This window comes from Salmo salar, chromosome ssa14 (genome assembly GCF_905237065.1).
Source record: "Salmo salar chromosome ssa14, Ssal_v3.1, whole genome shotgun sequence".
NCBI classification, from domain to species: domain Eukaryota; kingdom Metazoa; phylum Chordata; class Actinopteri; order Salmoniformes; family Salmonidae; genus Salmo; species Salmo salar.
Genome location: NC_059455.1, coordinates 90,921,103 through 90,993,191, shown reverse-complemented (window position 1 = coordinate 90,993,191; position 72,089 = coordinate 90,921,103). Strand labels below are relative to the sequence as shown.

The window sequence follows — 72,089 nt, the reverse complement described above, 5'->3', positions numbered from 1 at the left end:
CAGTACAGCACAGCAGAGCTTCAGTAGAGTACAGTGCAGTACAGCACAGCAGAGCTTCAGTAGAGTAGAGTGCAGTACAGCACAGCAGAGCTTCAGTAGAGTAGAGTACAGTGCAGTACAGCACAGCAGAATAGGGTATAGTAGAGTTCAATACAGTTCAATAAATAGAGTATAGTTCAGTACATTAGATAACGTTTGAACAGTGGTTAAAAAAGTACTCAATTCTCATACTTGAGTAAAAGTAAAGATACCTTAATAGAAAATGACTCAAGTAAAAGTGAAAGTCACCCAGTAAAATACTACTTGAGTATCTGGTTTTAAATATCAAAAGTACATGTATCAAAAGTAAAAGTATAAATAATTTCAAATTACATATTAAGCAAACCAGACAGCACAATTTATGTATTTATGGATAGCCAGGGGCACACTCCAACACTCGGACATCATTTACAAATGAATCATTTGTGTTTAGTGAGTCCACCAGATGAGAGGCAGTAGGGATGACCAGGGTTGTTCTCTTGATAAGTGAGTGAATTGAACCATTTTCCTGTCCTGCTAAGCGTTCAAAATGTAACGAGTACGGAGTAAAAAGTACATTATTTTCTTTAGGAATATAGTGAAGTAAAAGTTTAAAAAATCCAAAATAGTAAAGTACAGATACCACGAAAACGACTTAAGTAGTACTTTAAAGTATTTTTACTTAAGTACTTTACACCGAGTTTGAAAACATTTAATAAACTTTGATTTTGGAGTGAACGCTCCCTTTCACATTCCCCTTAAAAAGCAGAGAATGTTAGGGAATGCACTTCTAAAGATACGGTAGAGAAAATCGGAGAACACTCAGATATTTCTCTAGCAAGTGGTGCAGTGGACATTGAGGTAGAGCTGCTTGGTTGAAGCCAGCTACGAGGGAGACACACAGAGCAACACAAATTCAAAACATGAACGGTCACTCAGAAAATGATACAATATTACAGTTCAAAAACTGATACGGTGTCCTGACCTTTCCCTCATCCCCACTTCCTTCGACTGTGCTGATCTTCAGAAATTGAGACAGAAGTATTACTTTTTTTAACGACGTACAGTACAGTATGTATATTTGTATTATAACAAGGAATGAGCTCCCTTCTCAATTTCTCTGCCAGGGTCCGAAGACGCTGCACGTGCACTGTAGTGTTCTGAGCTCTGATTGGAAACGTGGCAAAGAGGGACATTTTCTTTTGGAAATGCAGACCTAACGTGACGAGCAGTGACAAGTTGGCCAGCACCTGACAATCAAAAGGTAGACACATTTCTAACAAACTAGGAAAGTATCTTCATGATGGTACTACGGTACTATCCCTCTTCAATGCCACTCCATTCAACCCGTGCAGGCTCACACACATAAAGTACACATTTGAAAACTCTTATGAGCGACACACACATGTACGCACACGCAATCTCTCTTTATTTTGTAACCACTAATCTATAACTTCCCTCTTTTTTTAATCATTTTTTTTTTGCATTTTCCAATTAAGAACATTCAAAACAAAAGTGAAAAGATATTAGACAGCAATAGGACAAAGTGACAGTAACAGACGAGCGTAACAAAAAATAAATAATAAATTGTATATACAAACATAAAACAAATAAGTCATAATAAAAAGTACAATAAAAAAGAATAACGAGACATTGAATCATATGGTCACCTGCCGTAAACTACATATTATACATTACGTGTGAAACATTATATAAGGATTATATAGCGATTCAATCAATGTGATGTGGGGGGAGATTATCCATATAGTCAATAAAAGGTTGCCAAATTCTGTAAAATGTCTAACTTATTCCTCAAGCAGTAAGTGATTTTCTCCAATGGGATACAACTATTAACTTCCGAGAGCCACATTGCAACTGGCAGGGTGGAATCCGACCTCCATTTCAAGGCAATACATTTCTTAGCAATCACTAGCAATATTTCTGTTAGCTTTATAGTATGGCTTTGCCTAAGATTGGAGTTAGTAAAGTTACCCAGTAGACAGTCCTCTGGGTCTAAAGGGAATACCACCCCGTGAATTGAGGATATGGTATCGCATACCCCCTGCCAGAAACCGTGTAGTTTTGAACACTGCCAAGTGGAATGGAGGAATGTTCCTTCATCTGAGCCACATCTAAAACATAGGGAGGAGATATCAGGGTTGAACTTGTGCAGTCTAGATGGGGTGATATAGAGCTGATGGAGGAAATTAAACTGGATCAGTCTGTCATCTGGAGTTCAATGTGGATGTAACACCATCCCTGCATAGGTCACTCCATAGACCCTCATCAAGATCAATACCCAGATCCTTTTCCCATCTAAGTCGGGGTTTGTCTAGCTCAGGCAGCGTTAGTCCTGACATAAGAGCATTGTAAACATGTGAAATGGTCTTGAATAGTGGTTGGTCTGCATTGCAGAGCTGTTCAATAGGTGACATCTTAGGTAGGTTCCATTGTCCCTTGAGAGTCACTCTAATAAAGTCTCGTAGTTGTAGGCAACTAAAGAAGTCCCTGTTAGACAAGTGGTATTTCTGTTTCAGCTGTTCAAAAGACATAAGTACTCCCTCCTCATAACAGTGTTCCAGAAGAGTGATCCCTTTATCAGACCATGGTCTAAAGTTACTATTCTGGAAAAACATAGGAATCAATCTATTCTTCCATAAAGGGGTTTTAGGGGAAAGGAATCCCTCTCGTCTGAACAGTTCATGCAGTTTGCACCATGCCAGGACAGAATGTATGATTAAAGGGTTGTCTGATGGTTTTTATAGATTTTCTGTCCCATTTGTAAAACAATTCTGCCCCTGTGTCATCATTTACCTCAAGCTTTTCAATGTTCAACCATGAGGGAGAGGGATCATTGTCAAAGCTCTGAGCCAGAAACCTAGACTGCAGCCCAGTAGTACATTCTACCATTGGGGAGGTTTAAGCCTCCTTGACTGTAATCCAGGGTCAGTTTGTCCAGGCCAACCCTCGGGGTTTTGCCGTACTTCTCTTCTTTTAATAATAAACAATACATATACAAAACATTCACCAAGCACTATCAAAACAAATAGGTAAACAAAACCCCGTTGTAACACTGTCGTTGATTTACGCTCTTCCAGTTGGAAAGGCAGCACAGGAGCACCTGTTCACTGACCTCCACATAGGGGCACCTGGGGTCAATCACCATGGAGACAGAGGGACGCATTGCACCGCAGACGGCTCTGGGGGTGGGTCTGATGGAGCCGATGCACACTGGGATACTGTACATTCTATCTGCTTGGGTGACAAATGGTTTTCATGGTTCACTTCAAAAACAGAAAGGGAGAAAGTAGTGAAAATGTTCTCAAAGTGAACTAAAATGAGTTATTATTAGCCTATGCCAGTCAGATTACCATCATGTGGAACTGGAATTCTTATTTTCCTTGTAGGGGAAACCTGTGGTTAGGACAGAAATGTAATGTTAAAGAGCAACTGCCCCTAAAAAACTACTTCTCCTTTAGAAAACAGAATATGTGGCATCGATATTAGTCAGAAACATTTATTCTACTCTCAAAAACTGACGTGACACCCACATCAAACCACACCCCGAAACCAAGCCACACCCCGAAACGAAACCACACCCAGAAACCAAACCCCGAAACCAAGCCACACCCCGAAACGAAACCACACCCAGAAACCAAACCCCGAAACCAAGCCACATCCCTAAACCAAACCCCTAAACCAAGCCACACCCCTAAACCAAGCCACATCCCTAAACCAAACCCCTAAACCAAGCCACACCCCTAAACCAAGCCACATCCCTAAACCAAACCCCTAAACCAAGCCACACCCCTAAACCAAACCCCTAAACCAAGCCACACCCCTAAACCAAACCCCTAAACCAAGCCACACCCCTAAACCAAGCCACGTTTGAACTCAGTCATGGCCTCTAGCATTTTTTAATGAACCAAATCTAAAAGGAGGCCAAACTAGAATGTTCAGCCACCCTTTAAGATTCTGCATAATTTAAGGCAGACACTGGGCACTCAAGCTGTAAAACAATGGTCTGGTCCAGAAACAAACCCTAGAGTGCAATACAGAAATCTGCCCACAAGTCTTTGCTTCGCACGTGAACCTCTTTCAGCAAACCTTTCTAATACAGTCTGTTGGTGACTTTCGGTGTCATGACAACTACAAAAGCAGCGCCACCAACAGCACATCTTGTAACAGTCTTCTCAGAGTGACACAGGATCTATCATATGTTTGATATAGGACAAATGATACAGGTTTATTTGACCTCTATTTAACCAGGTAGGCCAGTTGAGAACAAGTTCTCATTTACAACTGCGACCTGGCCAAGATAAAGCAAAGCAGTGCCACAAAAAAACAACAGAGTTATACATGGAGTAAAACAAAAGTACAGTCAATAATAATAGAAAAATATATATAGTGTGTGCAAATGGAGTAAGGAGGTAAGGCAATAAATAGGCCATAGTAGCGAAGTAATTTCAATTTAGATATTTAACACTGGAGTGATAGATGAGCAGATGATGATGTGCAAGTAGAAGTACTGGTGTGCAAAAGAGCAAAAAATGCAAAAAACAATATGGGGATGAGGTAGGTAGTTGGATGTGCTATTTACAGATGGGCTGTGTACAGCTGCAGCGATATATGAGCTGCTCAGATAGCTGATGCTTAAAGTTAGTGAGGGAGATATAAGTCTTCAACTTCAGCGATTTTTGCAATTCGTTCCAGTCATTGGCAGCAGAGAACTGGAAGGAAAGGCTGCCAAAGTAGGTGTTGGCTTTGGGGACGACCAGTGAAATATACCTGCTGGAGCGCGTGCTACGGGTGGGTGTTGTTATGGTGACCAGTGAGCTGAGATAAGGCAGAGCTTTACCTAGCAAAGACTTATAGATGACCTGGAGCCAGTGGGTTTGGCGACGAATATGTAGCGAGGGCCAGCCGACTAGAGCATACAGGTCGCAGTGGTGGGTAGTATATGGGAGTTTGGTGACAAAACAGATGGCACTGTGATAGACTGCATCCAGTTTGCTGAGTAGAGTGTTGGAGGCTATTTTGTAAATGACATCGCCGATGTAATTGACAAAATAAGCGGTGAACTTACAGTAGATGTTTACATACACACGCAGGTCTCCATAAGTTGGTGTTATCTAGAATGCCATCACTGACAATCTCAACAGGGAAGCTGTATTTACACTGAAAAGGGCACAAAGAGAAAGGGGGTGGGGGGCATGTAATCAGTAAATGGCATACTCGCAACAGTATTGTGTTTTGTCTGTAATAATAGCTATAGCCTGTTGTTTTGTCTGTAATAGTAGTAAACAGAACAATGATGGGTTCAATGCCCTCTTGTCCAGGTATTTTAGACACCAGGAAGCAATTTGTGAGTTTCTTTACTAGACTGCAGTGCTGCTAAAGGCACTTGAAGACTGATTGTGGCATTCCAGCTGTTGTTGGTTGGCTAGCTAGCTACTTCACCCCACGTTGACAGTTGTAATTTCTGGTGACAATAACATGGTAAACCATTTGTCAGACATCAGAACACTCAAGAGGCAAAGCACAGCCCCAAAGCATTGGGAGTGGCTAACAAGCTGTTGCATGGTTTGAAAACCAGGCATTGCTTGCAAGCTAGCCTACATGGAGCAGAAAACAGCTAGCTGAATTGCAAACATTTAATTTTTTATTTATTTATTAAAGTTATTTGTTTATTCCATAAACAAATGAAAAAAATAAAGATGAAATATTGTACAGCATTGAGCATGACATCCATACATACCCTCCAACATAGCACACACACACACACACACACACACACAAGCTCCAGAACTAAACGGGTTCACAAGCATAAGTCATCACCTTCCAGTCTTAGAAACAACATGACAACTAAAACATGTCCAGCTTCTAGACTTGTCATTTCTTCCAGTGATCCTAGCAAGCATTTGTTCATAAGATGCTACCTCCAACATTAATTCTATCCACGGTTTCAGAGTAGGAGTGGCACAACCCTTCCAAATTCTAAGGATTACTCTAGCTGCTGTAACCATACCAACAGTGATCAGTGCAAATTCCTCATTTGTTACATTAGGTAACTGTTTCATCACCCAAGAGATATATTCTCTGTGAAACTGGAATTGTTAACCCCAACCATTCCTCCAGATATTTCAAAACATCCTTCCAGAAAGGCAGCACTAATGTACATTCCCATATTATGTGTAAAAATGTTCCAGGGTCTTTTTTGGCATTTCCAACACAGAGAACTGTTGGTCAGACCCCTGTTATGAAGCCTTGTTGGGGTCCAATAAAACCTATGTAGTATCTTATATTGAGTAACTTTCCCCCTGGCTTCCCTTATGTTCCTCTCTGAGCTGGACAAGATCTTCAACCAAGTATCATCCTCAATTTCACACTTAAGGTCAATTATTATTCTGAGGTTTTTACAGTCTACTCTGCAGATGACTAAATATTCAGTAAAAAAAAATGGCTGCTTTGTGTTTTGGTAAATACTCCGCTATTGGGTTATTTCCTGGATTTTGTTCCCTCAATTGTAAATACTTCCATTAATATCCCTTGTCTCCCACATCATCAGTATACAGACTTCTTTCCTATCCGTAGCCTAGGATTGTGCCACAATGATGAGTATCCTTGTTTTAGATGTGAAATTCCACATATCTTGTGTACTGTTCTCCACACCTCTTTTGAGTGTAGAAAAATTGTGTTGGAAGTTTCAACAGACCTCTCCCCTGTTAGACTATGTAACAGATTATCAACAGACCTCTCCCCTGTTAGACTATGTAACAGATTATCAACAGACCTCTCCCCTGTTAGACTATGTAACAGATTATCAACAGACCTCTCCCCTGTTAGACTATGTAACAGATTATCAACAGACCTCTCCCCTGTTAGACTATGTAACAGATTATCAACAGACCTCTCCCCTGTTAGACTATGTAACAGATTATCAACAGACCTCTCCCCTGTTAGACTATGTAACAGATTATCAACAGACCTCTCCCCTGTTAGACTATGTAACAGATTATCAACAGACCTCTCCCCTGTTAGACTATGTAACAGATTATCAACAGACCTCTCCCCTGTTAGACTATGTAACAGTATCAACAGACCTCTCCCCTGTTAGACTAACAGATTATCAACAGACCTCTCCCCTGTTAGACTATGTAACAGATTATCAACAGACCTCTCCCCTGTTAGACTATGTAACAGATTATCAACAGACCTCTCCCCTGTTAGACTATGTAACAGAGAATCAACAGACCTCTCCCCTGTTAGACTATGTAACAGAGAATCAACAGACCTCTCCCCTGTTAGACTATGTAACAGAGAATCAACAGACCTCTCCCCTGTTAGACTATGTAACAGAGAATCAACAGACCTCTCCCCTGTTAGACTATGTAACAGTATCAACAGACCTCTCCCCTGTTAGACTAACAGATTATCAACAGACCTCTCCCCTGTTAGACTATGTAACAGAGTTTCAACAGACCTCTCCCCTGTTAGACTATGTAACAGATAATCAACAGACCTCTCCCCTGTTAGACTATGTAACAGAGTATCAACAGACCTCTCCCCTGTTAGACTATGTAACAGAGATTCAACAGACCTCTCCCCTGTTAGACTATGTAACAGAGTATCAACAGACCTCTCCCCTGTTAGACTATGTAACAGATTATCAACAGACCTCTCCCCTGTTAGACTATTACAGATTATCAACAGACCTCTCCCCTGTTAGACTATGTAACAGTGATCAACAGACCTCTCCCCTGTTAGACTATGTAACAGATAATCAACAGACCTCTCCCCTGTTAGACTAACAGATTATCAACAGACCTCTCCCCTGTTAGACTATGTAACAGTATCAACAGACCTCTCCCCTGTTAGACTATGTAACAGATTATCAACAGACCTCTCCCCTGTTAGACTAACAGATTATCAACAGACCTCTCCCCTGTTAGACTATGACAGATTATCAACAGACCTCTCCCCTGTTAGACTATGTAACAGTATCAACAGACCTCTCCCCTGTTAGACTATGTAACAGTATCAACAGACCTCTCCCCTGTTAGACTATGTAACAGATTTTCAACAGACCTCTCCCCTGTTAGACTATGTAACAGATTATCAACAGACCTCTCCCCTGTTAGACTATGTAACAGATTATCAACAGACCTCTCCCCTGTTAGACTATGTAACAGATTATCAACAGGGATGAAAGGATAACTTGGTTCCCGTTCTATTGATATCAATCCAAGCCAGCATCCCCTTTGCCCCAATGCTTCGCCATCCCCTTCGCCCCAATGCTTCGCCAATTTAGCAATTTCAAATGAAAAATGGTACAATTTAACATCTGGTAAAGCCAAGCCTCCTACATCCATTGGTGAGCTCAGCTTCTTCCTATTAATCCTGTTTTTTTTTTCCTGTCCAACAATAAGTATTTAGTTAATTTGTCATATTGTTTAAAATACCAGTCTGGTATATTCATAGGTAACATTGCAGAAATATACAGTGCCTTCGGAAAGCATTCAGACCGCTTGACTTTTTCCACATTCTTTTACGTTACAGCCTTATTCTAAAATTGATTAAATCGTTTTTTCCCTCCTCATTAACCTAGATACAATATCCCATAATGACAAAGAAAAAACAGGTTTTTAGAAATATTTGATAATTTATTAAAATCACATTTATATAAGTATTCAGACCCTTTACTCAGTACTTTGTTGAAGCACCTTTGGCCGCGATTACAGCATAGATTCTTCTTGGGTATGATGCTACAAGCTTGGCACACCTGTATTTGGGGAGTTTCTCTCATTCTTCTCTGCAGATCCTCTCAAGCTCTGTCAGGTTGGATGGGGAGCGTTGCGGCACAGCTATTTTCAGGTCTCTCCAGAGATGTTCGATTGGGTTCAAGTCCGGGCTCTGGCTGGGCCACTCAAGGACATTCAGAGACTTGTCCCAAAGCCACTCCTGCATTGTCTTGGCTGTGTGCTTAGTGTCGTTGTCCTGTTGGAAGGTGAACCTTCGCCCCAGTCTGAGGTCCTGAGCTCTCTGGAGTAGGTTTTCATCAAGGATCTCTCTGTACTTTGCTCCGTTCATCTTTACCTCGATCCTGACTAGTCTCCCAGTCCCTGCCACTGAAAAACACCCCCACAGCATGATGCTGCCACCACCATGCTTCACCGTAGGGATGGTGCCAGGTTTCCTCCAGATGTGATGCTTGGTATTCAGGACAAAGAGTTCAATCTTGGTTTCATCAGACCAGAGAATCTAGTTTCTCATGGTCTGGGAGTCTTTAGGCGCCTTTTGGTAAACTCCAAGTGGGCTGTCATGTGCCTTTTACTGAGGAGTGTCTTCCGTCTGGCCACTCTACCATAAAGGCCTGATTGGTGGAGTGCTGCAGAGATGGTTTTCCTTCTGGAAGGTTCTCCCATCTCCACAGAGGAACTCTGGAGCTCTGTCAGAGTGACCATCGGGTTCTTGGTCACCTCCCTGACCAAGGCACTTCTCCCCCGATTGCAGAGTTTGGCTGGGAGGCCAGCTCTAGGAAGAGTATTGGGGGTTCCAAATATCTTCCCTTTAAGAATGATGGAGACCACTGTGTTCTTGGGGACCTTCAATGCTGCAGACATTTTTTGGTACCCTTCCCCAGATCTGTGCCTCGACACAATCCTGTCTCGGCGCTCTATAGACAATTCCTTCAACCTCATGGCTTGGTTTTTGCTCTGACATGCACTGTCAACTGTGGGACCTTATATAGACAGGTGTGTATCTTTCCAAATCATGTCCAATCAATTGCATTTGCCACAGGTGGACTCCAATGAAGTTGTAGAAACATCAAGGATGATCAATGGAAACAGGATGCACCTGAGCTCAATTTCGAGTCTCATAGCAAAGGGGCTGAATACTTATGTAAATAAGGTATTTCTGGTTTTTATTTTTAAGAAATTTGCATGAAAAAATAAAAACCTGTTTTTGCTTTGTCATTATGGGGTATTGTGTGTAGATTGCTGAGGATTTAAAAAATATTTAACCCATTTTAAGGATGTAACGTAACAAAATGTGGGAAAAGTCAAGGGGTCTGAATACTTTCCAAAGGCACTGTAATTAAATTGTGGTATCACAACCATTTTAATCATGTTGATCTTTCCCCATAAAGAAAGTTTTATATTTTCCCATTTTTCTAAATTGGTCTTAATCTTGAGTAGTGGCAAATAAATTGCCATATCACTTTTTTATCATTTTTACTCAATTGAATACCCAAATATTTCATCCCAGTAGGAACACATTTGAAATTAAATGGGGTAAGTGACATATGGCAGTAATTGGCATTGCTTCCGACTTATTCCAATTCATTTTGTAGCCTGACATACTAGAATATGATTCAATAGAAGTAAGTAATGGTGGTACAGACTGAAGAGGATCAGAGAACAGCAGTAGAATATAATCTGCATACATAAGCAGCTTGTGTTTTTCCTCCTTCATGTACACCCCTGATTTCTGGATCTGTTCTTATCATTGTCGCAAGAGGCTCTAAAACTATGGTAAACAAGAGAGGGGAGAGCGAGCAACCCTGCCTTGTGCCTTTAGAAAAACTTTAAAAAAGAGAGATAATTCCATTGGAAAGTGCTGTTATTTTAGGATTGGAATAGAGGACCCCTATCCCTTTACAAAAGTCAGGTCCAAAACACAATTTTCCTAGGGTTCTTAAGAGAAAAGCCCACCCTACCATAAGGTGAATGCACCAATTTGTAAGTCGCTCTGGATAAGAGCGTCTGCTAAATGACGTAAATGTAAATGTACCCTATCAAATGCCTTCTCAGCATATTTGTATTTATTTCTTTTTATTTAACCTTTATCTAAGGAGACAGCAGCGGTGGGAACTATATTTGAGCGGTTTAACAACATGAAATGTAAGAGCCTCCTCATATTATCAGTTGAGGTTCTGTTCTTAATCAGTCCTACTAGGTCACTATGTATGATATTAGGTAGCGCCTTCTCTAAGCGTATCGCTTAGGAGGCTGATAGCTCTAAAATGCATAGGTTCTGTAGTATCTCTATCCTTTTTAGGTGTCAGCGATATCAAAGCCTCATTAAAGGAAGGGAGGGAGCCATTTTTAATGCTTCCTGGTAAACCACTGTCAATACAGGTGACTTCCCTGCTTTCAGAAATAAAATGGCGGCTCTAAACTCCTCTTTTGTTATAGTACAGTCCAAGTTCTCTACCTGGCTATCTGATAATCTAGGTAATTCTATACCAGACAAAGAAGTATCCATATCTATGGGGCTGAACAGGAGGATGTATAAAAATCTTCATAAAAACATTGAAACACACGGTTTAGGTCTTTGGATGAGGTCACCATCTCATTGCCCTTCTTAATTGCTGGAATAACGTTAGAAGTGCTCTGTATTTTTAGTTGTCTTGCTAGGAGCCTGCCTGTCTTCTCACCTCCCTCATTAAAACTGGTTCTAAGTCTAAAGAGTGCATATTCTGCCTTTTTGTTATACATTTCATGCAACTGAAATGTAAATGTGCAGGCAGTTTTAAATGTGCCATCTGTGAAATGTCTTGCCAAACCACATATCTCTGTTTCTAATCTTTCTACTGCCTCACCTCTTCTCTCTTCTTTTTAGACACATGTTAGTTTCCCTCTAATATATGCTTTAGAGGTTCCCCATACTGTGGAAACCTCTTCAGTTGACCCTATGTTGATCTCAAAAAAGGATCTAAGATCATCTGCTAGTGACTGGCTAAATATCTCATCTTGTAATAGTGGAGTCTAAATCTACCTTTCATCTGCTAGTGACTGGCTAAATATCTCATCTTGTAATAGTGGAGTCTAAATCTACCTTTCATCTGCTAGTGACTGGCTAAATATCTCATCTTGTAATAGCATGGTGTGGAGTCTAAATCTACCCTTCATCACATTTTCAGAGTTGATATCAACATGTAACTCTACTATAGCATGATCTGTGAGGACAATGGGCCCAATCATGCAATCAATCACATTAATAACCATGAAATTAGATATCAAGAAGAAATCTATTCTGGAGCGTGCAACAGTGGGAGAAAAACAGTATGTTCTCTATCATTAGGATGGACTAATCTCCTATGTCTGTAAGGCCCATATCTTCTGCTAGCATATGTATTACAAGTCTATCCTTTGGCGTAAAGTGATCTGTAAATGTACTTCTATCAATAATATTGTCCATCACTAAAGTCTCCAGCAAGGATGATCTACCCTTCTATATTTCCCAGTATAAAGTTGACTTCATGCAAAAAATGTGGGTCCTCCTTTTTGGGAGAATATATGTTGCATAACACTTCCTTAATCCCATTTATAAGAGCCTCAATGTAGATAAACCTGCCAAACTATATGTTATATATGCATGGATCGTGGTAGACACTTACAGAATAAAGAAACAAACTTCACTCCTCACACATAACACACAACAGACTTGGTACAAAAGAAAAGACAACTTCAACCAGATGGACTTTGTGCAGTTTGTCTGTGTTATGGCCCCAGTGGTGTGAAGTACTAAGTAAAAAAACTTTCAAGTCGTACTTAAGTCGTTTTGAAAAATATTTTTGACACGTTTTTTTTCTTTCTCTCACTACATTCCTTATTAAGAAAATATGTACTTTTTACTCCCGTACATTTTATCTCACACCCAAAATAACTTGTTATATTTCGAATGCTCAGGCAGGACATCAATGAGACCAAGCTGAGCATTATGGTCCAATTTATGTACCTATCAATATAACGCGTTGTCATCCCTACTGATCTGTCGGACTCACTCATGATATCTGAGTGTTAGTGTGCCCCCCTGTCTGTCTGTAAATAAATTAAATAAATTAAAAACAATACAATTGTGCTGTCTGGTTTGCTTAATATAAGGAATTTGATGTATAGCATTTACTTTTACTCAAGCATATGCACAAAATCTGTCCTGTAGTTAAACCGACCCTGGCTGATGTGGGCCAGAAGTGTTATCTGGGATGAATTGAGAGAATTACCACAACCCTGCATTCTAGACAGGCCTGATAACTGATAACTGTTTGAGGTGTTCCATGGTGCACAGTAGAGAGACCTACTGCCCTGCGTAACATGACAGGTTATATGATGATGGGCTGCCATCTCTCAATTAGAGACTTCCTGTAGTCATTATTTTGTTTGTGTCCTATGTCCCAAATGACACCTATTCCCTACATAATACACTACTTTTTTACCAGGGCTCCAGGGCCCTGGTCAAAAATAGTGCACTAAGTAGAGAATAGGTACCTTTTGGGACATATTGACAAATATATGACTACAGGAAGTCTCTAATGGAGAGATATTAGTCTGTAATAGGCTGCCATTAAGGAAGTAGCCAATATGTCTGACTGATAATGATGGAAAGATGCTAAAGAAGAGAACAGAATAGGGGGAGGAGGGCTAGGGGAGGAGAAGAGGAAACCCCTGCGATGTGTAAGAATATAAATGCTGGGGCATGCAGCATCAGTCTGACAAAACAAGAAGCCTACCAACTTCATCATCAGTAAGGAGCATCACTGGACCCAGAGCCTACAAACAATTAGCTGGAACATGACTTCTTCTACACGCTGTACGTCTGACGTCACACTCATCTGCCGTTCTCCCTGGTCAAAGAAGCTGGGTTGCATTTTTGTATTTTATCACTCACTCGCTCTCCTCTCCCCCCTTTCAGATCTCTCACTTCTCTCGGTGCTCGTGGTGTTCGTTAAGGGGAGTCCAGTGCCCAGCGCGCTCTCTGAGCTCATGACCTCCGGATGGACCTCGGGAGAGGAGCTCGCGACAGACTCGTTGTACGGTGAAACGGGCGCGCCCCCGAAGTGGGAGCAAATTATCAAGATGCTCGTTCACGAGGTAACCACCTTGCGGAACCAACAGGTGAGTTGTTTTAGATGTGTTTAACATTTTGAACGTTATAGTTGAAAACAACAATAAGCCTACTAACATTGAAAATAATAAATTAAACCAATCTGGAAAATATAACTTTTATTCATCCTTGTGTTGTAGTTTGTCAGTGGTGTAAAGTACTTAAGTAAAAATACTTGAAAGTACTACTTCAGTAGTTTTTCGGGGTATCTGTACTTTACTTTACTATTTATGACAACTTTTGCTTCACTACATTCCTAAAGAAAAGCATACAATTTTTACTCCATACATTTTTCCCTGACCCCCAAAAGTACTTGTTACATGTTGAATGCTTAGAAGGACAGGAAAATTGTCCAATTCACACACTTAAGAGAACATCCCTGTTCATCCCTACTGCCTCTCATCTAAACACAAATGCCTCATTTGTAAATTATGAGTGTTGGAGTGTGCCCCCAGCTATCCGTAACTAGATAATGGTGCCATTTGGTTTGCTTAATATAAGTAATTTGAAATGATTTATACTTGTACTTTTACTTTTGATACTTAAATATATTTAAAACCAAATACTATTAGACTTTTACTCAAGTAGTATTTTATTGGGTGACTTTCACTTTTACTTGAGTAATTTCCTATTAATGTATCTTTACTTTTACTTAAGTATGACAATTGGGTCCTTTTTCCACCACTGTAGTTTGTGGAGGAGTTTCAGAAGCCCGTGGAAGAGATTTCATCGTTCTCACAGCACCAGGTCCTCTCCACCCCCCCACACCTCTCCAAGACTCTTTGCTCCACCACCAACAAGGTAAAGATGGAAATCAATGAATAAATGTCCCTGACCTGTGTCTCGAATTCAGTCCAAATAATGAAGCCAAGATATTCCTTTTGTGATCAAAATGAAAAATCCCCTAACTGAAAAGACACATTTTAATGGCAGAAGGAGATGGACTAGGTAGAAACATGCAGATATCTTTATTGGCTGACAGTCTGAGCCTTGTTTCTCAATGTCTTCCTTCTAGAATTTAGGCCCTAGGGAGTTTAAATAAAATGTGACTAATTGATTAATTGATTGAGGGTGTTTGTTGTCCCCTCTCCTATAGGAGGCATGTCTGCAGGAGATCAGACGGGGTCTGCGAGTGTACCAGCTTCTTCTTCAGCACGTTAAGGCTGAATACCCTCAATCAACCCTACTCCCCTCTGTCACACACCAGACCACTGTCCTGATAGGGCTGGTCAAAGACCAGGTATGTAATAGTAATATGTAATATAAACGTGTGATATTATATTGGAATACTACTTAAATATCCTTAAAAAAAGAAACAATTAACTTTCATTGTGGTCCATGAGCCAATTTCCCAGAATTGGATTAATTCAGATGCCTAAGGTTTAGCACAGATGCCTAAGATTTAGCACAGTCTTGTGGCACACAGATTGACCTAACATAGTGTATCTCTCTCACTCTCTCTCAAGATGAAGGCTGCTGAGGTAGTAGAGGACCTGTCTGCCAGTGAGAGGGAGCGTGTTCTGGGTGAGGTGTCTACAGGGACAGAGTGGGAGAGGAAGACCAGCGTTCACGCCATCCTTAGGGAGCTACGTAACTTCCTGGTTGACACCAAGAGAGCCCTCCGCCGCATGGAAAAGAGGGGCAAAGACTTCCAGTAACCATGACAACACTGAGCAGAGATGTGTTATATCAGGCCTGGAGTAGAAACTTGCAGTGTCTTATTCTCTAATGCAGCGGTTTCTTTTTACTTATTTATTGAATGTACTTTGACTGAACTTGAAAATGATCAAAATATTTATGGTTGAGATGAAATGCATTTAATTAATTTATTTTATTTAATCAGATTCATTCATTTGATCTCGAGAAGCTTTGTGCCTCAGATAAAAATATATCTATTTTTTTTAAAGCAAAGATTATTTATTTCCATAGAAATGCACTCCGAATGTATTTTTCTAATGATGACATGCTGTTGATGGATTTCAAGCACAGAATTAAATGCATCTCAAAGTGCCTTAACAGTACATCAGTGACTACATGTTGGACAGACACTGTGATGTTTACAACAATGAATAATAAATGGTCTCAAAGAATATAGAAATGTGTTGCTCCTGTGTTGTTTGTTTACTGAACATACAGTACCAGTCAAAGTTTGGACAGACCTACTCAATCCAGGGTTTTTCTTTATTTTTACTATTTTCTACCCTGTAGAATAATAGTGAAGACATCAAAACCATGAAATAATACATATGGAATCATGTAGTAACCAAAAAAGTATTAAACAAATACATATTTTACATTGAAGATTCTTCAAAGTAGCCACCCTTAGACTTGATGACAGCTTTGCACACTCTTGGCATTCTCTCAACCAGCTTCATGAGGTAGTCACCTGGAATGCATTTCAATTAACAGGTGTGCCTTGTTAAAAGTTAATTTGTGGAATTTCTTTCCTTCTTAATGCGTTTGAGTCAATCAGTTGTGTTGTGACAAGGTAGGGTTGGTATACATAAGATAGCCCTATTTGGTAAAATACCAAGTCCATATTATGGCAAGAACAACTCAAATAAGCAACGAGAAATGACAGTCCATCAACACTTTAAGACATGGTCAGTCAATTAGGAAAATTTCAAGAACTTTGAAAGTTTCTTCAAGTGCAGTCGCAAAAACCAAGCACTATGATGAAACTGGCTCTCATTTTGACCGCCACAGGAAAAGATGACCGAGAGTTACCTCTGCTGCAGAGGATAAGTTCATTAGTTAACTGCCCCTCAGATTGTAGCCCAAATAAATGCTTCAGAGTTCAACTAACAGACACATCAACATCAACTGTTCAGAGGAGACTGTGTGAATCAGGCCTTCATGATTAAATTGCTGCAAAGAAACCACTACTAAAGGACACAAATAAAAAGAACAGACTTGCTTGAGCCAAGAAACACGAGCAATGGACATTAGACCGGTAGAAATCTGTCCTTTGGTCAGATGAGTCCAAATTTGACATTTTTTGTTCCAACCGCCGTGTCATTTTGGAGATGCAGAGTAGGTGAACGGATGATCACTGTATGTGTGGTTCCCTCCGTGAAGCATGGAGGAGGTGGTGTGATGGCACTTTGCTGGTGACACTGTCTGTGATTTATTTAGAATTCAAGGCACACTTAACCAGCATGGCTAGCACAGCATTCTGCAGCGATACGCCATCCCATCTGGTTTGCGCTTAGTGGCACTATCATATGTTTTTCAACAGGACAATGACCCAAAACACACCTCCAGGCTGTGTAACACGGAACCCAAACCGGCTGCATGCGTGCATACATTTATTTTGTCCCCCCACACCAAAAGCGATCACAACACACAGGTTAAAATATCAAAACAAACTTTGAACTAATTACATTAATTTGGGAACAGGTCGAAAAGCATTAAACATTTATGGCAATTTAGCTAGCTAGCTTGCTGTTGCTAGCTAATTTGTCCTGGGATATAAACATTGAGTTGTTATTTTACCTGAAATGCACAAGGTCCTCCACTCCGACAATTAATCCAGACATAAACCGGTCAGCCGAGTCGCTTCTAGTCATCTCTCTTCCTTCCAGGCTTTTTCTTCTTTGAACTTATATGGTGATCGGCATCTAAACTTTTATAGTATTACCATGACGACCGGCCACACAGTTCGTCTTTCAATCACCCACGTGGGTATAACCAATGAGATGGCACGTGGGTACCTGCTTCTATAAACCAATGAGGAGATGGGAGAGGCAGGACTTGCAGCGCGATCTGCATCAGAAATAGAAAGGAGTTCTAGTTTAGCCCTTGGCAACACAGATGCTTGTTGGCGCGCGCGAGCAGTGTGGGTGCAATAATTGAATAACATAGATTTCTACATTTATTTTACAAAGCTCGTCGCACGCGACGCGAGCAGTGTGGTCAGCCTGTAAGGGCTATTTGACCAAGAAGGTGAGAGATGGAGTGCTGCATCAGATGACCTGGCATCCACAATCACCAGACCTCAACCCAATTGAGATGGTTTGGGATTAATTGGACCGCAGAGTGAAGGAAAAGCAGCCAACAAGTGCTCAGCATATGTGGGAACTCCTTCAAGACTGTTGGAAAAGCATTCCTCATGAAGCTGGTTGAGCAAATGCCAAGAGTGTGCAAAGCTGTTATCAAGGCAAAGGGTGGCTACTTTGAAGAAACTAAAATATATTTTCATTTGTTTAACACTTTTTTTGGTTACTACATATGTGTTATTTCATAGTGGTTTTGTCTTCAATATTACTCTACAGTGTAGAAAATAGTAAAAATAATGAAAAACCCTTGAATGAGTAGGTGTGTCCAAACTTTTGACTGATACTGTAGTTTCAACCAGATGGTTAGTCACACATGTCATCACAACAAAACATTATTTCCACTGATCGGTAAGTGAATTGACCAACCAGTGAATCACAAACAGTCATCTTCTCTCAAAAGGTGATTTATACACAAACTCAGGTCCACTTTCAACCAACAGGCAGACATTTTATATAGGATCATTTCAAGTAAACAGACAAACACAGGTCCATGACCAAATGACAAGATAAAAGTTGTACATGTTCCCAAACAGAGAGGAAACAAAACAATAGAGAAACGTTGGTCGCAGTAAAGGACCTGTTTTCAGAATAAGATGTCCATCACGCCATTGGGCGTTTCAGAATGAGGGGAACATTCAGAGCTTCATGTCTCCGATGCAACCTGAGTGACGTGACAATGAAAGTTCCATCCAACCTATAATATATTAGCCATATAGAAATTGGTGAGGGTAAGATGGTGTCCGTTTCTGTGGTGACAGCTGGGAGTCACATGACCACGGTTGGATGAGGTGATTGGCCAGGTCAGGGTTGTTCTCAGCCCCACAGCAGACTGGAAGAGAGAAAACAAGGTCAGAGGTCATCTTCGTCTGAATGGTATGGCTCCCTATTCCCTCTATAGTGCCCTACTTTGACCAGATCCATGGAACACTATTCCCTATATCAGGAGGCCAAACCCCAGACACAGACAGACACACAGCATACCTTAGGATGTTTGGCTCAGGCATTCCAGGATCCCCACCACGAGCAAAACCTGTCAATCAAAAACAAAGAGCAGAGATGAAGAGAAGCAAATTGTTTAAGAGATATTAGTTGCATTCCTGAGCTTCGTTTTTCAAAGCCTTCGTAACATCTGGTAGTATCTTCCATCATATCCTCTGACTCAAACTTGGCCATGTAGTTTACTAGCATCAGTAGCGTGTTCCTGACAAGGGGTGAACATGAGTGTTGCGTAACCAACAACCAATACTTGAAGCACCATAACATTCCAGACAATCGGGCAGGCAGAGTCTGGATTTCCCCACTTCCTGACCCTTCCTCAACCCCGCTCTCGTTCTCCACCCCAATCTCTCTCGTCCTCTCGCTTTCCCTCTCCCCCCTTTCCTCTCGCTTTCCCTCTCCCCCCTTTCCTCCTGGCCAGCAGTTCTCCCTGTGGTCCAATAGAGATGTCCAGGAAGGAAACTGAATGTTGGAACTGACTACCCTAATAACTAAAAAAGACACATCGCAAAGACAAATGGCTAAAAGCACCCACTATGTGCTAGCGATCATTTGCTGGGTGTGATCGAACGGTGCCGATTCAAAATCTAGAACCGTCTGGAAATGTTTTCGTCTCTAACACCTGTTACTGACCGGCGAGAGGGGATAAGAGAATAGTAACCGTATTTTAAGAATGGACAGCTAGCTTGTGATACTCAGTGTGTCATCATAAGTTACATTTCTATTTCTGCAACCATATTCATTCATTAGATTCATTCATGCCACATTGCATCACCATTCTCATTCCTGACACAGGAAACATTCTGGGTTTCCCCATCAAGTTCTCTGAAGATAGTGTGTGTGTACTGTGTAACCATGTTAGCTTGTGGCAGACACTCAGTTACACTAGGGAACCTCCCATCTCCCTCCCAGAGAAGCTGTAACCACTCCGGACCTAAATATAACTACTGGTCTGGTAGCAAAACATTAGCCACGTAGCATGAGAGATGCGCTGTGAGAATCAAACTTGATGATAGCCAATAGCAATGTGCATTCTGCACTATTCTCTGAATACAAGTCATTGTGCACCCACACACAACATAACCCTCAGCTAGCACCTAGAGGGGAGAGGGGGACACTTGGAAAGGAGTGGTGCAGTTTCATGTCAAAACCAATAAATTGACAGCTGTGCCATATAGATTGCTAAATAGTTGGGAAGAGATTTGATGTACCAATTTCATGGCACATGGTTTATGAACTGATACACAAAATGACACTGGATTCAAAACTTTGAATTTTTCAATTATACAAAATTCTTGCAACCAATATAAATGACATATAGAGCACCAGTCAAAAGTCTGGACACCTACTCACTCCAGGGTTTTTCTTTATTTGTACTATTTTCTACATTGTAGAATAATAGGGAAGACGTCAAAGCAAAGAAATAACACATATGGAATCACGTAGTAACCAAAAACGTGTTAAAATCTAAATATATTTTCTATTTGAGGTTCTTCAAAGTAAGGCTGAGTAAGGCTCCCTCCTCCTTGACATCTGTTCAATATTCACAAATTCGAGTTAGGGGAAGCTCGTTTGTGTTATGCAACCACTGCATGCGATTGGAATTGCATAATCAGCTATATGTTTTTCCTATTTCAGTTAGTTAAGCCACGCACCCCACATTTATGGAGATTTATGGCCGTAGTCTGACAAAGGGATTTCCTGTCGAAATAATAGCTAAACCAGCTAGTTAAGACTTTTCCCAAACTCGGTCCTGGGGACTCCAAGGGGTGCACATTTAGTTTTTTCCCCTAACACCACACAGTTAATTCAAATGATCAACATATCACGGTATAGTGTTAAGGCAAAACCCCAAAATTTGCAAACCATGGGGTCCCCAGCATCGAATTTGGGAAACTCTGAGCTGTGGCTCGTTGTCACAGCTAGGGGTGTGAATGGGGAAATGAAACCAGAAACAGACAGTCCCTGAATTAACACAGGTACGCCCCTGCTGTCAAGTGAAACTAGCTAAATAAAAAGAGGTTGGATTCTCCCGTGGGGGATCATGAATCTGATTTCTCCTGTAACACGGTTCAAGCACACACGCACAAAAAAACTGTAGCGTAGAGCAGCACATTTGACCCCGAACGCTTCTGCCACAGCACTGTCTTACCGCAGCTACCCCAGCGCACACACACTTAAACTAAGGCTTAACACGATGAGTCCCAATGTGCGTTTTGCCTCATTTTTGCTAACTAGTTTCCTTTGACAGCTGGGGCATACCTGGGTTAATTCAGGGTCTGTCTCTCTCTGGTTTCATTTCCCCATTCACACCACTGACTATGATAACTGACCACTGTGAGCCACAGCTCAACGTTTCCCAAACTCCGTCAGGGGTGCACATTGTTTTTAGCCTACTCTAGGAACCCGAACTGGTAGCATGCTAAGCTAACCAGCTAGCCCCGTACTAACCCAGATAGAGCACCGTGGGGATGAAACCCCAGCGGATGACGAACTGTCCGGCCTGGAATACCGTCTGCAGGCGTAGTTTGGTCTCCTTGCTGAACTTCGCCATGGTAATATGCAGGTAAACTCCGGCGAAGGTAGACAGGTATCTAGCAGGTTCACTGATTCTCTGAAGGACGTGAAAAAGTCGACGGAGGAAGCTTGGCCGTAAAGCAAGGCAGAAGGTTTTGCTTTTTGCGACAGTTGGTACAATCACAATTGTGACGAGCGCCACTTTGTGGGCGCAAATGTTTCTGCTCCAAACTAATCTCGTTACCCAGAAGTACAATTCTCTCGAAAATTGTCACTTTTCGCCGTTTACACGTGAATCTTTCCATGTGAGATTAGCTCCAAGCAAACTCCTCATACTAATGTTCTTCTGAACATTACAACGCATAAAATTAACATAATACATACGGAAATATGCATGCAGATAACATACATACACAAACTGGCTGCATACTTTCACTCAGATGTTTGGGTTTGACAACTAGGCCCATCATGTAATCTCCTGAGTGAGGATGAGTGTGTGTTTGTGCTTGCATGTGTGTGATGAAGAACAGCAACAGAAATATAGTGAAATATAGAAATACTTTATTCTCAGAGAGAGTATCTCTATCAGTGAGTTATCTTCAGACAGAAAATCCCAAACAATTGAAGTCCATCAATAATATGTACAGATTCATGACGTACCGTAAAACAACAGAATACAGAAACATGATTGTTATTGTTCCACCATATGAATATAAAACAGATCTAGAACACTGACGGACAGAACTCTGGTTATGATAGAACTCTGGGACTGATAGAACACTGGTTCTAGAACACAAAGGTTCCAGAGGGGCAGACTTTATTCTGCATTCAGATCTCCAGTAGGAAACAGTGTTCTGTCTGATCTACGGACTACCAATCATAGAAATAGAATGAATAGAACGGTTGTCACTATTCAAGTCAATGATGGCAAAATAGATGGACTGGCGGCCATTGCAAGTGTACCCATAGGCGCAAAGCATGAAGTAAAAGCAGGAAGTATAAACATCAATATGTGCTGTGATTTGTTTAAACACAACTGACATTACAAAAAAATACATTCCATTGCATGAGCCACATCAGTTAACAATTTAAATGAACATTCTACATTACTTTGAAAATTATTGCATCACAATACCAGGCAGCCATTGCAAGTGTACCCATGAGTTTACCAGCCAAATTGCCAGGGTTAGAGCTTCCAAGTCCGTTCAATTCATTCTATTTCTATGCTCCCAACACTTCTCTCCATCTTTACCCAGTGAACTTTATTGCCACCAAAATGGAGAAGAGTGTGACTTTGACTTTGTACTGCTGACTCCTCAAGGGTGTTATTTGTGTGTATTACATTATAAAGCAGGTTATGATAGACCAGAGAACAGATTCATTAAAGACCAATCAATCAATAAAGATCAACCCTAGCTTGAATAGGCCTACTCCAAATTCCCTAGCCCCTATAGCCCGTCTCCTTAGCCCCTATAGCCCCTCCTCCTAAGCCCCTATAGCCCCTCATCCTAAGCCCCTATAGCCACTCCTCCTACGCCCCTATAGCCACTCCTCCTACGCCCCTATAGCCCTTCATCCTACGCCCCTATAGCCCTTCATCCTACGCCCCTATAGCCCCTCATCCTACGCCCCTATAGCCCCTCATCCTAAGCCCCTATAGCCCTTCATCCTAAGCCCCTATAGCCCTTCATCCTAAGCCCCTATAGCCACTCCTCCTACGCCCCTATAGCCACTCCTCCTACGCCCCTATAGCCCCTCATCCTAAGCCCCTATAGCCCCTCATCCTAAGCCCCTATAGCCCCTCATCCTATGCCCCTATAGCCCCTCATCCTAAGCCCCTATAGCCCCTCCTCCTAAGCCCCTATAGCCCTTCCTCCTAAGCCCCTATAGCCACTCCTCCTACGCCCCTATAGCCACTCCTCCTTAGCCCCTATAGCCTTCCTCCTACGCCCCTATAGCCATTCATCCTAAGCCCTCTATAGCCTCTCCTCCTACGGCCCTATAGCCCCTCCTCCTACGCCCAGGGGTATGTTTGGGATGGTGGTCGTGCAGGGTTGGGTTTTCTTGTGCTTTAACACTGAAGGGATTCAACACTGCTAAAACAACAACTCTCTCTCTCGTAGGAAAATGCCACATTTATAACTGGACTTTGTCTGCTGTACATAGAACACCACAGTTAAAGGTAGACTCTGCAATATGACATCAGCATACACGGTGGGGTGACTTCCTGCTACTACATAGGCTGAATCACTCCATTTGAGTGTTTACACATGCCTCCGCCATACTGTATGCACAAGTGTCACAAAGGTGAGGGAGTGAAAATTCATTGAGGAGGTAGGGGCTAATTAGACCCTTGGATAGCCACGTTGGCCAAGCCAGCAAGGCTGCAGAGCCACGTTGGCCAAGCCAGCAAGGCTGCAGAGCCACGTTGGCCAAGCCAGCAAGGCTGCAGAGCCACGTTGGCCAAGCCAGCAAGGCTGCAGAGCCACGTTGGCATCCTGACACATCGTGATGTTTGCAATTTGATACAGAAGACTGGAGAGGCGTGTCCAACTATTAGTCCCTTTGCAGTTGTTTGTTTGTCTGACTGACACATGTAACAGATGAAAAACCTCACAAATTAAACATTTAACTGTTACTGAGGTTTAAAACATGTTGTAAAACAACAGGATTTGTTCATTTAAAATGTCATGCTCATTTTATTTTTTTAAACGTGGAACATGAATTACATCATTCGAAGTCACGAGCGTGTCCCGAAGTTGATGGGTTTAGTGATCCCTCGGTACTCTTCGAAAGCAACATGTGACAAACGGAGGGTCCTCCAAGCGAGTTGGCAGGGGTGAGGGATTCAGTTACACTTATATCAACACCGTTAGCAGGAAGTCACCCCACTGTGTGTGATGGTGTCATATTGCGGAGTGTATCTTTAAAAAAAACCCTAGTCTCTCTTTGTCATAGGAACATACCACAGTTTACAAAAACAGTTCATACATCATCAAAACAAACATTAAAACAAACCCACCCCAATCAACTTATTGATCTGAAACATACAAACCCCAATAAGCTTGTTTATTGATCAGATCAGTGAGAAAATATTGCTTCTAATAGGATAACATCAATCAATACTTTTCAGACATTTACGACATACATCATTTTTGGGGGGTTTCCACAATTTTGCAATCTGTCGTTTAATCGTTTCGTGGGATGCTATGGCAACAGGAGTGTGAACTTGGCGTTGTGTTGGGGTTGTTCAAACCCTAGTGCATGATGGGTAGGAGTACAGGGTGGAAGGGGTTGGGGGCTCAACTCTCCCATTTTCTCTCTCTCACACACACACACACACACACACACACACCAGGGGCATGGTCAGGAGGGATGTATGGAAAGCCAAGCAGGACAAACAGGAGTCTTTTAAATACTCAATTTCCAAACCTTTTACAAAAACAGTTGTAGTGAGTCACTCTGTCCAGTCTGCAGTTCTGTCTGGTTACCACCAGGGGGGGTGGTTCAGTAACTCCAGGGATGAGGGATGGACCCAGGCTCCCGGCTCTCTCACACCAGGCTCTTGCTTTGGGGAGAGAGGAGGGGGAGGAGAGGGGCCAGCCTTTGGAGGTGGGAAGCTGTCCTACTGGAGAAGAAGAGGTGGGGGAGATGAAGAATGGTGTGGAGAGGAAAGAAGGGAGGGCATGTGTTAATGAGTTTGGGTTCCAGTCCCACTGGCAGGCTGGGAGTCCAGATCAAAAGGTACAGGGGCATGGGGTTAGAGGGTTTAAATGGGTGGTGAGAAGTCAAGGGTTAAATGTTAGGGTTCACAGGTCACTCCTAAAGTGCACCCTGATGCTTGGCGAGCGCTGGGTGTGGGAGGGGCTTATATAGCCTAGCTCCTCCTCCTGTAGACTGCCACTGCATGAATAGCGGCCAACCTCTGGGTTACCACGGTTACCTCCAGTGTTGTTTCCTTCGAAGGAGCGGGAGAACACGGCGCTGGCTGTACGCGATAGGCTGCTCAGAGCGCTATGGCTCGGCCCCTTGGGCACCGATTGGCTGGACGTCAGCGTCAGACGTTTGATTGACAGATCCAGGTTCTCGACCAAGGCCTGCCCCCCTGGAGTACAAGTCTCCTTCTCCTTATGCGACCGTCCGCCTAAATGCCACTTCCTGCTTCCTGTCTTGGTCCCTCCCACCCCAGGGGTGATACTGTTGCTGATAGTGATGGTGGGCGGAGTCAGGTAGTCCGGGCCGGACCCTCTTTTAGGCCACACCCCTTCGTCCACTTCCGAGATGTCCATCAACTCATCCGGGGAACCCAAATCCACTGCGTCTAGCGAGAGAAGGAGGGAGAGTGAGAAAGAGAAGGAGAGAGCACCTTTTTACATTCCACTTCAAGCACTGGTTGCCATTCAGCTGTACTACTGTGTGATAGCAGTTAGTGGTACTGTGATCAGTTAACTTATCAGGTATCACCAGTTATCAGAGGCCAGCAACAGGCAGAGGTCTGGGCAGCAGGAGTAGTAGAAAGCAATCCCACCACACACACAATCTTATACTAGCAGACGGACAGATAGGCAGGTCCTTCAATAAAACTGAACTGATATAAAAACTGAAATTAATACTAAATAAAAACTTTATAACATCTGGGCAAGAGACTCCCAGTATGGGCAGACTAGATAGAACCCCTTTCTGATTTGATGAGTACAGTGACCTAATGGCCAATCCAGAGCTGCCTATCCTCCTCAGCTGCTACAGCTAACCAATCAGAAGAGAGCAGTCTGTCAACCCCGTTAACCCAGTGATGTGTTGGAGCAAGGCATTTTAGAGACCAAAATACCTCGCACACACACAAAACTTCCTTCACCAGTGAATGGAGAACAGAGGGAGAATGGATGGAGAGAGTGAAGAAGGAGACCCGAGGACATACAGTAACACCTAGGATTTCTCTTTATTTTTACTATTGTCTACAATGTAGAATAATACTGAAGACATCAAAACTATGAAATAACACATTTGGAATCATGTAGTAACCAAAAAAATAAACTTTGCCTTGATGACAGCTTTGCACACTCTTAGCATTCTCTCAACCAGCTTCATGAGGAATGCTTTTCCAACAGTCCTAAAGGAGCTCCCACATATTCTGGGTACATGTTGGCTGGTTTTCCTTCACTCTGCGGTCCAACTCATCCCAAACCATCTCAATTGGGTTGAATTTGGGTGATTGTGGAGGACAGGCCATCTGATGCAGCACTCCATCACTCTCCTTGGTCAAATAGCCCTTAAACAGCCTGGGAGGTGTGTTGGGTCATTGTCCTGTTGAAAAACAAATTATAGTCCTACTAAGCGCAAACCAGATGGGATGGCGTATCGCCTCATTATGCGGTGGTAGCCATGCTGGTTAAGTGTGCCTTGAATTTTAAATAAATCACAGACAGTGTCACCAGTAAAGCCCACCCACACCATCACACCACCTCCTCCATGCTTCACGGAGGGAACCACACATGCAGAGATCATCAGTTCACCTACTCTGTCTCACAAAGACACGGCGGTTGGAACCAAACATTTAAAATTCGAACTCATCAGACCAAACGACAGATTTCCACCAGTCTAATGTCCATTGCTCATGTCTCTTGGCCCAAGCAAGTCTCTTCTTCTTATTGGTGTCCTTTAGTAGTGGTTTCTTTGCAGCAATTTGACCATGAAGGCCTGATTCACGCAGTCTCCTCTGAACAGTTGATGTTGAGATGTGTCTGTTACTTGAACTCTGAAGCATTTATTTGGGCTACAATCTGAGGTGCAGGTAAATCTAATTAACTTATCCTCTGCAGCAGAGGTAACTCTCGGTCATCTTTTCCTGTGGCGGTCCTCATGAGAGCCAGTTTCATCATAGTGCTTGGTTTTTGCAACTGCCCTTGAAGAAACTTTCAAAGTTTTCCGGATTGACTGACCTTCATGTCTTAAAGTAATATACTGTTGTTTTTCTTTGCTTATTTGAGCTGTTCTTGCCATAATAAGGACTTGGTCTTTGACCTTCTGTATACCATGTTACAACACAACTGATTGGCTCAAACGCATTAAGGAAAAAAATTCCACAAATTAACTTTTAACAAGGCACACCTATTAATTGAAATGCATTCCAGGTGACTACCTCATGAAGCTGGTTGAGAGAATGCCAAGAGTGTGCAAAGCTGTCATCAAGTAGCAAAGGGTGGCTACTTTGAAGAATCTCAAATATAAAACATATTTTGATTTGTTTAACACTTTTTTGGTTACAACAAGATTCCATATGTGTTTTTTCATAGTTTTGATGTCTTCACTATTATTCTACAATGTAGAAAATAGTACAAATACAAACTTTTGACTGGTACTGTAGATATCAGGAGGCAACACCGCACGGCAAAAGTTAGTCAGCAAACCAATCAGCCGTCATGCTTAGATAAGACCACGCCTCCACACACTGTTACCTAGGTTACCCCGGGGATGGGGAGGGTCTTAGTACTGGGCCCTCCCTGCGGAGGCGGGCCCAGAACCCTCGTCCACCAATCGCCTCACAGACTTCTGCCTCCTGACCTCTTGACCTCTAAGACTGAGGTCGTGGGTGGGGCTGACCTCTGAGGCTGACCCCAGCAGCTCCGGCTCGGTTAATGGTCGAGGGTCACGGGGTCGCAGAGAGTCTCCATTGGGCATCGTCACACTGATCTCTGGGATGGATGACCCTTGACCTCCAGGGGCCGCCAGGTCACTGTCTACACTGACCTCCTGGGACTCTGGGGTCATGGAGATGGGGACACAGATATGAGACAGACACACAAACACAGACAGTAAAATAAATGTGATGGCAAAAAAAAAAAATCATGATCACACAGTATAGAGTATAGTGACAATGCACATGCAGACAGTGATAATGTACACGCATGTATAATAATACAGTAAACTACGCAAAAAAGATGACAGTGATCATGTAGAAATTTAATATTGTGTGGTGGTCATGAATGACAATAATAAAGTGAATGCATCAGTAATATGTACAATTGAAGTCGGAAGTTTACATACACAGCCAAATACATTTAAACTCAGTTTTTCACAATTCCTGACATTTAATCCTAGTAAAAATTCCCTGTCTTAGGTCAGTTAGTATCAGGGCTTTGTGATGGCCACTCCAATACCTTGACTTTGTTGTACTTAAGCCATTTCGCCACAACTTTGGAAGTATGCTTGGGGTCATTGTCCATTTGGAAGACCCATTTGCGATCAAGCTTTAACTTCATGACTGATGTCTTGAGATGTTGCTTCAATATATCCACATAATTCTCCTGCCTCATGATGCCATCTATTTTGTAAAGTGCAGCAGTCCCTCCTGCAGCAAAGCACCACAACATGATGCTGCCACCCCCGTGCTTCACGGTTAGGATGGTGTTCTTTGGCTTGCAAGCCTCCACAATTTCCCTCCAAACATAAGGATGGTCATTATTTTTTTTTCAGTGTGTGCCTCCTCTTTCTAGGGCCTTTACTTTTCTTTTTTAATTTCTTTTTTTTTTTGTATTCTATGGTTTTCTTTATTATTTTTCTGGGCCAGGACGCTCTTGAAAAAAAATCTCAATGAGCCTTTCTGTTATAAATATATTATGCCAACAGTTCTGTTTTTGTTTCTTCAGACCAGAGGATTCCAAAAGTACAATATTTGTCCCCATGTGCAGTTGCAAACCGTAGTCTGGCTTTTTTATGGCGGTTTTGGAGCAGTGGCTTCTTTCTTGCTGAGCGGCCTTTCATGTTATGTCGATATTGGATTCATTTTACTGTGGATATAGATACTTTTGTACCTGTTTCCTCCAGCATCTTCACAAGGTCCTTTGCTGTTGTTCTGTGATTGATTTGCACTTTTCGCACCAAAGTACGTTCATTTGTAGGAGACAGAACGCATCTCCTTCCTGAGTAGTATGGCGGCTGCGTGGTCCCATGGTGTTTATACTTGCATACTATTGTTTGTACAGATGAACGTGGTACCTTCAGGCATTTGAAAATTGCTCCCAAGGATGAACCAGACTTGTGGAGGTCTACAATTTTTTTTCTGAGGTCTTGGCTGATTTCTTTTGATTATCCCATGATGTCAAGCAAAGAGGTACTGAGTTTGAAGGTAGGCCTTGAAATACATCCACAGGTACACCTCCAACTGACTCAAATGATGTCAATTAGCCTATCAGAAGCTTCTAAAGCCATGACATAATTTTCTGGAATTTTCCAAGCTGTTTAAAGGCACAGTCAACTTAGTGTATGTAAACTTCTGACCCACTGGAATTGTGATACAGTGAATTATAAGTGAAATAATCTGTCTGGAAACAATTGTTGGAGAAATGACTTGTGTCATGCACAAAGTAGATGTCCTAACCGACTTGCCAAAACTATAGTTTGTTAACAAGAAATTTGTGGAGTGGTTGAAAAATGAGTTTTAATGACTCCAATCTAAGTGTATGTAAACTTCCGACTTCAACTGTATAGGCAGTGATAATGCATCCGTAATATGTACAGGCCTTGATAATGCATCAGCAATATGTTATTTCACTGCTGCTAACTACTTGTTACCTCTTATTCTTATCTGTATTTTTTAAACTGCATTGTTGGTTAGGGGCTTGTAAGTAAGCATTTCACTGTAAGGTCACACCTGTTGTATTCGGCACATGTGACTAATAACATTTGATTTGACAGTGCTAATGTATAGAGGACAATATGGAGACAGATGAGCAGTGATGTAGTGAATAATACATAGATAAGTAAATATCTTGATGTGGAGAACCCATGACATGCTGAACTCCAGTTCCTCCTGGAACTGATAACCTCTCATTAGTAGTCAGTAGAGCTGTGTGGATGGGAAGGGTCTGGAACTGATAACCTCTCATTAGTAGTCAGTCGAGCTGTGTGGATGGGAAGGGTCTGGAACTGATAACCTCTCATTAGTAGTCAGTCGAGCTGTGTGGATGGGAAGGGTCTGGAACTGATAACCTCTCATTAGTAGTCAGTCGAGCTGTGTGGATGGGAAGGGTCTGGAACTGATAACCTCTCATTAGTAGTCAGTCGAGCTGTGTGGATGGGAAGGGTCTGGAACTGATAACCTCTCATTAGTAGTCAGTAGAGCTGTGTGGATGGGAAGGGTCTGGAACTGATAACCTCTCATTAGTAGTCAGTAGAGCTGTGTGGATGGGAAGGTCTGGAACTGATAACCTCTCATTAGTAGTCAGTAGAGCTGTGTGGATGGGAAGGGTCTGGAACTGATAACCTCTCATTAGTAGTCAGTCGAGCTGTGTGGATGGGAAGGGTCTGGAACTGATAACCTCTCATTAGTAGTCAGTCGAGCTGTGTGGATGGGAAGGGTCTGGAACTGATAACCTCTCATTAGTAGTCAGTAGAGCTGTGTGGATGGGAAGGGTCTGGAACTGATAACATCTCATTAGTAGTCAGTAGAGCTGTGTGGATGGGAAGGGTCTGGAACTGATAACCTCTCATTAGTAGTCAGTAGAGCTGTGTGGATGGGAAGGGTCTGGAACTGATAACCTCTCATTAGTAGTCAGTCGAGCTGTGTGGATGGGAAGGGTCTGGAACTGATAACCTCTCATAAGTAGTCAGTCGAGCTGTGTGGATGGGAAGGGTCTGGAACTGATAACCTCTCATTAGTAGTCAGTAGAGCTGTGTGGATGGGAAGGGTCTGGAACTGATAACCTCTCATTAGTAGTCAGTAGAGCTGTGTGGATGGGAAGGGTCTGGAACTGATAACCTCTCATTAGTAGTCAGTCGAGCTGTGTGGATGGGAAGGGTCTGGAACTGATAACCTCTCATAAGTAGTCAGAAATTGTCCTACAGACAGGCCACTACAGAGACAGACAGACAGACTAATGTCTTTAAATCACTAGACAAGCTACAGAGAATAGATCAGATACCCTACTGAGACTAGGATAATGTTTCTAAACCCAGTCCTGTTTGTGTGCATGTGTGTCAATGTGTGTGTGAATGTATCTTACCATGTCGTTTCCAGCGGTGTCCTCTGATAGAGAGTGATGTGACTGCGTTCCGTGAGATCCTACAGGACGGAATGCACATTCAGAGGGGCAATTATTAGTAGTTCAAAACAGGAAACGTCATTTAAAATCATCATCCATCAAAAAAACAATATTGATCTAACTTGGCACATGATAACGTTATGGAATGCAATGTCAAAATCCAATATATTAAAATGTCCACACAAAAAAAAGATCAATCTAGGAAAGTATACCTATAGATGAAACATGAAAACTGTGCCGATAGTTTATACATAACATACCTAGAGGAAGTAGGAGTCATCTCCACCTGAATGATGCGAGTTCCTTCTTTACTAGCGCCAGACTTTAGCGCTGCACACTGTTGGGAGGACTTGATGGCATTACCCACCTAAACACACAATGTTAGGCATTGACAACGGGGCTGTTGAACAACCGCTGCCTGCTGTGAAGCTGTTTGACACAGCAGCAGCCTTCAGGATTACAGATTAACATCTCAATGTCTTAACATTGAATAATCTACTGGGATTACTGGCACCACACACACACACACACCATGGGAGAGGTCAATGTCCTGGCACACCCAGGTGTGTGTGTGCGTGTGCATGTGTGTTTGTGTGATGTCACCCACCAGTAGAGCTTCAGGGAACAGTTCTAACTGAGCTCGGTACAGAACATCATCCAGCGCCTTGGAACCCAGGTCCATCTCCCCATTACACCTGGAACACACACACAGGGTCCGGGTCGAGGTTAAAAATCAGGGGTCAGAGGTTAGGGCTAGTGTGTATCAGAGGAGGCTGGTGGTAGTAGCTATAGGAGGACAGGCTCATTGTATTGGCTGGAATGAAATGAATGGAACAGAGTCAAACATGTGGTTTTCATATGTTTGATAGCGTTTTATTTATTCCCTTTCAGCCATTACAATGAGCCCGTCCTCCTATAGCTCTTCCCACCAGCCTCCTCTGGTGTGTGTGTTCTCACAGTGCGTAGTGTATCCCAGTGACGAGTTGAACCAGGAACTCAGAGGTGACGGTCAGACGAGAGCTGATGCCTTTATACCTCCTCAAATGTTGTCGTGGGAAACCACAGATACACACCCTGTTAACCAAATCACAGCACAGAGAATAACGTCATTCCACCAATCACAGCACAGATACACACCCTGTTAACCAAATCACAGCACAGAGAATAACGTCATTCCACCAATCACAGCACAGAGAATACCACTGGTCAACCAAACACAGTTTAAAGAATACAGTCAACCAAATCACACAGAGAATAACGTCATTCCACCAATCACAGTACAGAGCAGAGTCAACCAACCGAGACACAAAGGACAAGCTTTGAGAAATGTGTCAGCGAGCGTATTTTCTTTTATAAAAGAGCACTATGATTTGAAAAATCCATACCAGTCTAGGTATACTGCTATGTTTTGGCAGGTTTTGCAAGCAAACGTTGTTTTTGGGACAAGGAAGTCGATTACTTGTGTCTAAATGTATTGACCTCAAGCAGCCCTGTTCCTGAAGGCCACAGTGGTGCCAGCATTCATGTTCTTATCCAGTAGAACTGTAGTGAGCTGATCACCTCTCTGAGTGGCTTTAGCTCAGTGTTCAACACACTGCCAGCAGATGAACTAATCCTCAGAGAGAGAGATCTGTGTGTCTAGGAAGTGCTAGTATCTTGGCTCAGTTCCACGCTCAAGTCTTAAAGAGGATCAGTTGAGCGGATGCTGGCATGGGGAGTGGGAATGTGTGTGTGTACGCACGTGAGTGTGTGTTGGGAACGGACTTTCCCTGATGGCAGAACAGCGCAGGGTCATGAAGTATTATCTGTGTGTTACCTGGAGCTGAGCTGGCAGAGGGACTGCAGAGAGGAGGAGGACATGTAACTGAGGGACGCATTGTAACTCAGCAGCAGGAAGGTCAGCACCTCGAACCTACACACACACACACACACACACGTTTGTTTTACTATCCTTGTGGGGACCACAACATTTATTCCCATTAAAAATCCTATTTTTCCTAATCACTAACCCATAACTCCTCACCCTACCTTTATTTCTAACCCCTAAATCTAAAACAGGCTTTTTCCCTTGTGGGGACCGGCAAAATGTCCCCACTTGTCCAAATTGACCTTGTTTTACTATCCTTATAAGGACTTCTGGTCCCCACAAGGATAGTAAAACCACACACGCATACACACAAAATGCAACATTAACACAAACCAAGAACTGTTGCACAACAGTCCATTAGTCATGAAAGAAATGTAGCACACAGCAGTGGACTCTCTGTCTCTGACCTGTTCTGAGCAGTGAAGGTTTCTCTCTGTAGGTGAGGCCCGCTGTACACCACTCTACTCAGCCCGTGATTGGCTAAAGCCCCTTCAGTCAACGCCAGGGAGCCAATGTGGGAGGGCTGGGGGAGGGGTTTATTCATATTAATAACTTGATCCATAGAAAGCTTCAGTACTCTGGATTTTTTTGAGTCATGGATTAGAAACACTTTGATCTGAGGAAGATTGAACAGTTGGCCATCTCTATCCATACACTACTGTTCATAGAGAAAGACTGACTTGTACTTACCTCGTGGTAGACTGAGGGTTTGGAGAGGGAGGGGACAGTGAACGAGAGGACTTTACTCTGTCCATCCTTATCTACGATCTCCTACATAGAGAGAGGGGGACGGGGGGAGACGGAATGTCAGGTTGAAGGAAATGACATTTGTTATAAGAGCGTGCCATGAAAGCAATGTCTGAGTGGTGTGTGTGAATGTGTGTTCAAAGGCCTGCCAGGCGACGTCAGAGCTGCTAAATGTCAGGATGAGTAATCGCTGAGACAGGATGATGAGTGACAGCCGACCTACTCTGTTATTCAGAGACAGTGAGAGAGAGAGACAGTGAGAGAGAGAGACAGTGAGAGAGAAGGAGAGGAGAGGAGAGGGAGAGAAAGCGAGAGACAGAGAGAGAGACAGAGAGAGAGAACAGAGCGAGAGAGACAGAGCGAGAGAGACAGAGCGAGAGAGACAGAGCGAGAGAGACAGAGCGAGAGAGACAGAGACAGAGAGAGAGAGACAGAGAGAGAGTGTGTGTGTTGGTGTGTCTCTCACCAGGTTGTAGATCCCCAGTAGCAGGGCCTCTATACAGCCTGAGGTGTGTGGGTCCCTGGCTGCAGACGGAGCCAGGAGGAGAGACCAGAGCAGCTCAGGGAGGAACTGGAGCACAAACCGCTGTAGCCAAAGCTCTCCGCTACGGTAGAACTCAAACAGCTGGTGACAAACGGGCTCCAACAGCTAGAAGAGAGATAGAGAGGAGAAGGTTTGAGAGAGAGTTCACTTTCAGTTTCCACATACCTAGGTAGTTGTTTCATCTAAACCACTTTAAAAAAGTTGTCTGGTTATTTAGCAAACACCAGAATCTCCTGGCTAGTATTTTTCCAGAATGTAGCAATGCTGGTGGAAAAGGATTGTATCAGTGTGTGTGTGTGTAGTACATACGTCACTGTAGTTCTCTCTGATGACTTTGTAGAGTGCTGGGACCAGGGAGCCTTTCTCCTTCAGAGACGCTGCGTAGCTGGACACTGCACTGTCAGGAAGGGTCTGTACACAATCACACAGATCAACACTCTGTACTCGGAGTAACCTTGAAATAAACAGGTAACGATGTGTGTATGCGTGTGTGAGAATGAGTGAGTGAGAGAGAGCAACAAATATAACAAAGTACTCTCATGCTTTGTTGATTTCCCAAAAAGATTGACTCAATTTGGCATGAGGGTCTGCTATACACATTGACGGAAAGTGGTGTTGGGAAAAAAACATACGACATTATAAAACCCATGTAAACAAACAAGTGTGCGGTTAAAATTGGCAATAAACACACATTTCTTTCCTCAGGGCCGGGGTGTGAGACAGGTGTGAGACAGGGATGCAGTTTAAGCCCCACCCTCTTCAACATATATATCAGTGAATTGGCACTAGAACAGTCTGCAGTACCTGGCCTCACCCTACTAGAATATGAAGTTAAATGTCTACTGTTTGCTGATGATCTGGTGCTTAGGTCACCAACCAAGAAGGGCCTTCAGCAGCACCTAGATCTTCTGCACAGATAGTAAGATTCACTGTTTGGACCCTAAGACCAAAATAATGTTGTTCCAAAAAAGGACAACAACTAAAAATTCTATCTAGACACCAGTGCCTTCGAGCAGACAAATACACTGCCTTCGGAAAGTATTTAGGCCCCTTTACTTTTCCCACATTTTGTTAAGTTACAGCCTTATTCTAAAATGGATTTAAAATAAATAAAATATATAATCTCAAATCTACACATAATACCCCAAAATGAAATGAAATGTTTGCAAATATATATATATATATATTTAAAAAAATTAAAAAACACCTTATTTACATAAGTATTCAGACCCTTTGCTATGAGACTTGAAATTGAGCTCAGGTGCATCCTGTTTCCATTGATCATCCTTGAGATGTTTCTACAACTTGATTGGAGTCCACATGTGGTAAATTCATTTGATTGGACATGATTTGGAAAGACACACACCTGTCTATATAAGGTCCCACAGTTGACAGTGCATGTCAGAGCAAAAACCAAGCAATGAGGTTGAAGGAATTGTCCGTAGAGCTCTGAGAAAGGATTGTGTCGAGGCACAGATCTGGAGAAGGGTACCCAAACATTTCTGCAGCATTGAAGGTCCCCAAGAACACAGTGGCCTCCATTCTTAAAAAGGAAGAATGTTTGGAGCAACCAAGACTCTTCCTAGAGCTGGCCGCCAGGTCAAACTTAGCAATCGGGGGAGACGATTGGAGGTGACCAAGAACCCGATGGTCACTCTGACAGAGCTCCAGAGTTCCACTGTGGAGATGGGAGAACCTTCCAGAAGGACAAACATCTCAGCAACACTCCACCAATCAGGCCTTTATGGTAGCGGCCGGCAGAGTCTGGGATTGTCAGGATCGAGAGAAAGATGAACGGCGCAAAGTACAGAGAGATCCTTGATGAAAACCTGCTCCAGAGCATTCAGGACCTCAGACTGGGGTGAAGGTTCACCTTCCAACAGGACAACGACACTAAGCACACAGCCAAGACAACGCAGGAGTGGCTTCAGGACAAGTCTCTGAATGTCCTTGAGTGGCCCAGCCAGAGCCCGGACTTGAACCCGAGCGAACATCTCTGGAGAGAGCTGAAAATAGCTGTGCAGCGACGCTCCCCAACCAACCTGACAGAGCTTGAGAGGATCTGCAGAGAAGAATGAGAGAAACTCCCCAAATACAGGTGTGCCAAGCTTGTAGCGTCATACCCAAGAAGACTTGAGGCTGTAATCGCTGCCAAAGGTGCTTCAACAAAGTACTGAGTAAAGGGTCTGAACACAAATTTGCAACAATTTCTAAAAACCGGTTTTTGCTTTGTCATTATGGGGTAGTGTGTGTAGTTTGATGAGAACCCCCCCACAATTTAATCACATTTTTGAATAAGGCTGTAACGTAACAAACTGAAATGTCAAGGGGTCTGAATACTTTCCGAATCCACTGTACCTACCTCAACAACAATACCATAGAACTTCCACAAGGCTGTGAATGATCTAAGAGACAAGGCAAATGAACATAAAACTTGACATCCCAACTAGGATCTGGCTAAAAATTCTTCCATCCGTTATAGAACCCATTGCCCTCGATGATTGTGAAGTCTGCGGTCCACTCACTAACCAAGAATTCACAAAATGGGACAAACACCCAATTGAGACTCTGCATGCAGCATTCTACAAAAATATCCTTCACCTTCAACACAAAACCTCAAAAAATGCATGCAGAGCAGAATTGGGACTAATTATTAAAATCCAGAAAAGAGCTGTTAAACTCTACAGCCACCTTAAAGGAAGTGATGCCCACAGATTAAACTAGATAAGAGTCCCCTCAGCCAGCTGGTTCTGTGGCTCTGTTCAAACACAAAACAGACCACCAAGGACAGCAACACAACTAGACCCAACCAAATTATGAGAAAGCAAAAACATAACTACTTGACACACGGGAAAGAATCAACCAAAAAACAGAGCAAATTGGAATGCTGTCTGTCCCTGAACAGTACAAAGTGGCAGAATACATGACCACTGAGACTGACCCAAACTTAAGGAAATCTTTGACTATGTACAGACTCAGTGATCATAGCCTTGCTATTGAGAAAGGCCGCCGTTGGCAGACCTGGCTCTCAAGAGAAGACAGGCTATGTGCACACTGCCCACAAAATGAGGTGGAAACTGAGCTGCACTTCCTAACCTCCTGCCAAATGTATGACCATATCAGAGACACATATTCCCCTCAGATTACACAGACCCACCAAATTTCTAAAACAAACCCAATTTTGATAAACTCCCATATCTACTGGGTGAAATACCACAGTGTGCAATCACAGCAGCAATATTTGTGACCTGTTGCCACAAGAAAAGGGCAACCAGTGAAGAACAAACACCATTGTAAATACAACCCATATTTATGTTTATTTATTTTCCCTTTTGCACTTTAACTATTTCCCACAGTCTAAGGCTTCAGGGTTAAGTGAGCAGTGTGTCAAGAAGCAGTGCGGCTTGGCTGGGTCGTGTTTCGGGAGGACGCATGGCTCTTGACCTTTGCCTATCCTGAGTCTGTACGGGAGTTGCAGCAACGGGACAAGACTGTAACTACCAATTGGATATTACAAAATTGGGGAGGGGAAAAAAATAACTCATATCCGTTAGGTGAAATACCAATCACAGCAGCAAGATTGGTGGGCCGTTGCCATGAGAACAGGGCAACCAGTGGAACACAAAACACCATTATAACTACAACCAATACTTCTGTTTATTTATCTTACCCCTAAAACACTATAAATAGATGATAATATAACACTTGAAATATGTTTATCATTTTTTTAAACCTTTTTGAGTGCAATGTTTACAGTTCTAATGGCTTTTTGTTGATGTTGAATTTGTTTACTTCACTTGCTTTGGTAAACATATGTTTCCTATGCCAATAAAGCCCCTTTGAATTGAGAGTGAGACAGAGTGAGACAGAGTGAGAGAGGTGCAGTGATAACTGATGGAGACACATTGACACTGGTTCTCCTCTAACTCACACCCCCCCCTCACCTTAAACTCTGACAGCCATTCCTCCACCACTCCTTGGTTCATAGCCAACATCTTCTGTCATCTGCTGTGGACACACCTCTACCTGGGAAGCAAGAAAAGAGGCTGTTAACAGTTAATCCAAAAAGCCTTCCTTCCTTCCTTCCTTCCTTCTCGTTTCTCCCTTCATTGCAGCTTCAGACATTCTCAGCTGTTTCTCAGGTCTCATTATCAACAGCACTCTCTTTATTATGTTACTTTAGGCTCTCCTGCAAGTTACATAAAAGTGTGTGTGTGTGTGTGTGTGTGTGTGTGTGTGTGTGTGTGTGTGTGTGTGTGTGTGAGAGAGAAAATGAGTGAGAAAAAAAGAAAAACCAGTGAAGAACAAACACTATTGTAAATACAACCCATATTTATGTATTTTCCCTTTCGTACTTTAACTATTTGAATATAGTTACAACACTGTATATAGCCATAATATGAAATATCTTTATTCCCTTGGGACTTTTTGAGTGTAATGTTTACTGTTCATTTGACTTTTGTTTACCATCTAGTTCACTTGCATTGGCAATGTTAACATGTTTCCCATGTCAATAAAGCCCCTTGAATTGAAATGAACTGAGAGAGAACTCTCATGCAGGAACATGTGCTCAACTTAGTTGAAGAAAGCAATTCCACTTCTTAAGATTCCTTATATTCATATGTGACGTTAGTCACACACACACACATTTTGTCTGGTTCCACGAGACCACACACACACACAGACATCTCCTTGTATGGTATAAACAGAGCTAGAAGAATCATGTAAATATCATCCAGTTACAGCACGTTTTCATGGACGCCGCCTACTGGACTAGAGAACATAACGACCAAACTTTGACCATGGCAACAGGGGATCACTGGAAGTAGAGAGAGAGTGGAGTGTTGCAAGGCAGCCGGTCAGGTTTGCCCAAAACCAAACAGGAACTTCAGAGTGCTGGTTCTAATATTCCCCTCGGTAGGGATGTTTTTATTAACTTGTCCAGTGATTTGTTGTCGACCTTTGGAACGTTTGCACTTCTTTGTTGTTGACAATTGCCTGCTAAGTTGCATTTACATTTAACTATCTTGTGTCAAGAAAAACAGCTGGACGTAATGCGACACACCTAAAATATAAAATAAAGAAACCACTCAAAACTACAGTGGCGAATAAAAACCTAGTGGTTGAAGTGTTTCCACTACCCATTTAGGCAAATTGTGCATTAATAAATTGGCGACCACCTGTATGCCCTCCCACCTACAGTGCCTTCAGAAAGTATTCACACTGAATTTAAAATGGATTCAATTGAGTTTTGTCAATGGCCTATAACACAATACCCCATAATGTGAAAGTGGAATTTCTGAAACATCTTTTCATTTTTAATTAATAGTAAAGAAATAAAAAATCTGAAATGTCTTGAGTCAATAAGTATTGAACCACTTTGTTATGGCAAGTCTAAATAGGTTCAGGAGTAACAATTTGCTTAACAAGTCACATAATTAGTTGCAGGACTCACTGTGTGCAATAAGTGATTAAACATGATTGTTGAATGACTACCTCATCTCTGTACCCCACACAGGTAAAAGACCCTCAGTCAAGCAGTGAATTTCAAACACAGATTTAACCACAAAGACCAGGGAGGTTTTGCAATGCTTCGCAAAGGGCACCTATTGGTAGATTGGTAAATATAAAACAAGCAGACATTGAATATCCCTTTGAGCATGGAGAAGTTGATACACCATCCAAAATCGAATTAAGACACAATGTCACTACAAAAGATACAGGCGTCCTTTCTAACTCAGTTGCCGGAGAGGAAGGAAACCGCTCAGGGATTTCACCATGAGGGCAATGGTGACTTTAAAACAGTTCAACTCTAAGAGCTATAATACGACAAAACTGAGGATGGATCAACAACATTGTAGTTACTCCACAATACTAACCTAATTAACAGAGTGAAAAGGAAATCTGTACATAATAAAATTATTCCAAAACATGCATCCTGTTTGCAACAAGGCACTAAAGAAATACTGCATGTGGCAAAGCAATTAACTTTTGTCCTGAATATAAAATGTTATGTTTGGGGCAAATCCAATACAACACATTACTGAGTACCACTCTCCATATTTTCAAGCATAGTGGTGGCTGCATCATGTTATGGGTATGCTTGTAATCATTAAGGACTGGGGAGTTTTTCAGGATTAAAAAAAAAAGAAACGGAATGGAGCTAAGCACAGGACAAATCCTAGAGGAAAACCTGGTTTAGTCTGCTTTCCACCAGACACTGGGACATGAATTCACCTTTCAGCAGGACAATAACCTAAAACACAAGGCCAAATATACACTGGAGTTGCTTACCAAGAAGACAGTGAATGTTCCTGAGTGGCCGAGTTACAGTTTTGACTTAAATCTATTTGAAAATCTATGGCAAGGCCTGAAAATGGTTGACTAGCAATGGTCAACAACCAACTTGACAGAGCTTGAAGAATTTTGAAAAGAATGATGGGCAAATGTTGTACAATACAGGTGTGGAAAGATCTTAGGGACTTCCCCAGAAAGACTCAGAGCAGTAATTGCTGCCAAAGATGCTTCGACAAAGTATTGACTCAGTGGTGTGAGTACTTAGGTAAATGTGATACACTACATGACCAAATATATGTGGACACCTGCTCGTTAAACATCTCATTCCAAAATCATGGGAATTAATATGGAGTTGGTGCCCTTGTTGCTGCTATAACAGCCTCCACTCTTCAGAGAAGGCTTTCCACTGGATGTTAGAACATTGCTGCAGGGACATGCTTCCATTCAGCCATAAGAGCATTAGTGAGGTTGTGCACTGATGTTGGGTGATTAGGCCTGGCTCGCAGTCGGCATTCAAATTCATCCCAGAGCTGTTTGATGGGGTTGAGGTCAGGGCTCTGTGTAGGCCTGTCAAGTTCTTCCACACCGATCGACAAACCATTTCTGTACGGACCTCGATTTGTGCACTGGGGCATTGTCATGCTGAAACAGGAAAGGGCCTTCCCCAAACTGTTGCCAGAAAGTTGGAAGCACAGAATAGTGTAGAATGTCATTGTATGCTGTAGCATTAAGATTTCCCTTCACTGGAACGAAGGAGCCTGAACCATGAAAAACAGCCCCAGACCATTATTCCTCCTCCACCGAACTTTACAGTTGGCACTATGCATTGGGGCAGGTAGTGTTCTCCTGGCATCCGCCAAACCCAGATTCATCCATTGGACTGCCAGATGGTGAAGTGTGATTCATCACTCCAGAGAACGCGTTTCCACTGCTCCAGAGTCCAATGGTGGCAAGCTTTACACCACTCCAGCCGACGCTTGGCATAGCACATGGTGTTATTAGGCTTGTGTGCAGCTGCTCAGCCATGGAAACCCATTTCATGAAGCTCCCGACGAACAGTTCTTCTGCAGACGTTGCTTCCAGAGGCAATTTGGAACTTAGTAGGGAGTGTTGAAACTGAGTACAGATGATTTTTAAGCGCTATGTGCTTCAGCACTTGGCAGTCCCGTTCTGTGAGCTTGTGTGGCTTACCACTTCGCGGCTGAGCTGTTATTGCTCATAGACGTTTCCACTTCACAATAACAGCACTTACAGTTGACCGGGGCAACTCTAGCAGGGCAGAAATTTGACTAACTGACTTGTTGGAAAAGTAGCATCCTATGACGGTACCATGTTGAAAGTCACTGAGATCTTGAGTAAGGACATGGAGATTGCATGGCTGTGTGCTCGATTTTATACACCTGTCAGAAATGGGTGTGGCTAAAATAGCCAAATCCACTAATTTGTCCACATACAGAAATACTTTTGTAAATATAGTGTATTTCATTTCAATAGATTTGCAGAAATGTCTAAAAACATGTTTTCACGTTGACATTATGGGGTATTGTTTGTAGATTGGGTGAGAAAAAACAAAGATTTAATCCATTTTGAATTCAGGCTGTAACACAACAAAATGTGGAATAAGTCAAGAGGTATGATTACTTTCTGAGGTAATGCATCTGCTTCATGTCTCAGGCAGCCCGTGAAAGCCAGCTTGGATAGAATGCAATAACTGACTAATATTTGCCATATTCTAATAATTCTCATGTGCCAACCTATCGCCACGGTCGCCAAGGTGAAACTTGCATTCCTGTACATCTAAAATAATTGGACGGTGAAACATGCCAGCCAATCAGAACTGCAAGGCGAAGGCCTTCTTGAAAGTCAGGACAATCATTGTCCTGCAAAGAAACTTGATTTTTATAGTCATTTTTTTATTTTGCAAGAAGTAGACATTTCAAATTAAAATGTGGAGTGGAGCTTACAGTTACGGAATTTACTGTTTCCATCATCACTTGTCTTGATAAATAAAGTTTGACCCAGACGAATGGATAAAAATGTCTCCTATATCTGCCATTTCCATAAAACATTTTGCGACATTGCTTTTATAAAAAAAACCTGGGTCAATAGAAACCTGCAGAGAGCATGCCAATTCTAGCTGCAACCCCCCACACACACACACACACTCCATTCCCAGTCACACACACACAAACACTCCATTCCCAGTCACACACACACACACACACACACACACTCCATTCCCAGTCTTACACACACACACTCCATTCCCAGTCACACACACACACACACACACACTCCATTCCCAGTCACACACACACACCATTCCCAGTCACACTCACACACACACACACACACACACACACACACTCCATTCCCAGTCACACACACACTCCATTCCCAGTCACACACACACACACACACACTCCATTCCCAGTCACACACACACACACACACTCCATTCCCAGTCACACACACACACACACACACCTCCATTCCCAGTCGCTCGCGCACACACACACACACACTCCATTCCCAGTCACACACACACACACTCCATTCCCAGTCACACACACACACACACACTCCATTCCCAGTCACACACACACACACTCCATTCCCAGTCACACACACACACACACACACTCCATTCCCAGTCACACACACACACTCCATTCCCAGTCGCTCGCGCACACACACACACACTCCATTCCCAGACACACACACACCCACACACACACACTGCATTCCCAGTCTCTCACACATACACACACTGCATTCCCAGTCTCTCACACATACACACACACCTGCATTCCCAGTCTCTCACACACACACTGCATTCCCAGTCTCTCACACACACACTGCATTCCCAGTCTCTCACACACACACTGCATTCCCAGTCTCTCACACATACACACACACACTGCATTCCCAGTCTCTCACACATACACACACACACACTGCATTCCCAGTCTCTCACACATACACACACACACACTGCATTCCCAGTCTCTCACACATACACACACACACGCATTCCCAGTCTCTCACACATACACACACACACACACTGCATTCCCAGTCTCTCACACATACACACACACACACACTGCATTCCCAGTCTCTCACACATACACACACTGCATTCCCAGTCTCTCACACATACACACACTGCATTCCCAGTCTCTCACACACACACACACTGCATTCCCAGTCTCTCACACACACACACACCTGCATTCCCAGTCTCTCACACACACACACTGCATTCCCAGTCTCTCACACACACACACTGCATTCCCAGTCTCTCACACACACACACTGCATTCCCAGTCTCTCACACATACACACACTGCATTCCCAGTCTCTCACACATACACACACTGCATTCCCAGTCTCTCACACATACACACACTGCATTCCCAGTCTCTCACACATACACACACTGCATTCCCAGTCTCTCACACATACACACACTGCATTCCCAGTCTCTCACACATACACACACTGCATTCCCAGTCTCTCACACACACTGCATTCCCAGTCTCTCACACACACACTGCATTCCCAGTCTCTCACACACACCTGCATTCCCAGTCTCTCACACACACACACACTGCATTCCCAGTCTCTCACACATACACTGCATTCCCAGTCTCTCACACATACACACACACACACTGCATTCCCAGTCTCTCACACATACACACACACACTGCATTCCCAGTCTCTCACACATACACACACACACTGCATTCCCAGTCTCTCACACATACACACTGCATTCCCAGTCTCTCACACATACACTGCATTCCCAGTCTCTCACACATACACTGCATTCCCAGTCTCTCACACATACACACTGCATTCCCAGTCTCTCACACATACACACTGCATTCCCAGTCTCTCACACATACACACACACACACACCTGCATTCCCAGTCTCTCACACATACACACACACACACACACACCTGCATTCCCAGTCTCTCACACATACACACACACACACTGCATTCCCAGTCTCTCACACATACACACACACACTGCATTCCCAGTCTCTCACACATACACACACACACTGCATTCCCAGTCTCTCACACATACACACTGCATTCCCAGTCTCTCACACATACACACTGCATTCCCAGTCTCTCACACATACACACTGCATTCCCAGTCTCTCACACATACACACTGCATTCCCAGTCTCTCACACATACACACACACACACACACTGCATTCCCAGTCTCTCACACATACACACACACACACACACACTGCATTCCCAGTCTCTCACACATACACACACACACACACACTGCATTCCCAGTCTCTCACACATACACACACACTGCATTCCCAGTCTCTCACACATACACACACACTGCATTCCCAGTCTCTCACACACACACACACACACACACACTGCATTCCCAGTCTCTCACACATACACACACACACACACACACACACACACTGCATTCCCAGTCTCTCACACATACATACACACACACACACACACACTGCATTCCCAGTCTCTCACACATACACACACACGCACACACACTGCATTCCCAGTCTCTCACACATACACACACACACACACACTGCATTCCCAGTCTCTCACACATACACACACACTGCATTCCCAGTCTCTCACACATACACACACACACACACACACTGCATTCCCAGTCTCTCACACATACACACACACACACACACTGCATTCCCAGTCTCTCACACATACACACACACACACACACTGCATTCCCAGTCTCTCACACATACACACACACACACACTGCATTCCCAGTCTCTCACACATACACACACACTGCATTCCCAGTCTCTCACACACACACACACACTGCATTCCCAGTCTCTCACACATACACACACACACACACTGCATTCCCAGTCTCTCACACATACACACACACACACACACACACACACCTGCATTCCCAGTCTCTCACACATACACACACACACACACTGCATTCCCAGTCTCTCACACATACACACACACACACACACTGCATTCCCAGTCTCTCACACATACACACACACACACACACACTGCATTCCCAGTCTCTCACACATACACACACACACACACTGCATTCCCAGTCTCTCACACATACACACATACACTGCATTCCCAGTCTCTCACACATACACTGCATTCCCAGTCTCTCACACATACACACACACACTGCATTCCCAGTCTCTCACACATACACTGCATTCCCAGTCTCTCACACATACACACTGCATTCCCAGTCTCTCACACACACACACTGCATTCCCAGTCTCTCACACATACACACACACACACACACACACACTGCATTCCCAGTCTCTCACACATACACACACACACACACACACTGCATTCCCAGTCTCTCACACATACGCACACACACACACACTGCATTCCCAGTCTCTCACACATACGCACACACACACACTGCATTCCCAGTCTCTCACACATACACACACACACACACTGCATTCCCAGTCTCTCACACATACACACACACTGCATTCCCAGTCTCTCACACATACACTGCATTCCCAGTCTCTCACACATACACACTGCATTCCCAGTCTCTCACACATACACACACACTGCATTCCCAGTCTCTCACACATACACACACACACACACTGCATTCCCAGTCTCTCACACATACACACACACACACACTGCATTCCCAGTCTCTCACACATACACACACACACACACTGCATTCCCAGTCTCTCACACATACACACACACACTGCATTCCCAGTCTCTCACACATACACACACACACACTGCATTCCCAGTCTCTCACACATACACACACACACACACACTGCATTCCCAGTCTCTCACACATACACACACACACACACTGCATTCCCAGTCTCTCACACATACACACACACACACACACACACACACACACACACTGCATTCCCAGTCTCTCACACATACACACACACACTGCATTCCCAGTCTCTCACACATACACACACACTGCATTCCCAGTCTCTCACACATACACACACACACTGCATTCCCAGTCTCTCACACATACACACTGCATTCCCAGTCTCTCACACATACACACACACACTGCATTCCCAGTCTCTCACACACACACTGCATTCCCAGTCTCTCACACATACACACACACACACACACACTGCATTCCCAGTCTCTCACACATACACACACACTGCATTCCCAGTCTCTCACACATACACACACACTGCATTCCCAGTCTCTCACACATACACACACACTGCATTCCCAGTCTCTCACACATACACACACACACACACATGCATTCCCAGTCTCTCACACATACACACACACACACACCTGCATTCCCAGTCTCTCACACATACACACACACACACACACTGCATTCCCAGTCTCTCACACATACACACACACACACACTGCATTCCCAGTCTCTCACACATACACACACACACACACTGCATTCCCAGTCTCTCACACATACACACACACTGCATTCCCAGTCTCTCACACATACACCACTGCATTCCCAGTCTCTCACACATACACACCTGCATTCCCAGTCTCTCACACATACACACACCTGCATTCCCAGTCTCTCACACATACACACACACACCCTGCATTCCCAGTCTCTCACACATACACACACACACTGCATTCCCAGTCTCTCACACATACACACACACACACACACTGCATTCCCAGTCTCTCACACATACACACACACACTGCATTCCCAGTCTCTCACACATACACACACACACACTGCATTCCCAGTCTCTCACACATACACACACACACACACACTGCATTCCCAGTCTCTCACACATACACACACACACACACACTGCATTCCCAGTCTCTCACACATACACACACACACACACACACACACACACACTCCATTCCCAGTCTCTCACACATACACACACACACTGCATTCCCAGTCTCTCACACATACACACACTGCATTCCCAGTCTCTCACACATACACACACACTGCATTCCCAGTCTCTCACACATACACACACACACACCTCATTCCCAGTCTCTCACACATACACACACACTGCATTCCCAGTCTCTCACACATACACACACACTCCATTCCCAGTCTCTCACACATACACACACACACACACTGCATTCCCAGTCTCTCACACATACACACACACACACACTGCATTCCCAGTCTCTCACACATACACACACACACACACACACTGCATTCCCAGTCTCTCACACATACACACACACACACACACACTGCATTCCCAGTCTCTCACACATACATACACACACACACACACTGCATTCCCAGTCTCTCACACATACACACACACATACACTGCATTCCCAGTCTCTCACACATACACACTGCATTCCCAGTCTCTCACACATACACACACTGCATTCCCAGTCTCTCACACATACACACACTGCATTCCCAGTCTCTCACACATACACACACTGCATTCCCAGTCTCTCACACATACACACACCTGCATTCCCAGTCTCTCACACATACACACACTGCATTCCCAGTCTCTCACACACACACACACTGCATTCCCAGTCTCACACACACACACACACATTGCATTCCCAGTCTCACACACACACACACACACTGCATTCCCAGTCTCTCACACATACACACACACTGCATTCCCAGTCACACACACACCATTCCCAGACACACACACACCATTCCCAGACACACACATACACACACTCCATTCCCAGTCTCTCACACATACACACACTGCATTCCCAGTCTCCACACACACACACACTGCATTCCCAGTCTCACACACACACTCCATTCCCAGTCTCACACACACACACACACTGCATTCCCAGTCTCTCACACATACACACACTCCATTCCCAGTCTCACACATACACACACTCCATTCCCAGTCTCTCACACATACACACACACACACACCATTCCCAGACACACACACACCATTCCCAGACACACACACACCATTCCCAACACACACACTGCATTCCCAGTCTCTCACACACCACACACACACACCATTCCCAGTCTCTCACACATACACACACACATGCATTCCCAGTCTCTCACACATACACACACTGCATTCCCAGTCTCTCACACATACACACACTGCATTCCCAGTCTCTCACACATACACACACTGCATTCCCAGTCTCTCACACATACACACACTGCATTCCCAGTCTCTCACACATACACACACATGCATTCCCAGTCTCTCACACACACACACACACTTGCATTCCCAGTCTCACACACACACACACACTGCATTCCCAGTCTCACACATACACACACACCATTCCCAGACACACACACACCATTCCCAGACACACACACACCATTCCCAGACACACACATACACACACTCCATTCCCAGTCTCTCACACATACACACACTGCATTCCCAGTCTCACACACACACACACTCCATTCCCAGTCTCACACACACACTCCATTCCCAGTCTCACACACACACACACACTGCATTCCCAGTCTCACACATACACACACTCCATTCCCAGTCTCACACATACACACACTCCATTCCCAGTCTCACACATACACACACACACCATTCCCAGACACACACACACCATTCCCAGACACACACACACCATTCCCAGACACACACATCATTCCCAGTCTCTCACACACACACACACACACCATTCCCAGTCTCACACACACACACACACACTCCATTCCCAGTCTCACACACACACACACACACATTGCATTCCCAGTCTCACACATACACATACACCATTCCCAGACACACACACACCATTCCCAGACACACACACACCATTCCCAGACACACACACACCATTCCCAGTCTCACACACACACACACACACACACACACACATTGCATTCCCAGTATCACACATACACACACTGCATTCCCAGTCTCACACACATACACACACACTGCATTCCCAGTCTCACACACACACACACACCATTCCCAGACACACACCATTCCCAGACACCTCAGTCACCATGACCTCACCTCCTAACCCATACTCACACTCTGAGTCCCAATTCTCTGTCCTTCCTCCCAAATAACACACTCCTCCCCACCCCACCCACTTAAAAGTGGATTGGTGTAAGCATGGGCTTGTCTACACCAGTCTTTTTTCTTATAAAACCATGAAGGGAAGTGAACAAGTGCTGTAAAAATGGACAGGACAAGCAAACGTTGCTCTGGCATGTTATCAGACAGGAACAAAAGCCAGGAAGTGAATGGACCAATCAGAACACCCTGTTTTGGAGAGCTTGGAGGTGAGAAGAAAGTGCTGCCCCAGATGTTTTTTCCTGTAGAAACAGAAAAGAGACCGAGAGAGAGAAAGAGCGAGAGAGAATTGGCGACGGTAGAACAGTCTGCAGCACCCGACCTCACCCTACTAGAATCTGAGGTCAAATGTCTACTGTTTGCTGATGATCTGGTGCTACTACACCAGAATCTGCACAGATTCTGTCAGACCTGGGCCCTGACAGTGAATCTCAGTAAGACACAAATAATGGTGTTCCAAAGAAGGTCCAGTTGCCAGGACAACAAATACAAATTCCATCTAGACACCGTCGTCCTAGAGCACACAAAAAACTATACATACCTCGGCCTAAACATCAACACCACAGGTAACTTCCACAAAGCTGTGAACGATCTGAGAGACATGGCAAGAAGGGCCTTCCTTCTATTCCATCAAAAGGAACATAACATTTGACGTTCCCGCGATTCATCCGATAGCGTTGATTTCAATAAGTGCATAGACAATGTTCTCCCCACAGTGATTAAGAATGTATCCAAACCAAAAACCATGAAGTACAGGCTGGGATACAGGCTGGGATACAGGCTGGGATACAGGCTGGGATACAGGCTGGGATACAGGCTGGGATACAGGCTGGGATACAGGCTAGAGCTTCCGCTTTCAAGGAATGGGACACGGACACACAAGAAAGCCCGCTATGACCTTCGACGAGACATCGAACTCTACAAATAAAAGGGCAGTTTAGAAGGAAGGTGGAATCCTATTAGACCGGCTCCGATGATCGTCCTGTGTGGCAGAGCAGACAAGAACGGATTATAAAAGGGAAACGCAGCCATGAAGCAGTTCTCCCAAACAAGCTAAATGCCTTTTTACACGTTGAAGAATAGAACACTGTGCCTTGCGTGAAAGACCCTGTTTTTCCAGATGTCTGTGTGCTCTCACTCTGTGGCTGATGTGAGCAAAACGTTTAAACACTTTAAACAGATGGAATACCGGGGTGTGTTCAAATGTTTCCAAGTTTCAAACATGTTCTCAAATGCCACTGAAATGGCAGCAGCGATATGAGAACCAGCACATTCTTGAGCATGCAATACGGCTTTCCTCAGTAGGAAATCCTCGACGACCCACTGTGCTGTCAGACTCATAACGCACAACTGTTGATTGTTGGGAAGACGGGGTCGTAAACAAGCACGGGAAAATCTACACCACATATATTCATCGCATGTGACATAAAATCTGATTTGATGCCACCAGATGTTTATTTATATTCTTGTTATCTATTCAGTAACATTCCATAACCATTCATTCGGAAGGTTAAATCCTCGCTCAGATGACTGACCGCAGCATCTATCAGTAGCCTAAACTGTGGCACAAATTGTGGAATTTCCACACCTAGCCGAAGTATTAAACTAAATGACTGGGGGATGTAAAGGACTCTGATAGAAACAATCTCTTCTACCACTACAGAGACCTGCATCGGCTGGCGGGTGGTCCCGGACTTCAGAGAACTTGGGTAACGGCGTAATTACACTTGACATGTGGACTGACAATTTTCTAAAAATAGAACACTTGTGCCTTACAGCCCGTTACATAAACAAAGAGTGGGTGCTTGTGAAGAGGATGCTATTCACCACAGAGTGGGACATTTCACAGCGCAAAACTGCAGATACCGTAAGGCCAGCTATTGTGAAAGAATATTTGGGGATCTTGTTGACTTTCCTCCATCGCTTCAAAGAGGTCACAGTCCCCTTGGGAGGCAAGTAAACAGGCTACTGTTGACCCGGGAACTGGGTGGTTCCTAAGGATAAAGCTTCACCTACAGCTGGATTAGTGGTGTCAGAGAAGAGAAACCAGCTGACCAGGCACGGACATCCGTTTCCTGCTATTTTTACACTATTGTTCTAAATTCAAAAAAAAAAAAAAATCACCCTCTTCTTCATCATTATTCAGTTCATTCAATTTCAAAATGGTGAAGTCGTGTACATTTATCAGTTCCTATTTGGTTTCCATCACTCATTCATCAATTCACCTAATTCATTCAATGAGGAGAGAAGCAATAGCGCCAGGGTACCAACGCTTTACACTGAATACCGTACTATACCATAGTGCACCACAGCATAACGTCAATACCATACTATACCATAGTGCACCACAGCATAACGTCAATACCATACTATACCATAGTGCCCCACAGCATAACATCAATACCATACTATACCATAGTGCACCACAGCATAACGTCAATACCGTACTATACCATAGTGCCCCACAGCATAACATCAATACCATACTATACCATAGTGCACCACAGCATAACGTCAATACCATACTATACCATAGTGCACCACAGCATAACATCAATACCATACTATACCATAGTGCACCACAGCATAACATCAATACCATACTATACCATAGTGCACCACAGCATAACGTTAATACCATACTATACCATAGTGCACCACAGCATAACATCAATACCATACTATACCATAGTGCACCACAGCATAACGTCAATACCATACTATACCATAGTGCACCACAGCATAACGTCAATACCATACTATACCATAGTGCACCACAGCATAACGTCAATACCATACTATACCATAGTGCACCACAGCATAACGTTAATACCATACTATACCATAGTGCACCACAGCATAACGTCAATACCATACTATACCATAGTGCCCCACAGCATAACGTTAATACCATACTATACCATAGTGCACCACAGCATAACGTTAATACCATACTATACCATAGTGCACCACAGCATAACGTCAATACCATACTATACCATAGTGCACCACAGCATAACGTTAATACCATACTATACCATAGTGCACCACAGCATAACGTCAATACCATACTATACCATAGTGCACCACAGCATAACGTTAATACCATACTATACCATAGTGCACCACAGCATAACGTCAATACCATACTATACCATAGTGCACCACAGCATAACGTCAATGCCATACTATACCATAGTGCACCACAGCATAACATCAATACCATACTATACCATAGTGCACCACAGCATAACGTCAATACCATACTATACCATAGTGCACCACAGCATAACGTTAATACCATACTATACCATAGTGCACCACAGCATAACGTCAATACCATACTATACCATAGTGCACCACAGCATAACGTTAATACCATACTATACCATAGTGCACCACAGCATAACGTCAATACCATACTATACCATAGTGCACCACAGCATAACATCAATACCATACTATACCATAGTGCACCACAGCATAACGTTAATACCATACTATACCATAGTGCACCACAGCATAACATCAATACCATACTATACCATAGTGCACCACAGCATAACATCAATACCATACTATACCATAGTGCACCACAGCATAACATCAATACCATACTATACCATAGTGCACCACAGCATAACGTCAATACCATACTATACCATAGTGCACCACAGCATAACGTCAATACCATACTATACCATAGTGCACCACAGCATAACATCAATACCATACTATACCATAGTGCACCACAGCATAACGTCAATACCATACTATACCATAGTGCACCACAGCATAACATCAATACCATACTATACCATAGTGCACCACAGCATAACGTTAATACCATACTATACCATAGTGCCCCACAGCATAACGTCAATACCATACTATACCATAGTGCACCACAGCATAACGTCAATACCATACTATACCATAGTGCACCACAGCATAACGTTAATACCATACTATACCATAGTGCACCACAGCATAACGTCAATACCATACTATACCATAGTGCACCACAGCATAACGTCAATACCATACCATAGTGCACCACAGCATAACGTCAATACCATACTATACCATAGTGCACCACAGCATAACGTCAATACCATACTATACCATAGTGCACCACAGCATAACGTCAATACCATACTATACCATAGTGCACCACAGCATAACGTCAATACCATACTATACCATAGTGCACCACAGCATAACGTCAATACCATACTATACCATAGTGCACCACAGCATAACGTCAATACCATACTATACCATAGTGCACCACAGCATAACGTCAATACCATACTATACCATAGTGCACCACAGCATAACGTCAATACCATACTATACCATAGTGCACCACAGCATAACGTCAATACCATACTATACCATAGTGCACCACAGCATAACGTCAATACCATACTATACCATAGTGCACCACAGCATAACGTTAATACCATACTATACCATAGTGCACCACAGCATAACGTTAATACCATACTATACCATAGTGCCCCACAGCATAACGTCAATACCATACTATACCATAGTGCACCACAGCATAACGTCAATACCATACTATACCATAGTGCACCACAGCATAACGTTAATACCATACTATACCATAGTGCCCCACAGCATAACGTTAATACCATACTATACCATAGTGCACCACAGCATAACGTTAATACCATACTATACCATAGTGCCCCACAGCATAACGTCAATACCATACTATACCATAGTGCACCACAGCATAACGTCAATACCATACCATAGTGCACCACAGCATAACGTCAATACCATACTATACCATAGTGCACCACAGCATAACGTCAATACCATACTATACCATAGTGCACCACAGCATAACGTCAATACCATACTATACCATAGTGCCCCACAGCATAACATCAATACCATACTATACCATAGTGCCCCACAGCATAACGTTAATACCATACTATACCATAGTGCCCCACAGCATAACGTTAATACCATACTATACCATAGTGCACCACAGCATAACGTTAATACCATACTATACCATAGTGCCCCACAGCATAACGTCAATACCATACTATACCATAGTGCACCACAGCATAACGTCAATACCATACCATAGTGCACCACAGCATAATGTCAATACCATACTATACCATAGTGCCCCACAGCATAACGTTAATACCATACTATACCATAGTGCACCACAGCATAACGTCAATACCATACTATACCATAGTGCACCACAGCATAACGTCAATACCATACCATAGTGCACCACAGCATAATGTCAATACCGTACTATACCATAGTGCCCCACAGCATAACGTCAATACCATACTATACCATAGTGCCCCACAGCATAACGTTAATACCATACTATACCATAGTGCCCCACAGCATAACGTCAATACCATACTATACCATAGTGCACCACAGCATAACATCAATACCATACTATACCATAGTGCACCACAGCATTACGTCAATACCATAGTGCCCCACAGCATAACGTCAAAACCATAGTGCACCACAGCATAACGTCAATACCGTACTATACCATAGTGCACCACAGCATAACGTCAATACCATACTATACCATAGTGCACCACAGCATAACGTCAATACCATACCATAGTGCACCACAGCATAACGTCAATACCATAGTGCACCACAGCATAACGTCAATACCATAGTGCACCAAAGCATAACGTCAATACCGTACTATACCTTAGTGTACCTCAATGCACCACAGCATAATGTCAACTTTTAATTCAGGAACCACAGTAAAGGCTAAACCAAGAGGCGCAACATCGCGAGACTTCCAGGAACACTTGTGAAGCAGAGCAGGCCGGGGTTTGGACTTGGAGAAGTCAATGAGAGAAGTGAAACACTGTTCCTTAAGTTGTCTAAAGTCACAACCTAGATTCCAGCCAATGTCTCAAGTAGCTGAACTTATTATTACTCCTACCTCGTGAGTGACAAACTGACATTTTTGTTTTTGTTGTCAAAAATCAACTCTATATTTAAAGGAGTGCCTTTGATTTGATGGCCTGCACATGCGCAGTCCAGCACAATACGACCGTTAGGCCCGATGACGTGTTTTTACGCCTGAGTTTAGCTAGCCAACGTCGCCATGGCGTCGCCTCCATTTGTGATCTGGGATTTGCATTGGAGAAGCAGTACTGTACCGTCTTTGGCGTGGTCTTATTTGGGGGAGGAGCTCATTATAATAAATAGCCAGTGTGTAGAATACCCAAATATGCAAAAGACAGATATTGAATATTTCTACCTTTGTGTACCTATTGAAGATACATTACTATGATATTCATATCCATAATTATATATTTATGTGTAGTACAGATAAGGGTCACATGATCTTATTCCTTTACCAGATGTAAATCCACTTCACTTATTGTAGTTCAATAACCATCGGTTTTTTTCTTCAAAACTCAAGTGTCATGTCATAGCCGACACCACGTTCTTTCAATCTTAATTTGGTGCAGATATTTCAAGAGTTTTTGAAAAACGTGGTCGCATAAAAACGGAGGGAGATTTACAAAAATGTGCTTCAGCACAATTCTTCCAGTAAATGTGTTTTTGTGAAAATGCCCGTGTAAATTATTCCAAGTAGTCCTTGTGCATGGTTTGTTAAACTTTGAAATCAATGGTTTTTGTTTGGCATACATTTTAAAGTGAAAAATCAGAGTCAAAAGTGTAATCCCATTACTGTGGAACTGTCCTGTAGCAGAGGGACTCTGTGTGTACACCTCTACAGTGGTGAGTCGGGTGGGTATAATTTGGGTAAAGTTCCAACAGGAATCTGTTCCAAAAACTTCGTAAATCACATGGTTGCCAACAAACAACTCATACAACGTCGTACAGCGGCAGAATAAGATACCGGGTAGGGAGTGGGCAACCTCATTAAGTTTTCACTCACCACGTTTATTCCGAAAAATGTCTGTCCTCCCTCTGGTTGCCTATGGACAAACATGAAGAATAAGTTAGGTGGTGAGTTGATGCCTATTCGGCAGCTAGTTAACTAGGTGAATTGATCGTGCTACTTTGTATGAGTTGTTTGTTGGCGACCTTGTACTTTACGAAGTTTTTGGAACAGATTCCTGTTGGAACTTTACACAAATGATACCCACCCTTCCTGGGTCTGTGGTATCCACCGCAGATCGATGCTACAAGACTATTGATCAGTGTACAGCCACAACATCTACTGGCATAAACACTAAGCAGTAGCTAGTTGACCGTCACTACAATACAAATCATAATCAAATCGATTAGCTACATCATATGGAGACTAAACCAGACTGAAAAGGGTACATCTGGAAATAAGACTAGGGTATAAATGACTTGTTAGCTAGCTGAAGGACAAACTTTATGACAGCTGTCTGATTACGGAAGCCACCTGGGCTTGTCACGCCAATGACAGTAAACTAGTTGCTAATTAGCTAACTGTACTATCTTGCCAACCTAGTCACGAAACGAAGTTACTAATTAGCTGGTTTGAACTCACGCCTGACACAGTTTAACTCGACGTTAGTTAGCTACAGTAGATGCTAACGGTAGTTGGCATGATTCCTAGTTATCAAAGCTTCGCCAGTCAGCTCTACAGACATCCGCTAGCTAGCTTCCTATTGTAGATAGCTACTTTACCTAACAGTTATTGCAAGCTGCTTTGTGTGAGGTCGCTAGTAGGACTAACTACTTTAGTTAGCTATATTTGCTTTCCAGAGCAGAATCGCCAACTCAGTCAGATTTCAAACTGAAAATGTGTATGCAGTCAGAATGGCCTCTCCAAGAAGACGAGCTAGCTGGAGAGAAAAAATGTATTATTTACTTACTATCATGCTATCTCGAGATTTCCTTTGTCTCCAAGTCCACTATTGTACCGTCCAGGCATATGGGTAGCTATCAATTACTCCACAAATCCACTATCTAAATCATTTATCAACCTACATCTTCATTTACGACCACAATTCCTACTAGCTTGAATTCGAGGATTAATTCGGAATGACAGGCATGTGAGCAAATGGTCAAACAGTATAAAATGTAACCCCCACGCCTCCAGAAATAGCGACCAATGCAATTTGATATAGGGGCGGGACATCATAATTTCCGCAAATACGGTGGATTGTCGCTGTCATCTCTGACAGTCAGGGCAGACCACGGGAAGAGGAAGAGACACTGGTCGTGTATGAACCACAGTGGCGGTTCTACACCATTTCAACTGGGGGGGGCAAACTGGGGCCAGTTGTACTGTTAGAGGGGCCAGTTACATTAGACGTTATTGTTGTCATATCGTGTTCTTCACTGCATTGCAGGCAAAAGACCATGTTCATAATCATCATCGTTGCCACTGTCTAATAACGGATGTAAAAAAAGAACGATAGCAAAAATGTGTTATGTAAACATTATTTCATACTCCACATTTAGGGGGGCCACAAGGGGGTCCAAAATTGTTGTTATAGGGGCACTGCCCCCCCCCCCCCAGAACCACTAGTGATGAACCATTGTGTTTTATATAATATCTGATATTTGTAACATTGAAATTCATCTTTATATGTGATTTTAAAAGGGAAAGTATACAATGTTCTCAACTCTTTAAAGGGTATGTATTTTTAATATGCTGTATTATAAATTGTATCTACATGGTTATCACTGCAAGGCTTATTGACTTACATTATATAATTGTTATTAACCAGAAAAATATAATGGTTTAATAATAAATACACCAGGTTGATGTAAAAAGTAACTCTGGAAATATATTATGATAATTTGGTACATTCATAGACAAGCCTCCATCTGCCAGTAGTTTATGAGGTGCAGTGTAAAATGTGCATAGCTAATGGTCCTGCAACGGTTATCGCTGCAGAAAACCGCCTTTCAGATAATTGCAGTAACATTTGAACTAATACATGATGTAAATGATTGACCAGACACATGAACTGTCTCGTCCTTGTCCACACTACAGTGCAACATGTCAGTAGCAAAGCTTTTCCTCCATCTTCTCATCTCCCTTTTTCTCTCTCTCTCTCTCTCTCAATCACACACACATCTCTCTCCCACCCTTAACCCCCCCACACAGTCCCTCCCTCCCTCCCCACATCTCCCTGTCCTGCTGCGGGGTCCTGTCAGTACCAATAAGGAGTCTCTGTGTGCTAAGTGGTTTAGAGGTGCAGTGTACCATGTTCTAATACTCCGCTATGTCACTCAAACACTAACAACAGAGTGCAGTTTTAATTTGTTATAAAACACAATAACATACAGTATTAACACAGAAGAAACCCTAACATGATCTCTAAAATCGACAGTGGTTTAATGAACAGTGTTTGATTAGATTAGGATTTAGAATAGGAATTCCTGTCCAGAATAAATCAGGATATATCTCAGCTAATATCTCTAACTAGTTCATAGACATCCTCACAATACAATACTTAAACATTATCTATAACCAGTCATAATCTGTGGCACTCCAAGACCAGCCAAACCCTGCAGGAGAGTGTTTTCTAACAGTGTAGGTCCATAGTGTGCTTTTTACATGATAGTAAAAATAGCCTACATTGATTCCCAAAATAATTCAAAGTGACCCAGAGGTCAGTGTCCCCAGAGGTCTCTCTCCTCTCAGTGAGTGTGAATGAGATTACCATCCGATAAGAGGTGGACCCATAGAGTTACCAGTGCAAGGTGTAAGGAACCACAGCACTAGGTCCCCAGATAGAGGCACCACAGCACTAGGTCCCCAGATAGAGGAACAACAGCACTAGGTCCCCAGATAGAGGAACAACAGCACTAGGTCCCCAGATAGAGGAACAACAGCACTAGGTCCCCAGATAGAGGAACAACAGCACTAGGTCCCCAGATAGAGTAACAACAGCACTAGGTCCCCAGATAGAGGAATAACAGCACTAGGTCCCCAGATAGAGGAATAACAGCACTAGGTCCCCAGATAGAGGAATAACAGCACTAGGTCCCTGGATAGAGGAATAACAGCACTAGGTCCCTGGATAGAGGAATAACAGCACTAGGTCCCTGGATAGAGGAACAACAGCACTAGGTCCCCAGATAGAGGAATAACAGCACTAGGTCCCCAGATAGAGGAACAACAGCACTAGGTCCCCGGATAGAGGAATAACAGCACTAGGTCCCCAGATAGAGGAATAACAGCACTAGGTCCCCAGATAGAGGAATAACAGCACTAGGTCCCCAGATAGAGGAACAACAGCACTAGGTCCCTGGATAGAGGAATAACAGCACTAGGTCCCCAGATAGAGGAACAACAGCACTAGGTCCCCAGATAGAGGAACAACAGCACTAGGTCCCCAGATAGAGGAATAACAGCACTAGGTCCCCAGATAGAGGAATAACAGCACTAGGTCCCCAGATAGAGGAATAACAGCACTAGGTCCCCAGATAGAGGAATAACAGCACTAGGTCCCCAGATAGAGGAATAACAGCACTAGGTCCCCAGATAGAGGAACAACAGCACTAGGTCCCCAGATAGAGGAACAACAGCACTAGGTCCCTGGATAGAGGAATAACAGCACTAGGTCCCCAGATAGAGGAATAACAGCACTAGGTCCCCAGATAGAGGAATAACAGCACTAGGTCCCCAGATAGAGGTACAACAGCACTAGGTCCCTGGATAGAGGAACAACAGCACTAGGTCCCTGGATAGAGGAATAACAGCACTAGGTCCCTGGATAGAGGAACAACAGCACTAGGTCCCTGGATAGAGGAACAACAGCACTAGGTCCCCAGATAGAGGAATAACAGCACTAGGTCCCCAGATAGAGGAATAACAGCACTAGGTCCCTGGATAGAGGAATAACAGCACTAGGTCCCTGGATAGAGGAACAACAGCACTAGGTCCCTGGATAGAGGAACAACAGCACTAGGTCCCCAGATAGAGGAACAACAGCACTAGGTCCCCAGATAGAGGAACAACAGCACTAGGTCCTGGATAGAGGAATAACAGCACTAGGTCCCCAGATAGAGGAATAACAGCACTAGGTCCCTGGATAGAGGAACAACAGCACTAGGTCCCTGGATAGAGGAACAACAGCACTAGGTCCCTGGATAGAGGAATAACAGCACTAGGTCCCCAGATAGAGGAACAACAGCACTAGGTCCCCAGATAGAGGAATAACAGCACTAGGTCCCTGGATAGAGGAATAACAGCACTAGGTCCCCAGATAGAGGAATAACAGCACTAGGTCCCCGGATAGAGGAACAACAGCACTAGGTCCCCGGATAGAGGAACAACAGCACTAGGTCCCCAGATAGAGGAACAACAGCACTAGGTCCCTGGATAGAGGAATAACAGCACTAGGTCCCCAGATAGAGGAATAACAGCACTAGGTCCCCAGATAGAGGAATAACAGCACTAGGTCCCCAGATAGAGGAATAACAGCACTAGGTCCCTGGATAGAGGAATAACAGCACTAGGTCCCTGGATAGAGGAACAACAGCACTAGGTCCCCAGATAGAGGAATAACAGCACTAGGTCCCTGGATAGAGGAATAACAGCACTAGGTCCCCGGATAGAGGAACAACAGCACTAGGTCCCTGGATAGAGGAATAACAGCACTAGGTCCCCAGATAGAGGAACAACAGCACTAGGTCCCCAGATAGAGGAATAACAGCACTAGGTCCCTGGATAGAGGAATAACAGCACTAGGTCCCCAGATAGAGGAATAACAGCACTAGGTCCCTGGATAGAGGAACAACAGCACTAGGTCCCCGGATAGAGGAACAACAGCACTAGGTCCCCAGATAGAGGAATAACAGCACTAGGTCCCCAGATAGAGGAATAACAGCACTAGGTCCCTGGATAGAGGAATAACAGCACTAGGTCCCTGGATAGAGGAATAACAGCACTAGGTCCCTGGATAGAGGAACAACAGCACTAGGTCCCCAGATAGAGGAATAACAGCACTAGGTCCCCAGATAGAGGAATAACAGCACTAGGTCCCCAGATAGAGGAATAACAGCACTAGGTCCCCAGATAGAGGAACAACAGCACTAGGTCCCCAGATAGAGGAACAACAGCACTAGGTCCCCAGATAGAGGAATAACAGCACTAGGTCCCTGGATAGAGGAATAACAGCACTAGGTCCCCGGATAGAGGAACAACAGCACTAGGTCCCCAGATAGAGGAATAACAGCACTAGGTCCCTGGATAGAGGAACAACAGCACTAGGTCCCCAGATAGAGGAATAACAGCACTAGGTCCCTGGATAGAGGAATAACAGCACTAGGTCCCCAGATAGAGGAACAACAGCACTAGGTCCCCAGATAGAGGAATAACAGCACTAGGTCCCTGGATAGAGGAATAACAGCACTAGGTCCCCGGATAGAGGAACAACAGCACTAGGTCCCTGGATAGAGGAACAACAGCACTAGGTCCCCAGATAGAGGAATAACAGCACTAGGTCCCCAGATAGAGGAACAACAGCACTAGGTCCCTGGATAGAGGAATAACAGCACTAGGTCCCCAGATAGAGGAACAACAGCACTAGGTCCCTGGATAGAGGAATAACAGCACTAGGTCCCTGGATAGAGGAACAACAGCACTAGGTCCCTGGATAGAGGAATAACAGCACTAGGTCCCCAGATAGAGGAATAACAGCACTAGGTCCCCAGATAGAGGAACAACAGCACTAGGTCCCCAGATAGAGGAATAACAGCACTAGGTCCCCAGATAGAGGAATAACAGCACTAGGTCCCTGGATAGAGGAACAACAGCACTAGGTCCCTGGATAGAGGAACAACAGCACTAGATCCCTGGATAGAGGAATAACAGCACTAGGTCCCCAGATAGAGGAACAACAGCACTAGGTCCCTGGATAGAGGAACAACAGCACTAGGTCCCCAGATAGAGGAATAACAGCACTAGGTCCCTGGATAGAGGAACAACAGCACTAGGTCCCCAGATAGAGGAATAACAGCACTAGGTCCCCAGATAGAGGAATAACAGCACTAGGTCCCCAGATAGAGGAATAACAGCACTAGGTCCCTGGATAGAGGAACAACAGCACTAGGTCCCTGGATAGAGGAATAACAGCACTAGGTCCCCAGATAGAGGAACAACAGCACTAGGTCCCCAGATAGAGGAATAACAGCACTAGGTCCCTGGATAGAGGAATAACAGCACTAGGTCCCCAGATAGAGGAACAACAGCACTAGGTCCCTGGATAGAGGAACAACAGCACTAGGTCCCCAGATAGAGGAATAACAGCACTAGGTCCCTGGATAGAGGAACAACAGCACTAGGTCCCCAGATAGAGGAATAACAGCACTAGGTCCCCAGATAGAGGAATAACAGCACTAGGTCCCCAGATAGAGGAACAACAGCACTATGTCCCTGGATAGAGGAACAACAGCACTAGGTCCCTGGATAGAGGAATAACAGCACTAGGTCCCTGGATAGAGGAACAACAGCACTAGGTCCCTGGATAGAGGGGAATGACTATAAAGGAAGAGACAAATTATGTATTACACAGGAAGCGGCGCAGGTCCTAATCCAGGCACTTGTCATCTCCGTCTGGATTACTGCAACTCGCTGTTGGCGGGGCTCCCTGCCTGTGCCATTAAACCCCTACAAATCATCCAGAACGCCGCAGCCCGTCTGGTGTTCAAACTTCCCAAGTTCTCGCACGTCACCCTGCTCCTCCGCACACTCCACTGGCTTCCAGTTGAAGCTCGCATCTGCTACAAGACCATGGTGCTTGCCTACGGAGCTGTGAGGGGAACGGCACCTCCGTACCTTCAGGCACTGATCAGTCCCTACACCCAAACAAGGGCACTCTGGCCTGCTCGCCTCCCTACCTCTGCGGAAGCACAGTTCCCGCTCAGCCCAGTCAAAACTGTTCTCTGCTCTGGCACCCCAATGCTGGAACAAGCTCCCTCACGACGCCAGGACAGCGGAGTCAATCACCACCTTCCGGAGACACCTGAAACTCCACCTCTTTAAGGAATACCTGGGATAGGATAAAGCAATCCTTCTACCCCCCCCCCCACCCCCCCCCCCAAAAAAAGATATAGATGTACTATTGTAAAGTGGTTGTTCCACTGGATATCATAAGGTGAATGCAAATGTACCTCAATTCAGGGATGGAAGATGTTGTAGCTTACTCCTAATTATCTCAATATCAAGAAACGACAAATCGAGAATATAGCAATACTGCTGGTTTTCAAGTAGACTGCCTTTTTCCTCCTCATGCTAGGCTAGCTAATGCTAAAGCAGCCCATTGCTTTCCATTAAAATACAATGCCTAACATTGGGATGAGTAGCTTCCGGAAGTGTTGTGGAATCCAATGGGTTGCTTTAGCATTAGCTAGCCTAGCGTGCTGACGAAAAAGGCAGTTTAATTAAAAACTAGCAGTATTTCAATATTCTCGATGCGGTAACATATGGCAGCCGGTGCCAAATTGAATATCTAAATTACCTTGCAGCTGGCGGCCATCTTAGGCCTATAGGTCTCAATGACAATTAGGCGTAGAGTGTAGCCTAACTATTGGCCACAACCATAAGTGTATAAACAGGCTATGTAACATGGCAGAAGAGTGTCTGAGTGGGCTGCAGAAACTGCTACGTTTTGGGGGAGCCACAGCTGGTTTTCCACAGTGTGTGTCAGTCCAGTCCTGCTACCTGTGCAGCCTCAGTTTGGACCTCTCCAGCCCGCTGGCGGTAACTTAGTGAAAGCTCCCTCGCCCTTCTCACTTCCTGCATGGTCTCAATCAGGTTCTCCTCCAGTCTACAGCGGTCCTGATGGGTTGGTGCCGCCTCCCTGACCTGCTCCGCCATTCGCTCGGCCCCACTTAGCAGCCAGCCTATCAGCTCCTGGAGCTTGGTCCCAGCGGCGCTTATCACTTTGGCGCCCTGGGAAATCGCCCAGAGCTCCTCCTGAGCCAATCGGAGGCGGCTAGGCGGAGACTCCTCCCCCTCAACCGCAGACCTCAGCGGAACCACTGAGAGAGAGAAGTCATACCCCTTCATCACCATGGTTACACACCAACTGTCCTCTAGAGAGAGAGAGAGAGAGAGAGAGAGAGAGAGAGAGAGGTTATAAGCCTTCATCTGTAGACTTACCCTTTACCTGTCGTATGGAAGGGAGTGGGAGTGAGCGGGGTAGATTAGATTAGAAGAGTTTATATGTCACTTGCACAGGGTACAGTTAATTATTAAGCTCTGAGCTCCAACGGTGCAGGTCCAAAAGAGTAGTTAATGAAACAATAATAACAAAATGTAAAATAATAATATAGACATATTTAACTGTAATAATGACAAATGTCCATTGGGGGATGGGGGTAGGGTGGGGGTGGGGGGGGGGATAGAATGTTCCTGAGGGAATGTCCATGGGGGGAGCAGCAGGGGAGGAAGTGAGAAGTAGAATGTCCTGAGGTTGAAGAGTCGCTGTCGTGCTTTCTTCACCACGATATCCATGTGGGTTGACCATTTCAGCTCCTCTGAGATGTGTACGCCTAGGAACTTGATCGTTTTGACCGTCTCTGCGGCGGCCCAGTTGATAAGGATGTGGGCATGCCTAGCCTGGTTCCTCCTGAAGTCCACAATCAGCTCCTTTGTTTTGCTGCCGTTGAGGGAGAAAAGTTTAAATGGCACCATGCCGTCAGAGTGCTTACATCCTCTCTGTAGACCGTCTCGTCGTTGTTGGTAATCAGGCCTACAACTGTCGTGTCGTCAGCGAACTTGATGATGGAGTTGGAACTGTGAGGCCAGGAAGAGAGCGAGAGAGGACTGGCATGGCTCTGTTATGCCTGCATGTTTTTGGGGTTGGTTTCACTAACCTCGTGGGGACCAGAAGTCCTCACAATGATAGTAAAACAAGGACAAGTGGGGACATTTAGCCGGTCTCCACAAGGAAAAGGCTATTTTAGGTTAGGGTTACAATTAGGGTTAGGAGTTAGGGTTAGGAGTTAGGGTTAGGTTAAGGGTTAGGGTTAGGAGTTAGGGTTAGGTTAAGGGTTAGGGTTAGGAGTTAGGGTTAGGTTAAGGGTTAGGGTAAAGGGTTAGGGAAAATAGGATTTTGAATGGGAATCAATTGTTTGGTCTTCACAAGGATACTAAAACAAATGTGTGTGTGTGTGTGTCTCACTGTGCTCCTCTTTAATCTTCCTCACACACTCTGTAAGAGTCAGGTTGCTGTCATTGTTACAGTCGTAGGTGCGTCGCAGAGAGATGATGCGTTCCTTCATGGCATCATAGCTCTCCTGTTGTTGGTTGAACGTCACGGCTACATCAGAGAACCGCTGGTCCAAGTCTATTAGACCCACACGCTTTGGAACCAACCGACCACTCTGTCTCACTGAAACACACACACACACAGAGTCAATAACACACACACACGCTTTGGGACCAACCGACTCACTGAAACACACACACACACACACACACAGACAATAACGCACGCACACACACACAATAACGCACGCACGTGCACGCACACGCACACACACACACACTTGTAATATGATGGTAATATGTGTGATTGAACCTGTGGGTGCTGATCGAGGTTGTCTGGCCGACTCTGGCTTAGCTGATTTTGAAGGCTTGGTGTGAAGTAGAGGCTGTCTCTGTAACACACGTTCCACTGTGTGAGTGAGGTATGGGCGGGTTTACAAATCCAATCAATGTCTAAAACACTGTAACAATAGACCTATTATATTCAGTAGTGTGTAATATTGTGGCATAACACTTCCTGATGCAGAAACATGTAGGTCTTGTGTTGCGCACTATTACATTGGTTTGTTGTAAATATGATCTGATCAAGCTTATTATTTGAAAGTAGCCTAACGCATGATTGAATATTTTTACATTTGAGTAATTTAGCAGACGCTCTTATCCAGAGCAATTTACAGGAGCAATTATGGTTAACCTTCTTCCTGCTCAAGAGCAGATTTTTCACCTAGTCAGCTCAGGGATTCTGTTACTGGATCAACCTCTTAACTGATAGGCTGGCTACCTGCCGTCCGTGGTTATGTGTCTGATTCCACAAATGATGTTGCCCCGCTAAAAATAAAGTTATAGGCTACTTTTTTTTACTGTGTAGTCTAACCCCAGACAATACATCATGTTTCTTTCCTGTTCCAATACAATACCTCGTCATTGTCTTCGGAAGGAGAGACACAGCAACAGAATAGCACAGACATTCTCGCTGAAATGATCCCGAGAGACCCAACAGTTAATCCCCGCAATCAATCTCTCTTTATTCGTTTTTCTCCTGAATCTCTCTTTCTCTCTCTGTGTATCCAGGTCACCTCTGCCCGTAGTCCCGGTGACGTCACCGGTCATGGGACTGGTTTTGCGGAAAGGTTTTCTAGCTGTGGACACAGACAGGACAGGTGCACCCAGCTGATACACTGGAACTGTGACATGCATAGCGATACATTTTAGCGTTCAACAGTAAACAGACATTTGACACGTCAGCGCCGTCATTTTAAGTAGTGCATTTATGAAACGACAAAACGGTAGGCCTATCTGCAGCAAGTAGCCCAGAATGAAAAGAGACAAGCAGAGGCGGTCTGTAAACCGACGCTAGATGGCGATATTTGACAGCCGCTGCAAATGATTTTACCTCAACAGGAACCCAGAAGAAAGAAGAAACTGAGCAGTGCTAACCGGCTAGCTAACACATAACTTATCCTGTCAGCAAACTAAAGTAATATTATAGCCCAGTGGTTTACATCCAGTGAGGCAACATCAAGATTAGTGTGTGTACAAGCTGGACATGCATGTGTTTTGCTCGCGTTTAGCTGCACGCACTCTATAGCAAGCGTCCGTTTGAGAAGCTTTGTGATGCCACAGCGGTGTTCTGGGATAATGCTGTCTACATCCTGGGAGGATCTCAGCTGTTCCCCATCAAGAGGATGGACTGTTACAACATACTGATGGACAGCTGATACTCCAAACAATGTACTGGAAGTGTGTGTGTGTCTCTGTGTGTGTGTGTGTGTGTGTGTGTGTGTGTGTGTGTGTGTGTGTGTGTGTGTGTGTCTGTGTCTGTGTCTGTGTGTGTGTGTTATTAGAGTCTGAAATAAGAGCAGTGTGACGTGTGTTGCAACACAGAGAACGTTGTGTGTGTGTTATATTAGAGAACGTTGTGTGTGTGTGTGTGTGTGTTATATTAGAGAACGTTGTGTGTGTGTGTGTGTTATATTAGAGAACGTTGTGTGTGTGTGTGTGTGTGTTATATTAGAGAACGTTGTGTGTGTGTCTGTGTGTGTTATATTAGAGAACGTTGTGTGTGTGTTATATTAGAGAACGTTGTGTGTGTTGTATTAGAGAAGGTTGTGTGTTGTATTAGAGAAGGTTGTGTGTGTTGTATTAGAGAAGGTTGTGTGTGTTGTATTAGAGAAGGTTGTGATCTAGACCCCCTACACCACAGGACAGTAAAACACACTAGAGGACAGGGATGTGTTGTATTAGAGAAGGTTTGTGTGTTGTATTAGAGAAGGTTGTGTGTGTTGTATTAGAGAAGGTTGTGTGAGTTGTATTAGAGAAGGTTGAGATCTAGGCCCCCTACACCACGGGACAGTAAACACACTAGAGGACAGGGATGTGTTGTATTAGAGAAGGTTGTGTGTGTTGTATTAGAGAAGGTTGTGATCTAGGCCCCCTACACCACAGGACAGTAAAACACACTAGAGGACAGGGGTGTGTTGTATTAGAGAAGGTTGTGTGTGTTGTATTAGAGAAGGTTGTGATCTAGACCCCCTACACCACAGGACAGTAAAACACACTAGAGGACAGGGATGTGTTGTATTAGAGAAGGTTGTGATCTAGGCCCCCTACACCACAGGACAGTAAAACACACTAGAGGACAGGGATGTGTTGTATTAGAGAAGGTTGTGATCTAGGCCCCCTACACCACAGGACAGTAAAACACACTAGAGGACAGGGATGTGTTGTATTAGAGAAGGGTGTATGTGTTGTATTAGAGAAGGTTGTGTGTGTTGTATTAGAGAAGGTTGTGTGTGTTGTATTAGAGAAGGTTGTGATCTAGGCCCCCTACACCACAGGACAGTAAAACACACTAGAGAACAGGTGTGTGTTGTATTAGAGAAGGTTGTGTGTGTTGTATTAGAGAAGGTTGTGATCTAGACCCCCTACACCACAGGACAGTAAAACACACTAGAGGACAGGGATGTGTTGTATTAGAGAAGGTTGTGATCTAGGCCCCCTACACCACAGGACAGTAAAACACACTAGAGGACAGGGATGTGTTGTATTAGAGAAGGTTGTGATCTAGGCCCCCTACACCACAGGACAGTAAAACACACTAGAGGACAGGGATGTGTTGTATTAGAGAAGGGTGTATGTGTTGTATTAGAGAAGGTTGTGTGTGTTGTATTAGAGAAGGTTGTGTGTGTTGTATTAGAGAAGGTTGTGATCTAGACCCCCTACACCACGGGACAGTAAACACACTAGAGGACAGGGATGTGTTGTATTAGAGAAGGGTGTATGTGTTGTATTAGAGAAGGTTGTGTGTGTTGTATTAGAGAAGGTTGTGTGTTGTATTAGAGAAGGTTGTGTGTGTTGTATTAGAGAAGGTTGTGATCTAGGCCCCCTACACCACAGGACAGTAAAACACACTAGAGAACAGGTGTGTGTTGTATTAGAGAAGGTTGTGTGTGTTGTATTAGAGAAGGTTGTGTGTGTTGTATTAGAGAAGGTTGTGATCTAGACCCCCTACACCACGGGACAGTAAAACACACTAGAGGACAGGGATGTGTTGGGCTTGTGGCTTATCTATATCAGCATTGTAGCATAATGGAACGTTCGATACACAACATTGTTTGTTTGTGTGTGTGTGTGTGTGTGTGTGTGTGTGTGTGTGTGTGTGTGTGTGTGTGTGTGTGTGTGTGTGTGTGTGTGTGTGTGTGTGTGTGTGTGTGTGTGTGTGTGTGCGCTCATTTTTGTCCGAGTGTGACCCTGTGTCTCTGTCCGTCTCTCCCTCTAGGCTGCTCAGTGTTGAACCTGAGTGTTATGACACGTTGAACCTGAGTGTTATGACATGTTGAACCTGAGTGTTATGACACGTTGAACCTGAGTGTTATGACATGTTGAACCTGAGTGTTATGACATGTTGAACCTGAGTGTTATGACACGTTGAACCTGAGTGTTATGACACGTTGAACCTGAGTGTTATGACACGTTGAACCTGAGTGTTATGACACGTTGAACCTGAGTGTTATGACACGTTGAACCTGAGTGTTATGACACGTTGAACCTGAGTGTTATGACACGTTGAACCTGAGTGTTATGACCCGTTGAACCTGAGTGTTATGACACGTTGAACCTGAGTGTTATGACATGTTGAACCTGAGTGTTATGTTAATACACAAATATCTCATTTACATACAGGTACAGTCAGAAGTTCGGACACACCCACTAATTCAAGGGTTTTTCTTTATTTGTACTATTATCTACATTGTAGAATAATAGTGAAGACATCAAAACTATGAAATAGCACATATGGAATCATGTAGTAACCAAAAAAAGTGTTAAACAAATCAAAATATATTTTGGATTCTTCAAAGTAGCCGTGTCTATGTGAGATGTAGAGTCGGTGACTGGAGGATCTCTGCATGTGTGGATCCACATAATTTGTTTTTCAACAGAACAATGACCCAACACACCTCCAGGCGCTGTAAGGGCTATTTTACCAAGAAGGAGAGTGATGGAGTGCTGCATCAGATGACCTGGCCTCCACAATCCCCCGACCTCAACCAAGTTGAGATGGTTTGGGATGAGTTGGACCGCAGGGTGAAGGAAAAGCAGCCAACAAGTGCTCAGCATATATGGGAACTCCTTCAAGACTGTTGGAAAAGCATTCCAGGTGAAGCTGTTTGAGAGAATGCCAAGACTGTGCAAAGCTGTCATCAAGGCAAAGGGTGGCTTTTTAAGAATCTCAAATATAAAATGTTTTTGGATTTGTTTAACACTTGTTTTTGGTTACTACATGTGTTATTTCATAGTTTGATGTATTCACTATTCTACAATGTATAAAATAGTAAAAAATAAAGAAAAAGCCTCGAATAATTAGGTGTTCTTAAACTTTTGACTGGTAGTGTATGGAAATGTGATTTTTCAGATTTGTATTTTCATCACAATTTGCTAAAATAAAAAATAAAAACATTTTTGCTTTGTCGTTATGAGGTTTTGTGTGTAGATTGATGAGGGGAAAAACGATTTAATCAATTTTAGAATAAGGCTGTAATGTAACAAAATGTGGAAAAAGGGGTCTGAATACTTTCTGAATGCTCTGTGAATGCACCCCATATAGTCGAGCTAAGATTGTACTTGTCTATACCATGTATCATATGACTAAGTACAAAACCAAAATTACATTATTTTTGTGCATATAAAAATCTGCCAATGGTATAAATATTGATATTACAAAAATACAGAACTCAGATAGACTAAATCTACACAGAGTATTGGTCTGTATTCTCCAAAAAGTAGTTATTGTAGGGCAAATCTAAAAAAGTATTTGTTTGAATCCAGGTTTCTGTGGAAACATAATATTAAGTTATATCTTCAGAGGGTGGAGGGGGGATCTGTAGGCGTGATCTTGACCTGATAGACATCACCTGCCTAGATGGAGCACCATGTCCTCACCTATGGTTTTAACTAGGTATGACCATGTACAAAATCTAAATTACTTTAGATATACAGTGCCTTGCAAAAGTATTCATCCCCCTTGGCGTTTTTCCTATTTTGTTGCATTACAACCTGTAATTTAAATTGATTTTTATTTGGATTTCATGTAATGGACATACACAAAATAGTCAATTGGTGAATTGAAAGGAAACTTGTTTCAAAAAATTCTAAAAAGTAAAAAATGGAAAAGTGGTGTGTGCATATGTATTCACCCTCTTTGCTATGAAGTCCCTAAATAAGATCTGTTGCAACCAATT

At 43.6% G+C, this 72,089-nt stretch overlaps 3 protein-coding genes across 6 annotated transcripts; 1 reads left to right on the top strand and 2 right to left on the bottom strand.

Annotated features, from left to right (window-relative positions):
* The first annotated feature begins 13,539 nt into the window (after nt 1–13,539).
* Nucleotides 13,540–16,002, top strand: il6 (interleukin 6 (interferon, beta 2)). The gene is made up of 5 exons (XM_014143031.2): nt 13,540–13,614; nt 13,717–13,919; nt 14,599–14,709; nt 15,005–15,148; nt 15,375–16,002. Exons 1-5 carry the CDS (start codon nt 13,596–13,598, stop codon nt 15,564–15,566), a joined length of 669 nt encoding a protein of 222 aa, XP_013998506.1. The 5' UTR covers nt 13,540–13,595; the 3' UTR covers nt 15,567–16,002.
* A 6,016-nt stretch (nt 16,003–22,018) lies between these two features.
* LOC106570580 (hyccin-like) lies at nt 22,019–58,236 on the bottom strand. Of its 4 annotated transcripts, XM_045694948.1 has the most exons (14): nt 57,992–58,195; nt 57,079–57,118; nt 38,622–38,703; nt 34,987–35,088; nt 34,600–34,782; nt 34,077–34,157; nt 33,794–33,909; nt 33,336–33,431; nt 32,477–32,593; nt 32,127–32,214; nt 31,780–31,886; nt 31,481–31,539; nt 27,935–28,237; nt 25,520–25,800 (listed from the first exon to the last, which is right to left on the bottom strand). In XM_045694948.1, exons 3-13 carry the CDS (start codon nt 38,670–38,672, stop codon nt 27,963–27,965), a joined length of 1,275 nt encoding a protein of 424 aa, XP_045550904.1. In that variant the 5' UTR covers nt 38,673–38,703; nt 57,079–57,118; nt 57,992–58,195; the 3' UTR covers nt 25,520–25,800; nt 27,935–27,962. The 4 variants fall into 4 exon arrangements, with proteins under 4 accessions (XP_045550901.1, XP_045550903.1, XP_045550902.1 ...); XM_045694945.1 differs by lacking the exon at nt 27,935–28,237 and having other exon boundaries at nt 22,019–25,800; XM_045694947.1 differs by lacking the exons at nt 27,935–28,237; nt 57,992–58,195 and adding an exon at nt 57,290–57,477 and having other exon boundaries at nt 22,019–25,800.
* Nucleotides 58,237–64,182: 5,946 nt separating this feature from the next.
* LOC106570583 (uncharacterized) lies at nt 64,183–67,512 on the bottom strand. The gene is made up of 4 exons (XM_014143032.2): nt 67,269–67,512; nt 66,665–66,743; nt 66,266–66,475; nt 64,183–65,174 (listed from the first exon to the last, which is right to left on the bottom strand). Exons 1-4 carry the CDS (start codon nt 67,317–67,319, stop codon nt 64,783–64,785), a joined length of 732 nt encoding a protein of 243 aa, XP_013998507.1. The 5' UTR covers nt 67,320–67,512; the 3' UTR covers nt 64,183–64,782.
* Between the last annotated feature and the right edge of the window lie 4,577 nt (nt 67,513–72,089).

Coding starts and splice junctions, on each gene's coding strand:
- il6 (XM_014143031.2), top strand. Junction 13,920..14,598: donor CCACCTTGCGGAACCAACAG/GTGAGTTGTTTT, acceptor CCACCACTGTAG/TTTGTGGAGGAGTTTCAGAA. Junction 14,710..15,004: donor TTTGCTCCACCACCAACAAG/GTAAAGATGGAA, acceptor CCTCTCCTATAG/GAGGCATGTCTGCAGGAGAT.
- LOC106570580 (XM_045694946.1), bottom strand. CDS start 38,672: ATGTTGGCTATGAACCAAGGAGTGGTGGAGGAATGGCTGTCAGAGTTT. Junction 34,783..34,986: donor TCAGAGAGAACTACAGTGAC/GTATGTACTACA, acceptor TCTCTCTTCTAG/CTGTTGGAGCCCGTTTGTCA. Junction 33,910..34,076: donor AACCCTCAGTCTACCACGAG/GTAAGTACAAGT, acceptor CCCCTCCCCCAG/CCCTCCCACATTGGCTCCCT.
- LOC106570583 (XM_014143032.2), bottom strand. CDS start 67,319: ATGTCTGTGCTATTCTGTTGCTGTGTCTCTCCTTCCGAAGACAATGAC. Junction 66,476..66,664: donor ACCTCGATCAGCACCCACAG/GTTCAATCACAC, acceptor TGTGTGTTTCAG/TGAGACAGAGTGGTCGGTTG. Junction 65,175..66,265: donor GAAGATTAAAGAGGAGCACA/GTGAGACACACA, acceptor CTCTCTCTCTAG/AGGACAGTTGGTGTGTAACC.